The sequence below is a fragment of the Triticum aestivum genome, chromosome 5B (assembly GCF_018294505.1).
Source record: "Triticum aestivum cultivar Chinese Spring chromosome 5B, IWGSC CS RefSeq v2.1, whole genome shotgun sequence".
Lineage (NCBI taxonomy): Eukaryota > Viridiplantae > Streptophyta > Magnoliopsida > Poales > Poaceae > Triticum > Triticum aestivum.
Window position 1 is genome coordinate 301,792,534 of NC_057807.1, and position 71,604 is coordinate 301,864,137.

Consider the following 71,604-nt stretch of genomic DNA (forward strand, 5'->3'; position numbering starts at 1 on the left):
GAAAAAAAGGTGCCACGGCGGCGAAACAAAAATGGTGCCACGGCAACATATCGGTTCCGGTAGCTCACAGAGATACCGGTGCAAAAGGAGGCGTGAGCGTGTCATGCAAGATGGTGGGGTGATCCCGGCTTCCGGGTTCCCACGGGACGGTGGCACGGCAAAAGAGGGGCATCGCAAGGACGATTCGATCACGGTGCAAAACTCGAGCATCTCATTCAACACATGCATTTGGTCCACGGCGGTCGTTCTCGGCGGTTATACCTTCGAAGCGTGCGTTTTCGGAGCGGAACGCGTTTCGTAGAGGAAGTAGTCGTTCACGGGCCGTAGTGGAGGTAGTTGTACTCGGCCGTAGCGGAAGTAGACGTTCTCGCGACGGTAGTGGAAGTAGTGGTACACGGCGATGGTAGTTGTACACGGTTCGTAGATGTTCGGGTCGACAGTAGTGGTTCATGTTTCGGAGAGGAACTTGACGCCCATGGGTCGACGGTAGAGGTACTTGACGCATCATGTAGTCGAACTTGGCATATCCGAAGGGGTACTTGACGAAATCCACAGAAAAATTAGCAGCGGAGGCAACGGGTCTCAGGTCCTAGGTCGTGAACTTGAGGAGGTCAGCGGGAGCTGGCGAAGCTGGGCCTTGGCGAGGCCGGCATCGGACCGCGTGGTCCCTGGGTAAGCAGCCAGGGCGAGAACGCAGCCCAGGCGCGGTCGAGGCGGGCGTCCTCGTGACGCTCCTGATCCTGCTCGATGGAGAGGGCTGCGGCGGCGGCGCCTAGAGGTGTAGGGAAGCGACGGCGAGGACGAGGAAGCAGGGCAGCGCTGGATCGAGAAGACGGACGGCGGCGGGGCACGAGACACTTGAGGGTGCGGGGCGCGACGGAGCTTGACGGGGTTGAGGACGACGGGTTCGGGCGGTGAAGGAGGTGCAGCCATGGAGGCTTGGCGCTTCGTGCGGGACTTGGGCGCCGGAGGACGACGTCTGCGGGCGCAGGGCCTTGCTGGTGGCCCCCTGGGCGCGACGGCAGCGAGGTGGTCGACGGGGCTCGGGCCTGCAGTGGTGGCGCGCGTCGGGCCCCAAGGCGATGAGGAGGAGGTAGTGGGATGAGGGAGCGAGCGAGAGGAAGGTGGGGATCGAGGAGAGGTGGATCGAGGGATGCGGTGCGGCGCTGAGGGAGGACGAGGAGGGGGTTCGAGGGAGAGATAGAATCGGGGGAACAGGCTAGGGTTCTCAGCGGAGGCGGCTGAGCCTTAGGAGCAAATGGGCCGGCCTGGTGGGGAGGAGAATGGCCAGAGGCCTGGCGGGCTGGCAGAGGCCTAGCTGGGTCTCTCCCTCACTCTAATGAAAAATAAAAAAACAGAACAGAGAAAAGAAAGAAAGAAAGAGAGGTTAGGGGAAGAAAAAGCGCAAGGGGATATTTTCCTTGGACTCACAAAAATATGCTCGTACCAAGAAAAATAGAAAGAGGCATGATTGAAAGATTAAATTCAAACTCATTTGATTTAAATTCAAATGATTTGAATAGGAAGTGAGGTTTGGGAAGGTCCAAAAATGTTCGGATTTTTGGTGGAGCTCCGGAAAATGATGAAATAAATACTGGCAAGGTTGGAGACCAAACTTGAAGCAGAAAAGGGACGAAATTATTTGTAAGTGTGTTTTGGTGATTCCAAAAATGGAATATTTAATATAGCTCCCTAATATTGGAGGATATGTTATAAAGAGAAGTCACCATGTGAGTTCCCTCGGTTTAAATAGATCAAAAGATCTATGCAATTTATTTAGTTGAGGTTTTAAAAATTAATGATATGATGGCATGATGACATGAAGCAATGCACATGATGCAAGGATGAATGCAACAAATAAAACAAATCACACGACGAAACTCGGAATAGCTGGAAGTCTTCTGGAGCGTCGGTCTTGGGGCGTTACAACACTCCACCACTACGAGAGGATCTCGTCCCGAGATCTAGGATGGCACCGGAGGGAAACGGAAGAGGAAGATAAGCAGTAAAACTAAGTTGCTTCTTTGACCAATGAGTGAAACCAAAGAACCTTGAGAGGTTGAACAAATTAAAAGAAAGAGTACAACAGAGATGAACGAGATTGCAAACAATCCGTTAGAAAAGAGGAACAAAGAACATTACGAGGACTTGAAGGTTGCAAAGCTATGAATGACGAGTACAATGGACAAGAAGGAATTGAAATCACTCTGGTTGAAACGAGATAAACAAGGAACAAGGAAGATCAAAATCGGACAGCACTCCGGTTGAAAAGAGATGCAAGACTTGATAAGATGAAAAAGAACTTGAAAGAAAAAGGCAGGACACTCCGGTTAAATGGATAAGCATGAAAAGAACACGATCCTGACAAAACAAGATGATGATTGAAGAGCACAACATCACAATGCCTCCGAAACAAAAGAATAGAAGATAGATAATTGAAATAGAAGAATGGAGAAGAAAATGCCAACTTCTGCCACAAATGAGTTTGGAAAGCATCCTTGCAAAGAAGAATTGAACGGAGTTGTTGGAAAATCAACAACGAAACGAATAAGCTTGTAGTGGGCTTATGGAAAACATCTCAAAATTATGAGGTGACAACCGGCCACTAACGGAAACGATTGCTAGCTTTAGATCGGCGAAGAGATGAACACTTCTTCCACCAAGATGATAAAGAGATAACTTGGATCATTGGCAAGCACCACAAATAGCAACATTCCCAATGGAAGGCTCTTAGGTGAAATATGACACAAGATAACTCCAACAACGAGGTTGATGGATTTAAAAATAACTCATTCTTGACAACATGTGAATCATGGAACATGAACTCAAATTATCAAGAATGACATAATACCACCTCCAAAATATGGTAGAAAGAATTGCACTCCGGATTACCATATGAAGAAAGCTTGAGCTCCTTAGGAAAGAATCTTGATGAAAACTTTGAGAAGGGAATTAAATCCTTGATGAACCATCATGTAGAACCTCCATGAAGAACTCCGGTAAACAAAAGGAATGAAAAGAAAGAGAAATTGAAAACACAAGGTGAATCCTTGCAATGATTTAGATGGATCTCCGTGATAATTAGAGCTTGGAACTCCGGGAAAAAGAGAAGATGAAACAAATGAAACCGAGAATTTTAAGGGCCTCCGGAATAAAGAATTAATCACTTGGATGAACAAGAATAAGAATTATGTTATGCTTATCCTTCACCAATTAAATTGATGACAATCAACGGATTTGGCATACTACTTATTCTCGTAGAAAGGATTAAAAGAGATATAGCGTAAACTTGAGAAGGTCTTCAATGAACCACCGGTAGGATTGGAACAACAAATGAATTGATATGATGAACAAGGAAGAGATATCTTGAAAGAACCACCGTAAGAATTGAAAATGATCGAAGTAGGGGTGCATCACCGGTAAGAATTAGCAAATGAACGAAGGTGCTTGAGACAAACTAGATACATGAGAACAAAGAGATCAAGAACTGATTAGAGGATATTCGATAGATGCACCGGCAAGATAGGAGAATGATAACTGACGGCTGAGAATGAATAAACCTGAATTGATGGACTCCGGATGACAAACTGAGAAGACTCTTGAATATCTCCTGATGGGTGAAAAAGATTCTCACAATCGAAAACAATTATGAGAGGATGGCAACAAGCTAGCACCATGAATCTTGAAGAGAATAGAGCAAGATTAAAGAGAAACTCTTCTTCGGTCTTCAAATGATGAGAATGACAACGAGAAACACCACCAAGAATTATTGAGGCACACCGGAAGAATCAAAAGCGAAGAGGTTGAGCCAACTATGAAAAGAATTTGAAAGATCTTGGAGAAAAGCATTTGACTGATGATAACTCATTCTTACGTCAAACTTGGAGAAGAATTTAGGATAGCTCTGGGAAAATAGAAGAGTCACGTAAGATCCTGGGAAAAGACCTGTGGGTTAGGGCCCACTCAAAAGAACACCGTTGAAAAGATTTAAAAGAGATGTTGCACCGGTTGAATTAAATGACTTGAATGAGATACCAATCTCGAAAGAGCTTGAACGAATGCAGAGTGGAAACACGAATCTTCGAGATATCTTGAGCACTCCGGAATAACAAATAGCGAGAAGTGAATGAATATGAGGAGCATCGTCAAGAGAAGGTATTTGAAACGAGAAAAGGGGATATAATCGACAAATCTTGACTTGAATCCACCGGAGAAGAGAAAGAAATGAGGAATGACGAACTAGTAGAACATCTTCTTCGGAACCACCGGGTAAGAACATTGACGGAATAGAATGGAGAAACTTCCCAAAAATAAAAGGATACTTGGTAAAGAAATCTTAGTCCTTGAGGAAAAAGGGTGGGTGGGCGGGAAAAACAAAGGCAACTTGGAGACGGATGAAACAAACACCCTTGAGAAGAAATGATAATTGGTCTTGCTGATGTTGAAGTGACCGGATCCACTTGAAGAGAAACACACCGGTTGAAAAGGATTGACAAGACAATCTCGATTGATCCAGAAGGATTAGTATTCACATCGGAGTATGAGAACACCATTTGGGAAAGGTATGGAATCAACACTTGACATTGAAGCAACTCGAATACCACAACTCAAAACAAAACAAAGGATTGGCTTGCAAAATAAGCCGGAACAAACATATGATAGAGATTTCGTCCGAAGTTTTCGTGGTGGGGCCTACACGGGCTCGATCGTACAGCACCATCATGTACAAGGCAGTGCACATGACATACGAAGCGTCCCCGAGTCGGCATAGCCAAGGACTCTTTAAGACACAACGAGACCACTGTAAAATCGACCGTGAATAGGCGGACCACTAGACGTCGAACCCCAATTTCATATCATACATCCGTCGGAAAGATATCCTAAGAGCTACTTGAATTCCCACCTATGAAACTCCCGAAATTTTCAGGTTATGCAATCAGGTGTTGGGGATACAGGGGAAGCATAATATCTCACCCAAAACTAACAAATCCTACATCCAGCTGTATCCATCCTTCAACACATAACCAAGAAACCTTCGGAAATCGTCTACCTCAACCTTCGAAAAGCATCCGTTATACAAGTCATGGCAATACTCCCGTACTCACCTCAGTACTGGGTTATCGGGGTTATCTCACCAACAACTGCATAAAAGAGATTTTCGATGTCGGCGTACTAAACTCAGGTATTCCAGAACTGCAACGATAAAATTATGACGACAACACCTCAGAGCTCAACTCCCCGGGACACTTCCACTAAACCCCTGACAGGAGGCACCAAGACAATGTTCTCATCATAAAACCATCGGAACGATTCCAAGATACCCGCGTGATCCTAAAATTTTTTTAGTGAAATTTGAGAAGAGAAGAGTCAAAACTCTACGTCAGGATGCCTTACCAGAGCGACGAAGAGACTGGGGAGTAAAAAGAATTCCTAACTCTCCGATATATAATTCCTAAATGACTCAAAATATTTTTCTAGACACAACTCGACCGCTAAAAACGATCAAGCAGTGGGGCTCCTAAGGTCGGGGAAGGCTCTGATACCAACTTGTAACGCCCTCGATGCGGCTATATCTCCCACGTGTCGAAGCACGACTTAGAGGCATAACCGCATTGAAAGCAATGTCGCAAGTGAGGTAATCTTCACACAACCCATGTAATACATAAGGGAAAGAGATACATAGTTGGCTTACAATCGCCACTTCACACAATTACATGAATAAAGCATTACATCATCCAGATACAATCAAGGTCCGACTACGGAACCAAAATAAAAGAAGAACCCCAAATGCGACAAAGGTCCCCGATCGACCCCAACTGGGCTCCACTACTGATCAACTAGAACGAAACAACACAAAGGGCAAGATCTTCATCGAGCTCCTCCTTGAGCTTGGTTGCGTCATCTGCATGGTAACATAGGCACCTGCAAACTGGTTTTGGAAGTATCTGTGAGCCACGGGGACTCAGCAATCTCGCACCCGCGAGATCAAGACTATTTAAGCTTATAGGAAGGATGGAGTAATGAGGTGGAGCTGCAGCAAGCGACTAGCATATATGGTGGCTACAATCGCAAAAGAGAGCGAGAAGAGAGGGCAAAGCACGGTCGATAAAAGTATGATCAAGAAGTGATCCTATAGCAACCTACGTCAAGCATAACTCCAACACCGTGTTCACTTCCCGGACTCCGCCGAGAAGAGACCATCACGGTTACACACGCGGTTGATGTATTTTAATTAAGGTCAACTTCGGGTTTTCTACAACCGGACGTTAACAAATTCCCATCTGCCCATAACCGCGGGCACGGCTTTCGAAAGTTCAAATCCCTGCAGGGGTGTCCCAACTTAGCCCATGACAAGCTCTCACGGTCAACGAAGGAATAGACCTCCACCCGAGACACTCCGATCAGACTCGGTATCCCGGTACAACAAGACATTTCGACAGGGTAAAACTAAACCAGCAACACCGCCCGAATGTGCCGACAAATCCCGATAGGAGCTGCACATATCTCTTTCTCAGGGCACACTCAGATAGGTCAAGCTACGAGTAAAACCAACCCTCAAGTTTCCCCGAGGTGGCCCCGCAGGCTGCCCAGTTCGGACCAACACTCAGAGGAGCACTGGCCCGGGGGGGGGGTTAAATAAGATGACCCTTGAGTCTGCAGAACCCAAGGGAAAGAAAAGGCTAGGTGGCAAATGGTAAAACCAAGGTTGGGCATTGCTGGAAGAGCTTTACTTAAGGCGAACTGTCAAGGGGTTCCCATTATAGCCCAACCGCGTAAGGGACGCAAAATCCGGGAACATAACACCGATATGACGGAAACTAGGGCGGCAAGAGTGGAACAAAACACCAGGCATAAGGCCGAGCCTTCCACCCTTTACCAAGTATATAGATGCATTAATTAAATAAGATATATTGTGATATCCCAACAAGTAAACATGTTCCAACAAGGAACAACATCTCCATGTTCCAACAAGGAACAAACTTCAATCTTCACCTGCAACTAACAATGCTATAAGAGGGGCTGAGCAAAGCGGTAACATAGCCAATCAACGGTTTGCTAGGACATGGTGGGTTAGAGGTTTGACATGGCAATTTGGGAGGCTGACAAGCAAATGGTAGGCATCGTAGCATTGGCATGGCAAAGAGCGAGCAAACTAGCATAGCAAAGATAGTAGTGATTTCGAGGGTATGATCATCTTGCCTGAGATCCCGCAAGGAAGAAGAACGAGTCCATGAAGAAGACAAACGGACGTCGAACGAATCCTCACAACTCCGGAGCGAAACCGAAGCTAACGAGAGAAGCAACCCGGAAAGAAACAAACAACATAGTAAACACACATCACATAAACATGGCATGATGCGCAAACAAGTATGATGCATGTCCGGTTTAATGAGGCATGGCATGGCAAAGTGCAACAAACAATACTACAAGTTAAGTGGAGCTCAATATGCAACGAGGTGCATATTGACAAAACACCACATCAATTATTTAGTTCTCTCTCGTTAAGGAACACAACAATATTAAGTGTGGTTAAACATGGCAAGGGGTGAAACATAATATAAACTATACCATCTAAACAATTTAAATGGGGCCGGATATAAAAACAACAAATCCGGTAAATCCCCATATGCATTTAGCAATTTAATGCAACAACAAGTTTAAACATTTTAAATGTTGTTATCATGATGCGGATGACATATACAAGTTTTATGCAAATTTTTATGAAAATGTTGACAAGAGCATGATAAGAAGCATTAGTCGCCATGGCGGAAGGAAAAAAAGGTGCCACGGCGGCGAAACAAAAATGGTGCCACGGCAACATATCGGTTCCGGTAGCTCACAGAGATACCGGTGCAAAAGGAGGCGTGAGCGTGTCATGCAAGATGGTGGGGTGATCCCGGCTTCCGGGTTCCCACGGGACGGTGGCACGGCAAAAGAGGGGCATCGCAAGGACGATTCGATCACGGTGCAAAACTCGAGCATCTCATTCAACACATGCATTCGGTCCACGGCGGTCGTTCTCGGCGGTTATACCTTCGAAGCGTGCGTTTTCGGAGCGGAACGCGTTTCGTAGAGGAAGTAGTCGTTCACGGGCCGTAGTGGAGGTAGTTGTACTCGGCCGTAGCGGAAGTAGACGTTCTCGCGACGGTAGTGGAAGTAGTGGTACACGGCGATGGTAGTTGTACACGGTTCGTAGATGTTCGGGTCGACAGTAGTGGTTCATGTTTCGGAGAGGAACTTGACGCCCATGGGTCGACGGTAGAGGTACTTGACGCATCATGTAGTCGAACTTGGCATATCCGAAGGGGTACTTGACGAAATCCACAGAAAAATTAGCAGCGGAAGCAACGGGTCTCAGGTCCTAGGTCGTGAACTTGAGGAGGTCAGCGGGAGCTGGCGAAGCTGGGCCTTGGCGAGGCCGGCATCGGACCGCGTGGTCCCTGGGTAAGCAGCCAGGGCGAGAACGCAGCCCAGGCGCGGTCAAGGCGGGCGTCCTCGTGACGCTCCTGATCCTGCTCGATGGAGAGGGCTGCGGCGGCGGCGCCTAGAGGTGTAGGGAAGCGACGGCGAGGACGAGGAAGCAGGGCAGCGCTGGATCGAGAAGACGGACGGCGGCGGGGCACGAGACACTTGAGGGCGCGGGGCGCGACGGAGCTTGACGGGGTTGAGGACGACGGGTTCGGGCGGTGAAGGAGGTGCAGCCATGGAGGCTTGGCGCTTCGCGCGGGACTTGGGCGCCGGAGGACGACGTCTGCGGGCGCAGGGCCTTGCTGGTGGCCCCCTGGGCGCGACGGCAGCGAGGTGGTCGACGGGGCTCCGGCCTGCAGTGGTGGCGCGCGTCGGGCCCCAAGGCGATGAGGAGGAGGTAGTGGGATGAGGGAGCGAGCGAGAGGAAGGTGGGGATCGAGGAGAGGTGGATCGAGGGATGCGGTGCGGCGCTGAGGGAGGACGAGGAGGGGGTTCGAGGGAGAGATAGAATCGGGAGAACAGGCTAGGGTTCTCAGCGGAGGCGGCTGAGCCTTAGGAGCAAATGGGCCGGCCTGGTGGGGAGGAGAATGGCCAGAGGCCTGGCGGGCTGGCAGAGGCCTAGCTGGGTCTCTCCCTCACTCTAATGAAAAATAAAAAAAACAGAACAGAGAAAAGAAAGAAAGAAAGAGAGGTTAGGGGAAGAAAAAGCGCAAGGGGATATTTTCCTTGGACTCACAAAAATATGCTCGTACCAAGAAAAATAGAAAGAGGCATGATTGAAAGATTAAATTCAAACTCATTTGATTTAAATTCAAATGATTTGAATAGGAAGTGAGGTTTGGGAAGGTCCAAAAATGTTCGGATTTTTGGTGGAGCTCCGGAAAATGATGAAATAAATATTGGCAAGGTTGGAGACCAAACTTGAAGCAGAAAAGGAACGAAATTATTTGTAAGTGTGTTTTGGTGATTCCAAAAATGGAATATTTAATATAGCTCCCTAATATTGGAGGATATGTTATAAAGAGAAGTCACCATGTGAGTTCCCTCGGTTTAAATAGATCAAAAGATCTATGCAATTTATTTAGTTGAGGTTTTAAAAATTAATGATATGATGGCATGATGACATGAAGCAATGCAGATGATGCAAGGATGAATGCAACAAATAAAACAAATCACACGACGAAACTCGGAATAGCTGGAAGTCTTCTGGAGCGTCGGTCTCGGGGCGTTACAGCAGGGAAATGAAGACGCTTCTTCTTCCTTGTCGATATGATTTGCCGTTGTTGTTCTTCTCCTTCCTCTGCGCTGATGCTGGAGGGAGATCCTGCTTTGTCCGGGCGGATGGCCCGGCCGCGGTGCTGGACCGGTCGGATGACCCGAGTTCTCTTCCTTTCGGAAGGGACATTTTTCGCGGTACTCAAAGCCAAAGATGGCGACGGCCGTTGCAGTTGTGTTGGATTGATGTTCATGCCCTCTCAGCGCTGGTGTCAAGAAAGAAGGAAGCAGCGTGACGACAATTGTACCGTGGTCGAAGATGATGACCTGCTTGCGCCTGGTTGCAGATCCTTCTGCTGCATGGGCCTTTTCTCAAGATTCAGGGATGATGTCACAGGGCTCCGGAGATCTTCTTGTATTATGGTTGGCTTAGTGTACCCTAGGTGTTTGTGGTCCTTTGTGTTTGTGTTTCAGTGTGCTTGTAATGGTCAACTACTTTGTACTGTTTCATGATTTGAATGAAAAAATTCTCGAAAAAGTACATATATATATGCAGCGGCAGCACGTGCAGACGGTCTTCAGATTTTATTTTTCCAGCGGAGCCTTGGCTTGTCGTGTCCATCTGAATTTCATATTTAAACCCGATTGATGGTGTTAATTTTTCTTGCCGAACAAGAACTATTTTATTATAGTTCATGATGAGTGGATTTACAATCATGCATTATGCAAGTCGGCAGGCTATTAGGTGGTGTACCCACCCACATTATACAAGGCGATCCTCATAGGATGCCTGATTAGCACAAATCAAAATGTGACAGAGTCCAGTCTATTCTAAATAAAAGCAACAAAACCTCTACTGAGCCCCTTGATCTCTGCTAAGATTGGGGATACTTTCCGATCCCGAGCGAAGGAAAGTGCCTCTTTCCACGTCTGGACTGGAATCCTCAGCCGTGTGGTTCCATCAAGGACTGCGATAGCTTCAGCGAGTAGACGCGACATACTCCTCCCACGGTGATGTTGGCGCGTTAAATTCACCAACCTCGTCTCCGAATATGACCGACGCCAGTCCCGCCTCGGCCTAGATCAGTACTAATGAAAAAAATGAAAATGCCTCTCCGCGCATTGGAGAGACACAAGGCACCGTGGGTTGATTCACCTGATGTGGTGATGAACTCTGGAAAGTCTGTTTTTTCAACCTGAAGAAACTATTTCATCCTGATTTCCTGAAGGTGCTGCTATTTTTTCACTAGGCGCCTTATGTACCTGGAGGAAGGGAATACTACTACGGATGTACAGCAATTATTACTCTCTCTCTCTCTGCCGAGTATGTGATTCTACGGTGTATCTCTACACTGTAACCACGGAATACACGGGAGTGAGTACTACGTCAAAAGAATCAAGACCTTGGAAGTTGGAAGCAAATGAGAATGGGAGGCCATAAATAGTCCAGCAAGCAGGGGCAGCGGCGCCATTTTACTACATCAGCTGCTCCTGCTCGCGCGCGCTTTTCCATGAAGGCACGCACAGAGGGACGAACGAGCGAGCGATTTAAATGCGGTCCGAATTAATTAAGCGCCTCACATGCAGCTGAACCTATCGAGCTCCTCAAGGCCTGAAAACGGCCCATCGCTCTCGGGGGCGTTGCCTCATCGGGCGTGGCATCGCGCGGATACACCACGCCACCACGGTGCCACCATATATACATGCTGCCGCCGCCCGCGATACGTAGAGCAGCCAGTCAGTCAGGCTTAGGCGTCCATATATTTGGTGCAGTACGTCCATTCGGCGCCTTAATCTCGTGACGACACAGACACCAACCTCCTGCACCAAACGCTCGCAACAAGAGAAAGAAAGATCGTTCGTTCGTTCCCGACGAGATTGATCGGCCTGTCTAGTCTAGCTATCAATGTCGTCGCTCCAGAGGTGCCTGCCGTGGCTGATCCTCCTCCTGGTGCTCCGCGGCGGCGGCGGGGGGACGGCGGTGGCGGCGGCGGCGGCCAGGAAGGTGCCGGCGATCATCGTGTTCGGCGACTCCTCGGTGGACACGGGCAACAACAACTTCATCCCGACCATCGCGCGGAGCAACTTCTGGCCCTACGGGCTCGACTTCGCGGACGGCCACCCCACGGGCCGCTTCTCCAACGGCCGCCTCGCCACCGACTTCATCTCCGAGGCCTTCGGCCTGCCCGCCTCCATCCCGGCCTACCTCGACACCACCCTCACCATCGACGACCTCGCCGCGGGCGTCTCCTTCGCGTCCGCCTCCACCGGCCTCGACAACGCCACCGCCGGCATCCTGTCCGTGATCACCATGGCGGAGCAGCTGGACTACTTCAGGGAGTACAAGCTGCGGCTGAAGCTGGCCAAGGGCGACGCGCGCGGCGAGGAGATCATCCGCGAGGCGCTATACATCTGGAGCATCGGCACCAACGACTTCATCGAGAACTACTACAACCTGCCGGAGCGCCGGATGCAGTACACGGCGGCGGAGTACGAGGCGTACCTGCTGGGGCTCGCCGAGTCGTCCATCCGCGCCGTGCACGCGCTCGGCGGCAGGAAGATGGACTTCACGGGGCTCACGCCCATGGGCTGCCTCCCCGCCGAGCGCATGGGCAACCGCGGCGACCCCGGGCAGTGCAACGAGGAGTACAACGCCGTCGCGCGGAGCTTCAACGCCAAGCTGCAGCAGGCCGTCGTCCCCAAGCTCAACAAGGAGCTCCCCGGCCTGCACCTCGTCTACGCCGACACCTACGACGTCCTCGACGCCGTCGTCAGGAAGCCCTCCGACTACGGTACGTGCATAGTACGCGTGGCGTGGCCATGCATGCACAACCAACTCTGGCATGCATGGCCGAGCTGCTCGCTCTCTGCCTAGCCAGCAGAGGTGCACAGAAGTGAGTAGCTAGGGCCTAGGATGCATTCACACTCTTCGATCGTTTCGATTAATGGTGCACAGTGCACAGCACCGCACCACTGCAACGAGAAGCACGGCATGGGCGCCACATGCCTTGTCTCCTGTTGCATGCACCACCTCCTGTTGCATGCACAGTGCGTGGCATCATCATGCACTGAATTAACGTCCGTTCAGACTTTTGCTTCTCTCACTGTACACATTCTTAGACTGCCTTTCACATTTCCGAGTAGTTATGTAGTGACTTTACCTGTCCAAATTTATTTAATTTCTGATGAAGATGATGATCTCGCAGGTTTTGAGAACGCAGAGCGAGGGTGCTGCGGGACGGGGATGTTCGAGGCCGGCTACTTCTGCAGCCTGAGCACCTCGCTGCTATGTACGAACCCCGACAAGTACGTCTTCTTCGACGCCATCCATCCCACGGAGAGGATGTACAATATGCTCGCCGATAAAGTCATGAACACCACGCTTCATGTATTTCTCTGAATTTCAGTTCAGTTTTCTCGCTTGAGAAGACAATATATGGAGGGATGACTGTATATGTTGTGTGTGCGTGTTTATGTTCTATGAAAACGAGACATCATCTTACACTGATCCATGGCGGACGACCATGTGTACATGTAGTACGCAATGGACTGTAAATGAAAACTTTTGCTAGTTTTGTAATGTTATTGTAGAAGACAGCTTTATAATATAAGATGATCCGAGGAAGTGACTGGGAAAATATGACTTTATGTGCCGTGGACGAAGAAAAACAATAGTCGGGTCCATATAAATCGTAGTGAGAGTTTTTGATGTTATGCTGCTGCTCACATCTGATGTACTACCAAACAATTCTCAGACTTTCTCTAAAATAAACAATTCTCAGACTTCAGTCTGGCTTTGGAATATACTACCTCCATTCCTAAATATAAGATGTTTTAAAGATTTCACTATGAACTACTTCCTCCGTTCGGAATTACTTGTCTCGAAAATGGATGTATCTCTAGAACTAAAATACATCTAGATACATCCATTTCGACGACAAGTAATTCCGAACAGAGGGAGTAGTACATACGAAGCAAAATCAGTAAATCTATACTTTAATATGTCTACTTCCAATACAAACAAAACACCTTGAAGGTTCTCTTTCTTTCTTTTGGCAGAATCTCTACTTCCAATAATGTTTTGTTCATACAAAAAAATTCCACACACTATTTATCTAGAGAAACAAGGTGTTTCCTTTCCTTCTTTTGGCAGTTTGTACTCTTTCAAAAACCTCTTACTTCCAACAATTATTTGCTCATATCAACAATTTCGCACACTGCCTAGAGAAATTAGTAGTGCTATCATTATGGTCAATGAATTCTATTTGTTCACACACAAAAATTGATTGCCAATTAATTTTATTTATGAACATAGGACTTACATTTCTGCATAAGGATGTCACGTTTTCTTCTACATCTAGCATAGCATCACCTGCTTAAGCGTACCATCACCCCATTCACTCTGGGTAGTAGCAAAGTTAAGGAGGCCCTGACCGTATCTTCTAATGAGACTTAATGAAGTACCCTAGTTGTTAGGGATGACAGCTCGACTGCTCACGTACAAAAGCAAAAGAAAGAGAAAGCTATCATCATCAAACTCCACAAAGCTTGCCGGGCAGATAGGAATACCAAACCAACAATTTCAGGCCTGCATTCAATAGCCGCCTTCCAAATTCGGTTTAAGTTCAATACACAATATGCCAAGAGAAAGACAGCAAGCAACTATGTGGTACTACATGTTTTTTCTTCATCTGAACACAAGCTGAAGCTACTAAAAATTGGAAAAGAAAAAAAAAGACACGTACCGAAGGGGTTAGGAAGACTCATATATTGTCTACACATCAACCATGCATGGAAATTTCGTAAAAGACAGTTTATTATTCTTACGACTTGAAAACTTTTGGGAAATGTAGCTTGACAAGCATTGGGAGTTCGGAGAGCTCCACCTTAGACCTGCCCAACAGCACAGTTTTCAGCTTCTCATCACAGTTTACAATGTTCCTGTTGGTCGGGTCCTGCAAATCAGAGTAATTTAATGTAAACAACTTGTAGAAATCACATATCCATATGAAAATCTGACAGGGGTGAAACAGGCAAAGCTAACAGGTTTTCTGTTTCTTCTGAAACAAAAATTGCGAGAACAAAGCTATGACCTTAAAATTTTAATTTATCCCTTGCCATTCACCAAGATTCAACCTGGTTTTATAGCTGAGAGAGCCATGAGATTTAATACTCACTCTGTCCAATACCAAAATTTATTTTATGATATTCTGATGGTAATGATTTGGTATTCTAGATGTTGAGAAATTTATTCTGGATGTTGAGTTTACAAGGTTTGACTTCAGAAGGTCTAATACGCACTATATTTTGGGACAGAGGGAGTATATATTACAGCATGACAGAAGAACTCCTTCAAGAATGCAGCAGTGCCGCATCTAGGTTTACAAACAAAATGTCAAACTCAAGATGACTTTATTGGCGATTCTCTAGTGTAAACTGTTCAAAACAGGTACCTAAATGGAAGATGGAGCCACAACTACTTTCTGCAATGTAGCTCAAGTCCAACTGATGGCAATAATGGTGCCACCCAACTAACAGTATCACCGCATGGCCTGGATATATATGGAGAGAGATGATGTCTTCTTCTTCATGTTAGATATGAAGTCAACAAAAACAGAAGCGCCTGCTCAAACCTCAAAGAGAACAATGGACAGTCGGCCTTGAAAAGGATGTGCAGGCCTCAAGGGGAAGCAATACCCATAAAGTAGAAACAACGACAGATCCTCCAACACTGAGCTATAGCTCAGACTTAACACTGCAGGTGGTTCTGATCCAACTAAGCAGCGGCCATTAGCTGAGCTGGTCGTATGAATGTCTTATTCGGCAAATTCCTATCCTAGCTGAGTTGAATCAAATGCGTGAAGTTCACCAGCAACAAGAGAATAACATCTAGCTTGCTGACTAAATGGAAACGGGATTTCAAGGGCAGGTACCAAATCTTCCGTCATAATAGGGACGCTCAACTAATTCCGAGAACTAAACCTAACGTGATTAACTTCCGAGGCGACCAAACAAACAGGTGGGGCTGCCTAGGAAGGATGTACCTGGAGGTTGTTGTTCTTGATGTGTGACCAGACGCCTAGGAAGAAGGAGAGGTGGGACATCTGGGACCGGCCCCCGGCGAACTCCCGCAGCGCCGTCGGCAGGTTAACCAGGTCGACCAGAGCCGCCACCTTCTTAGGGGACTCCACCGCCGCCCGCCGCAGCACCATCTCCCTCTGTCCCCCTTATGAGGTTGATGGTTCACTCGCTGGAAGGGGGAAACGAGAGAGGGAAGGTGGAGACGGCAGCTAGGAGGCGAAGGAGAGAGGTGGATGTACGGCGGGCAGCGAGGTGGCGGGGCAGAGGTGGCTGCGCCGCGCCGGAGAGAGGACGGCGGAGCGTGGCGGCGGCGGCCGGCGAGGCGAGCAAATGAAGATGGGTACCTTCCCCCAGTGACGACGGCTGGATCGAGAGTTGGCACCGATCAGACGGTCCTTGCTCCATTTTTTTTTTCTTTTTTTGCCATTTCTTTAGCAAGACGTAGGTTTAGGGTTCGACCCGCCGAAATTTTGTGCGTGTCTGAAGAGCTACTCACTCTTGGAGAAAAAAGATAACAACTCGATATAATGTAATAAATGGTGTGAAACATTACATGCAAATCACTACCAGGATGACTCTGGACTATACCCGGTCCGAAATAGCTCGACACGGCCTGGCCCACGGGTCGGGCCTGGGCCTAAATTTTGAGCCGGACTAATAGATCAGGCCAGGCTTGGGCCTGACATAGCTGCATTTTTGGAAAGAGACCCAGCCCGAGGCCTGACGGGCTTTTGCACTGATGGACCAGGCTTGGGCCTAAAATCTAGGCCCCGAGGTCAGGTCGGGCCGGGCTTAGACCTAGGTTTCTGTTGTGGGCTTTTATTAAGCTTAGCCCGAAGCCCGGCCTAGCCCGAGTTATGGTCAGGTTGACTCTAGACATTGTACCAGCTTTTTATTATCTTCTATATCGCCTCTAACAAGGTATAGGACCCCGAATGACATGATCTTGCACCACGTCATCCTCTCTCTCTCTCTCTCTCTCTCTCTCTCTCTCTCTCTCTCTCTCTCTCTCTCTCTCTCTCTCTCTCTCTCTCTCTCTCTCTGCTCCACTCTTCGGGCTTTCTTCAATCAGAGGCAGCACATCTAAGTGCAAGTTGTAGTTCGGAAAGTCGGAGATTATACCAAATTGGTTTACAAATAGTATGTAAAATTAGAGGTTCTTTTGCATAACGGTTTGCTGCTGCATTAGCACTCCCGCCTACAAAAACAAAGCTCGAGTCCCTGAAAGTTTCAAACCATTTTCTACATCTCCCAAGAGATATGAAAGTCCATAGACTTCTCACCCATTATTGCTTCCCACATTTTCTTCACATTCTAAGTAATCAGTCTTAAAACTCTCTTTCTATTTCTCTTACCTCAATAACTGCATCCCAACAAGCCAAAAGCTTCAGCACGAGAGGTTCGATTATACCTTCATACGCAACACATCTCGCTAGCATGAAATCACCATCATGGTTCCACACCACCAGTCTCGTCCTCTCCCGCGCATAGAATTTACCGCACCATCGACGTTTAGGTTGGTCAAGTTTGATTCTAAAGGACTACACCAAGCGAGATTAGATCAATATGCACCCTCTCCATTACATGCAGGGGGATCTCCAGTGAGCGAACAATTTCCTCGATGAGTACCAAAGAGTGTTGTAGTTGGTATATCTCCTCGTCGTGGGTATGGTTGTTCAAGCTATGCCATATAGCCCACATAATTGTAATGCATATAGCTGCATCCTTCTTCGGCATCAAACTAGCATCCAGAAATCTTCAGTCCAAGCATTTGGGTGCATCTTGGGTTGCTTGATATTGAAATATGTTGTTGATGCCTCCCAAAATAGGTTTACATGATTAGAAGGCATCAAGCTATATAAAGTTTCATCCTCATGACCACACAACAGGCAGATCACCATCATTTGGATGTGCCTTCGGTGCAACTCACCATAGCTGGGCAGCATATCACTACTAGAAAAACCGCTACTAATGGCGCACCTAATTTGGCCATTAATGACGCATCACTGGTGCGCCATTACTAGCACGTCATTAGTAATTTTTACTAATGGCGCATCAGTGGTGCGCCATTAGTATCTGGTATACTAATGGCGCACCACTGGTGCGCCATTAGTATAGGCCACGGTGCGCCATTAGTATGCCTCCCAGGGGCCATGTATACCCAGGTGCTTTGGCATACTAATGGCGCACTGTCTAGTGATGCGCCATTAGTATGTTTTGTCATACTAATGGCGCACTGTCATGTGATGCGCCATTAGTATGAATATTATATTTTTTTTATTTTTTTTCTGTTTTTTGCACAGGTTACAAAATGTATAATTTGACAAAATATAGACAGCACACATCAACAACAGATTCATCGAATACAATAGAAGATTAGTCTTTGAATACAATTCATCATATTAGTCTCCGAATACAATTCATCATAATAGTCTCCAAATACAATTCATCATATTAGTCTCCGAATTGAAAAGACCGAACAAAGATAGAACATTATATTACAAGTCGACCGCGAGTAGCGAGTTTGTCTTCACATTATAAGTCGATATCGATCATCTAAACTACCATCACATAGAAGAGAGCTGCGGTCATCACGATGAGCATCATCACGATGAAACTCGTCTTCATCCGGTTCCTTCAACGCTCCCTCCCCTCTCCCGCTAGTTAGAATGAGCATCATCAACGCCACTAATGTCCAGCAACCAAGCAACTGAAGCCCAATATTCTAGGTATACTCTCATCAGTTAAGTTCGGCCATGATGACCACTAGGAGTAGCACTGCCATACACAGAAAAATAACATCACAGTAGTGTTTCCATCAATAGAGAAGCCGATCTGTTTTGCCTATTACTACGATTTTATGAGAATGGGCACATGTTGAAATTCTGCAGAGCTTAAACGAATGAATAGCATTAGCAGCCATCATTTGTAGCTTTGAACTAACAATCACGGATCAGAAAAAAAAGGGGATGCATCCCAATCTGCTTAATGAGTTGACCGCAATATGATTTCGCCCTAAAAAGGGATGCACTAGTGAGAGAATAACAGCATTAACAAAAATATGCCCCAGATTCCATTATGCCATGGAAGTTGCAACTCAACCATTGTCCTTACAGTTTTAACAAGAGAAAACTACCAGAGAGTGACAACTATGTGAGTTCGCACTATCAAAATAGAAATTCAGATTCAGTATGATATGATCACACCATGTTCTGGTTTTCAGACTACCACTGAAGAAGATCAAATAACCAATTAAACAATGAACAAATTCACAACCTTCATGTTCAGGCTTGCGATTGAACTAGAAAGAAAAATCAAAAGTTTGTGTAGGCTAACATAGTAAATAGATGAGGAAACTACTGTAGAAACCAACCACAAGCTGGAGAGTAGTTCATAATGGATGAGTTTTGATGAAGAACATCTGTGCAATCAAATGAAATATTTGACCGACTTATTTCTACAGTACCTTTGGAAATGTACAGGAACTAAGGGCATGTGGTTTGTTCACCATACGGTTCATAGACGATATTAGGACATAATACACTGCAGAAGACATGTACCTCACTGTAGCTTGCATAGCACCATTGCAATAGAGAGGTCCTCATAACTTCCTGGTCTTGCAGCAGTTTTTCTAGCTCTTGCTTCCGACTCTCCTATGCTTCAGGACTATACTCAAAGTCATGGATCTGAAATCAAGTGCGAAATAGATGTTAGTGGATGACAAAATAGTTACTAGAATGGTAGGTACCAACTGACAAGATAAATTTTTGCCTAGCTATTAGGAGCTATACCAAAGGCTACATGGAGTACTGCCACCGTGTCAAATTAAGGTTAAATGCAAGCAATGGTTTAAAAGAAAGGATCAGGGCAACAAAGTTACCTGGAAACCTTTCTCACGAGCATGGACCTTAAAGTTGTCAACAACCTTGGCAAATAATGTTACAGTGTAGAGAGCATACTCATTGTCCTCGTAAAGCTTTTTTGATGATCTCGGAACCTATATAAACAATAATTAGCTCAAAGAAAAAAATCAACTGGATATAATCACAAATTAGGACAACTTGAAAGTCCTCATAAGGGCAAAGTAAATAGCACCCGGGTTAACGAGTTCCAAGTCATATATCTGGAGTCTGAAAGATTTCTGTGATTGCAAGTTATCATGATAGCATTAACACCAGAAATGGTGAACCAAATAAACACTCTTGGTTTTAATTGACTAACCACAAATAAAATAGACATTTGCTGAAATGAAGCACGGCATGAAAATAGTTTAAACGATGGTTTATGAGAGACATTATCACTATACAAAGGATTCTGAACTTACCACAAACGTATCAAGTGACTCGTAGCTTGATAACCAATCTTTTTGGGAATACTTTGGCACAATAGAAAGGAGTGTCACTAGATGTTCCGAAGTGACCATATCATCTGGCTTTATGAGGTTGGAAAGGTCACGAACTGCTAAACTGCCATACAAGAAGAACAAATCAATCAGAGTAGGACTCAAGGCGAGCAACAACGTAGCATAATACTAGTACCAAGCATGTCCCTCCCTATAGAGCTAGTCAGGAAGTATGGTGAGACGATTTACCTCCCAGTTTGCTTCCTGTTGATTGCGCCAAGCTGGCTCTTAACATTACCGTATTCAGCAACTCTAACCTGGAAAAGGGCATATTCAGTCCTTCTGTAAATGTAACATCCAACCAAAACACTTATTTGCATCTATGAGCACAAAATGAAATGAAGGTATGCATAAAACCAAGACTGCACTTGGCAGGCAAGATCAACATGGTATTTCAGTTATAATTACAACAATTAATTCCTTTTCCTGACAAAATGTGGCACCAGTTCCCTAGTTTTTTGCATCATGAACATTATGTGGCAATTCAGTGCCAGAAAAAGGGACATAAGACTAAATAAATACTGATGTAACTAGCTGCACAAATAGGTAGCTAGCCGGAACCAAACAGACCCAAGACAAAATAGGAAGTGAGCTACATCCAAATCTACCAATTTAGCGCTGAGGACGGAATGTAACTGTTAAGCAACACTGTCCAAAATACAGTACCCAGCTAGCGTAGCTAATGCAGTGTTAAGTTGCTGCCAATGTTCCAAAATCTTACTGTCATCCATGCGTAATTTGGTCAGTGTGGAAAGGAACTGGACCAAAGAAGAGAGAGAGAGAGAAGCAGAGTTAGTTACCTTCATGTCGTCCTCGATCTTGGCGACCTGGGACTGGATGCTGGCGACGGTCTCCTTGAGCGGGGCATTGACGGGGTACTTGCCCTCGTCCCACACGAACCTGCATCCATCCATCCTCTACAGCGTAAGCAAGCGGTGGTAGGCAGATGAGGAATGTAAGCAGCAGCACTGGGCACAGGCCGAGACGGACCTGGTGAGGTAGCTGTCGACGGGGACGCCGTCGACGGTGAGGGTGCCGGGCTCGACCCCTCCGGCGCGCTCCAGGTCCTCGATCTGCCGGCGGATCTTGTGGGAGACGCCCTCGATGAAGATGTTGGACTGCAGCCAGAGGCCGGATCAGGCCGGGGCCAAGAAGAGGGGTGGGGGCAAGATCGGGATGGAAAGCAGGTACCTTGACGAGGTCGTCGCTGAGGGCGAGCAGGGAGTCGAGCGTGCCGGGGCGGAGATCCGGGACGGTGAACTGCGCGCGGAGGCCAGGGGAGTCGAGTCAGTCAGGGGCAGGACGATTGAAGGGCGGCGGCGGAGGAGGAGGAGGAGGGGATGGGTTCGTACTTAAGAATCCGTTTTTTTTTCTAACAAGTGCACGCCCGCTCCACGAGCGTGACCCGGCATTTTTGTTCTAAGGAATAAAAAAACAACATTAGTAGCGCACTTTCTGACAGGTGCGCCATTACTAGTTACAACTAGTAATGGCGCACTTTCTATGGATGCGCCATTAGTATGTTTGGACAGGCGCACTAGTTCAAAAAAAATTGATACTAATGGCGCACCATGGGCCAGGTGCGCCATTAGTAGTTTCAACACTAATGGCGCATCAGAAGGTGGTGCGCCATTAGTATATACTAATGGCGCACCACTTGTCTGGTGCGCCATTAGTGCCAATCCCATCTATAGCCCTTTTTCTAGTAGTGTATTGTTCACCAGAGGCCACCAAACACACCTAGATTTTGGGAAGCACCTAAAGCCTTCCACGTATGCTTTTTCCCTCGAGAACTATCAGTAGCAACACTCTTGCTACATCTCTTGTCAATGATTTATCGGTAGGCCGATTTCACCACAAAAATCCCTGAGCTCTCCCATGCCCATGCCCTGTTAGAATAAATCTGAGCCATACCGTCGATTATTCAAGGACCAAGCAACCACACGAGCACGACACCGACACATGCCGCCGAGGAGCAGCTTGACGTAAAGACGTTACGGACAGGGCTGCTGCATGCATGGTGTACAAGGAGGCCTCACGTAGTAAGGCAGATGGCCTGAAGCTGCTCGTGTGATGGTACTAACTTGTGCAAATCCAAGGATACCGCGAGATTTGTTTGTGGAAAAAAAGGTGCAGTTTTTTGTGCGTGCATGGAGGAGCTATTAGTGGACCAAGACAAGAGAAGGGAATTGTGTGGAGGGATCACTCGGTCTGGTTTTGCATGAAAATTTCTCTTGTGGGTCATGTTTGCTAAGAGTGCTTGGTGCGTGTACGTTAAGGACGGCAACACGCGCATAAGGCTTGGAGGAGCTTGAAGTGCGGCGTGGCAGGATCATGCATACACAGGGCGTCAAGACATGCACATATGTGCAAGTGGTCATGGTGCAGGGTGGAGCATGGTTGCAGTCAGATATGTTCGGCTTGGTCAGACTTATCGGTTTGACGGATCGACGCAAGTTAGTTGTCACAGAAGAAGGTGTTGGATCGGCGACGATGACATAGGAGTGTGATGCTGATGGTGACCAACTTCTGGGCGTGGAAACACGTGGCGCAGGCCCGAGGCTTGTGTGGCTTCGACAAGACTATGGCGCGGGGTTGATTCAAGATGGTGCACATGAGAGTTTGGAGTCGACGGGGCGCAAGGGTGGACTGATCATCTACCATGGAGTCATGTTGAAGGTGGAGCTGGATTGAGGGGCTACGGTGTAAGGATCCAGAGAATCGAAGCCTATTCAGCGGGAAAAGCAAGGGACACGTAATTTGGACTGGAGCCCAATGGTCTGATGAAAGCGTGAAACTTGTCATCGGTCGGTGATGATCGGTGGTACTCTGCAGTGGGGGTTGAGTGATGTGGGTTCGCGACCCTTGAGACTCGACCGGGACAGCGGAGGCTCGACGCGGTAATAGCGCCGAGGCGTGCAGTATGCACGGGACATGAAGACGGGCCAGGGCTCTGGTGGTCATACATATGGTGAGACAGCTGTGAATTTGACTCTAGTTGACTACAAGCAATGGTGAAATTCCTTCAAGTTTCAGACAGGCGGTCAAGAAAGGAGCGGTGATGTTGAGTTCAGATAACTCTTATATGTGACAACCAGTATGTGAGTTGTTCACTTTCACGCAGGTCAGTGATCGGTCTGTGATGGCGTTGGACTGATACTCTAGAAGTTGGGAGCACAAACTAGAGTAATAAGGAACTTAATTTTGCTCGAGTGTTGACCGTGGTCAAGAAAAGAAGGGACTACAAGTTGCAGGTGGAGTCACATGGAGTTTTTGGAGTAGCAGCGGTGCTCATGGGATAAGCTCAAGTCCAATGTACATGAAAGTTTGACGCATGAACGAACTCAAGGTGGTGGAGAATATTCGCCAAGGTGGAGTTTGTTAGAGTTGTGTCGAATATAGTGTACAAGGTAGGTTACAGTTGGACTCTGAGTTGTATTGTGTTTACATAGGATATGAAGTCGTGTCCTAGTAGGACACTTGTATCCTAGGCCTCTCATATATAGCGGGGTAGACACACGATGTAACATATGCCAACATAATAGCACCGGAACGCAGGGGAAGCCGGCGGCATGTGCCTGTATCCAGGGCGACCGGGTGCGGTATTGTGACGGTGTCATGGGGAGGAGCGTCCATAGTCAGGCCCCGGGGATGTAGCCATATCGGTGAACCTCGTTAACAAATCTCGGTATCGTGCTCATGTGATTGCTTGATTCTCGGATGATCAACGGTGGCCTCGGATTTATTCTAACAAGCCCAACATCCTTCCCAGTCAATCTTGGGTGTGGCATAGCCAATATAGCATTTGCGTCGGGTGGGTAAAAAAAATTGTTGAACGAGCTGACTATCCCATGCACCCGATGCTTGATCAATCAGGTCACACCAACTGAATTGGAGTCTATCAACCTCTCGAGAGGTCACATAGTCTTTGCCCCCCTCCCCCCTCCAGTTTTCGTGCCACATTTGTATCGTCCTCCCATTTCCGACGCGTCTAATTAAACCCATAGCCCCACCACGTAGGCAAGGCTTCAGTTGGGCACCCCGGCATAAGGAAATCTCCGTCAAGATAGTATCTTTCTTTAAAAACCCTAACACATAGTGTATGAGGATTCTCGTGTAATCTCGAATCTTGCTTGGCAGGCATGGCGTTATTAAAGATTTGCATGTCCCTGAAGACTGACCCTCCTTTTGACTTAGAGATAGCCATTTTCTCCCAATTTTGCCAATGCATTCCTCTCTTGTACAATGACTCAACCCACCAGTACTATGATTTGGTCGTTGTAATTTTCTTACACAAATCTTTTGTGAGTTTGAAACAACTCATAGAATAGAATAGGACAGAAGTGCTTGAACGTTTGGACCACAGACTTGAGAACTTTAGCTGCACATAATGACATCAATTTTCACACCACCCTTGCACCTTCGCCCACCATCGCTCACTAAGGCCTTGTACAACGCAAGGTGTTTAAGGGAGGTGCTTAGAGAAATAAACCAGGTTTTTCTTAAGCACCGGTGCTTATTTGTACAGGATAGACGCTTAACTAAGCGTCTCTTCTGTAGAAATAGGCACAGGTACTTCAAAAAAACTCGGTTTATTTTTCTAAGCACCTTCCTAAGCATCTCGAAGCACCGGTGCTTATTTGTACAGAATAGACGCTTAACTAAGCGTCTCTTCTGTAGAAATAGGCACAGATGCTTAAAAAAAACTCGGTTTATTTTTTAAGCACCCTCCTAAGCATCTCTCATTGTACAAGGCCTAATATGTTCAAATTGTTGTTCAGTGATATCTCTCTTATAAATTATGTATTTCATAAACTAATAGCTACCACCTTGATTTATTTTGCAAATATGTTCTGCTGTTTTGCAGGTTGAATCAAGAAAAATATAGGTTTACGAGAAAAAAAAAACACCAAATGGAATACGTTGCCCGTTGTAACGAACTGTGCAAGTCCAAAACTCAACCCACCCCTACAATGCGCCTAGACTCAAACAATGCAGCAATAATAACTTAACAATGACAAAAAAATTAATAATGAAGGCCAAATATTCCGAGTATGACTAATAGGCCGAAGCAAGAAAAACAAAAGTAGAAAGACAATAGCATACTGAAGACTCATTCGAAATCTGGAAGGGTGCAAGTATGAATGAGGCAGGGAGACTAAGTACATCAATTCAACCTGCAATGTTTCATTGGCTCAAATAATCACTAAACCGCTGAAAAACTGAAACCCCAAATAAAATGCTGCGGCATACTCTGTCACTTCATCGCAATTCCTATACATGAACACAGGTTATACAACAATACATGTTCGGACCACAATGCCGATAGACTATCATTCGTCCTTGCAAGATTGTATGGCACCCCAACATCAAATTTATTACACTGCATCTTGTTTATATCTAAGCGCACTTGAAATGTTGTATACTAGACCTACTAGTATCACTATATTTATTGATCAGGACACTGTGGCTGATTGACCCTCAAAACTTCTCTATAGTCTTGATTGTGTTCCTCCAGCAACAACAATTGTTTCAGCTGTAATGAAGGATGCATCGTCGGATGCCAGGAAAGCGGCGGCTGAAGCCATGTCTTCCACGCTACCCAATCTCTTAATTATGCTCCTCTCGATAAGTTCATTTCTCTGTAGAATTATCTGGTTAGGTACATATACATGCATGGAAGAAAACATACATTCAATTTACTTGGTGGTACAGCTACAGCTATTCAGACAACAATATTGTTTGGAAATAGCTTGAATTCGTAAGAACCTAGTTTATGACTGAGAAGAGCAGTGCCATGTGTAAGATGACAAAAGCACTGGGATAACAGTGAACATCAAAGAAATTAAGAATCTAGAAGAACCTGGCCATTTAAAATCTAAGCAGTCTTAGAATTTTATCCAGTCAGACATCATTGCAGAAAGAACTACCGAAATACCAAGATGGACAATATCAAATTGATATTGCTAGATTTGTCATAAAATATAAAATATATTTTTATATTGTATTTGTTTGAAACATCATTTTTTAAAAGATCAACTTGTTATCGTACTAGAAAGACCAACTGAATGCAAGGTATGAGTGAGTACTTAAAGTAAAATAAAAATAATGAATTTCTGGCAGATTGAAAGAAAAACAATGCATTAGCTAATTGAAATCGCCATATTAATAATCATATTGACTATGGCATATATAGTTACAATTGCCATCCATGAATATGTAACACATCTGATAACTAACTACCCATGATTGAGAAAGTACAAAGATCAATTTAATAACACTAATCTTTTGAAGTGGGAGATTGTGGTAAAAGTCTCACACTGGTCGAGGGTCCTTAAACTCTCAAGATAGCTTTTTGGTATGAGAAGACCCACTACAACCATACACTGTTTCTACTTTCTGCCCATTGGATTGGTTCTCCAACTTCCCGTGATGTGTCAATGACTCGATGGCAGACCATAATAAAGCCTGCTAATTATACGATGATAAGTGAGCAAGGAACGGGTCATTGCATCATAGCCGGTCCGAAGCCCAGGTAAAGGAGGGTCATGATCAAACCAATGTCAAAACTCAACCACCCTTACGGAGATGAAACCCAGAAGTACATTGTTGGGGCATAACCATCTTAGCAACGAGCCATATTGGAACCCAAGTGTGCTGTTAAATGGGCAAGCCCCCCCTCCCCCCGTTGATGGGCCGTATCTTGATTTTGATCTGGTGATAAGCGAGCATGGACCGGGTCGTCGCATACTTAGTGCCGTGCTACATCAACGCCAAGGGTCTTCGCATTTGACTCAACGAATGCGAAGGGTAAGGAAGCTAGCCGAGCCTAGTAGGACCTGCATAGGTAGCTAGAACGTAGGGTCCCTGACTAGTAAGCTATGGGAGTTAGTTGGTACAGCCGTGAGGAGAGGTATTGATATCCTGTGCGTTCAAGAAACCAAATGGAAGGGACAAAAGGCGAAGGAGGTGAAGGGTACCGGCTTCAAGCTATGGTACATGGGGACAACTACAAACATAAATGGAGTAGGTATCTTTGATCAAAAAGAGCTTCAAGTATGGAGTGGTAGATGCCAAGAGACAAGGGGACCGGATTATCCTGGTCAAACTGGTTGTTGGGGACTTAGTGCTCAATGTTATCAACTCATATGCCCCACAAGTGGGCCATAATGAGAACACCAAGAGGGAGTTTAGGAAGGCCTGGAGGACATAGTTAGGAGTGTACCTATTGGCTAGAAGCTCTTCATCGGAGGAGACCTCAATGGCCACGTGGATACATCTAACACAAGTTTTGAAGGAGTGCATGGGGGCCTTGGTTATGGCAGTAGGAATCAAGAAGGATAGGGTGTCTTAAGCTTCGCTTTAGCCTACGACATGATCATAGCTAACACCCTCTTTAGAAAGAGAGATCCCATCTAGTGACTTCTAGTGGCGGTCAACGCTCTAGCCAGATTGATTTCATCCTCTCGAGAAGAGAAGCCAGGTGTACTTTCCTAGATTGTAAGGTGATACCTGGAGAGAGTGTTGTTTCTCAACATAAGCTTGTGGTGGCTGACTTTCCCTTTTAAATTCGTGTCCAGTGGGATAAGCGAGCCAAAGTCGCTAGAACGAAATGGTGGAAGCTCAAGGCGGAGGCAACTCAAGCTTTCAAGGAAAGGGTCATTAAGGAGGGCCTTTCAGAGGAAGGAGTGATGCAAGCAATATGTGGATGAAGATGGCGACTTGCGTTCGTAAGGTGGCTTTAGAGGAGTTTGGGGTGGCCAAGGGAAGTAGAAGCAAAGCTAAAGATACCTGGTGGTGGAAAGATGATGTCCAAAAGGCTATTAAGGACAAGAAAGATTGTTTTATACGCATATACCTGGATAGGAGTGCGGACAACATAGAGAAGTACAAGGTGGCAAAGAAGACGACATAGAGAAGTACAAGGCCAAGGTAGATTTATAAGATGGCCAAGATCGAGAGAGGAAGTCAAGGGGTATCAACCAAGTCAAATGCATACGGTGTAGATCGGCTTCTGGTGAAGAACGAGGAGAGCAAGCATAGATGGGAAGAGTACTTCCACAAGCTGTTCAATGGAGATAATGAGAGCTCTACCATTGAGTTGGACGACTCCTTTGATGATACCTGAAAGTGCATGTAGCCCCTAAGTGTGGTTTTGGTAATTAATGACAATCTCTATGGACTAATGCTTTCATGGAGATATATTTGAAGGAATATTCCATAGGTGGTACCTTAAGGAATAAGGATATTGGATGGATTCAAGGATGATTGCCATAAAGATGAAGATATGCTCTAAGCTTTGGTATTGAATGACAATTCATATGGAGCATCAAGTGCATTGTATCCTGCATGAAGAACTGTTCCATAGTGATGCATGAAGCATATTGGGTTGATTTGGGAAGAGTTCCATCAAAAGACTCACGTAGAGATCATCATGGTATCCCTCTCTGCTTACCTCGTGCCAAGGGAAATCTCTCCAGACACATCGTCTGCATGGGCCTCCTGACCTCCGTGCACACGAGGTCGTGTTAGACTCTCTAGATGCCCCATGCGCATGGGGTCCCTGGCCCCATGCCCATGGCCAGGGCCTAGGGTTTTTACTCTTGGGGTCTCATGTCCAGTGAGGTTACTAGTTGGTCTTTGGAGATATCTATTGAAGCCATCAAGATCGATCTCAATGCGTAACCAAATATGATCAAGCTGGAGTTCATTGGAGGATATGAAAGGTTGACATATTTGAGCTTATAAGGATCAAGGACTTTAGAGAAATATTTAAGGAAGAATTCAAGTTATGGTTATAAGACAAGAACATGTTGAGTTTGTGTGTTGGGTTTTGGTTGATCAAGTCTTCAAGCAAGCTAATAGAGTGAATAACTCATTGTGCCTCTGAAGAGATTGTGATGGAGCATTTAGAAGAGCAAGTGATGACCAGTATGATGTTCATGGTGAAACTTGATATGGCAATGAAGTGAAATAAAAAGTTCATTGCGGCTTTTAAAAACTGAGATGGAACATGAATAAAGATGTTAGTTGACCAAGATGAAGCTAGAAGATTGTATACTAGATGGTCAATACACAAGCGCAACCAATGTACCGCATGGCATCTAGTGATCTAGTGGTATGGTAAGTAATTGTGAATTGCGCTTTGTGAACAATCGCATGCTATATGCTTGTTATGTCTATGCGGATTAGGTGTTTCTCATGGGCTTGCGTCAAAAGAAAGATTTCAAGTAGCCTATGTAAGGATGACATCAAGTGGTGATGGTTATTGAGAAGTGCAAGTGCAAAATGAGCGACATCAAGTGGTGATGGTCATTGAGAGGTGCAAGTGAAAGATGAGCATATGGAGATTACATGCTTTGAAGCTTGCGGTCCACCTCGTGATAATGTACATGTGAAGATGTGCTTAAGTGAAGGCTTCCCACACTGCAATCGGGGGAAGCAATTTGAGTATCTTCACCAAGTGATTGTGGTCAAGAAAAGGATTTCAACTTGAGGCAAGCATTAACGTCCTTATCAAGCTGAAGCCGAATGCGCAAGGCAAAGGTATAACTTAGCCAGGTTTCCCTAGTTTTACCTGTCTCATGGTGCTTGGTGGGAGACCGGATTATATGTTTGATAGCCGTACTATCAAGAGGGACTTTTGGGCGAGTAGCTTGATCACGTCATATGTAGAGGGCTCAAACCTTCACATTTTTGCATCATTATTTATTTCTAATCTTGGGTGGTTCTCTATCTGTGGACCTTGGGCTTGTCCATAGCTTTAAAACAAGCCCAAGATCATCAAAATCAGAGTTTGTATGACAAAGTTATGCATGTTTAGGTTTCTGTTGCAGGCTGTTTCTGGGTAGGCCATGCGCACGGGGTCTCTCGTGCCCGCGGGGCCCCATGGTCAGGGGTGTCCAGAGAAGGTCTGTTTGAGCCAAACAGCTAGTTTGGGGGAGTTGGCTATTTACGGGCTCGTCTTCCCCACCGGTTTGGGTGCCATTCATACATGTTTTTTACCACTCTTTTGAACCACAAATCACCTCCCCCAAACCCCTATCTCCCCTCTATGTGAAGGGGGGTTTGTGGATGGCTCTTGGAGCCATTTGTTGATCTCCTCCATTGATTCCCCTCTATCTCCTACTTTCTTGAGTTGCATCTTGTGAGACTGAGAGAGTGAGTTGAGCATATGTTGCTTGACCTAGCTTTGCATTTGTTGAACTGGTTTGAGCTCCCCCATATGGTGTTCCAATTAAAATAGGACTACACCAAGGGTCAACTTTGAGCGCTTATCTTTTTGCTTTGGTGATGATGAGGTCACAATATACAAGGAAATATCCCATGGTGTATACTCTTTGAGGATGATGCGGTGCTAGTCGACGATAGTCTGACGGGGGTTAATATAAAGTAAAGAGCCGTAGAAACAGACTTTGGAATCGAAAGGTTTTAGGATTAGTAGAACTGAAATTGAGTACATGAGATGCCATTTTAGGCTTAGTAGAATTAAAACTGAATACATGAGATGCGGTTTCAATACTACTAGGCATGAGGAGGAGGTTAGCTTTGATGGGCAGATGGTACCTCAGAAGGCAACCTTTCGACATTTGGAGCCAATGTTGTAGAGGGATGGTGATATCGATGAAGATGTGAGCCATCAAATCAAAGCTGGATGGATAAAGTGGCGGCAAGCTTCTGGTGTCCTCTGTGACAAGAGGGTGCGAGAAAGGCTAAAAGGCAGGTTCTATAGGATAGCGATTCGACATGCGATGTTGTATGGCACTGAATGTTGGCCAACTAAAAGGCGACATGTCCAGCAGTTCGGTGTAGCAGAGATGCACATGTTGAGATGGATATGTGGCCACATAAGAAAGGATTGGGTCTGAAATGATGATATACGTGTTAGAGTTGGGGTAGCACCGATTGGAGATAAGCTTGTGCAACAACGTTTGAGATGATTTGGACATGAAACCTACAGCATGCTAATTATATTTCTGTATAAAATGAGTTGTGTTTTTTAATCTCTTGTTCATTCTGTGTCTTAACTGTACCATTTTTCTGAGTGCTCCCTTGCTGTCAGAGATTTGACAGAGGTCATTCCATGTGTAAAGTAAAAATAGTGCCTTCACGTTTTTCAACAGTAATGTTAGTTATAATGTTATCCCATATTGGCAATAGTGCTGCACAATTTGAACATTTTTCAAATATAAAGTTCATCTACTTTCTTGTTCGTAAAAAATAATTGCAGTATAGTTGGGAAACATAACAATTCATGAGAAAATCAGTGTATTTATATGTGCAGGCTTTTGCTTTCTATGTATAAGCTTGTGTCAGCAGTACAAGGCAGCAAATGTGTGGCTAGTACTGAATCTTATTCATCAAGAAACTTTCAAAATGTACAATTGCCCTCTTGATTCACTTTTACTTGTAAGTGATGTAGGGTCTTGCCTCTTTGTTATGAGTATGACCAATCAGATATACCAAAATATACAAGAAAAGGAGCATGATGGATATCAGAAATTACTCACAATGGTCTCATTAGTTGTGAGGAAACCAGCAAAACGTGTAGGAACAAACCCAGGAGCTATACAGTTAACACGGGTATTTGGGCCCATCTCAGTAGCAAGAGCCTGGACAAGGATACATATATGGACAGAGTCAGTGGAGAAAATTCCTCTTCAGGTGTAAAACAATGTATATCCTGACAGTTTAAGGGGAAAAACATATGTGCACTTATGGGTGACTGCATACGAACTTGAAAGTCACACTTATGCACCCTACAACAAATATCAAAAAAATGATGTGCAGCAAGCGCACATGCAAAAAGAAGTGCACAAATATTATCTTATGTGCATGGGTAAAAAAAACAGAAAATTGTGCTACTTATTATTAGTCTTATTTTTTTGTATGTGCGCACTTTTTGCAAGTGCACATGTTTTACTTGCTGCACATAATTTTTCTCAGATTTTTTTTAAGATGCACAACTAGGAAATTCAAGATCATGTGCACACATGCATAAGTTGTCACATGTACATAAAATCCACAATTAACAATAAAATATGGTCACAAAGTTACAACATGAATACCCAGTGATGGGAATAAACCGCCTTGTAATACAACTTCAGCTGTCATGAAACTTTACAATGTTCTGTTAGATGGCATCTGGTACTCTAAACTGTAGACGTGCAATATCTGACCATATGTGTGAATGCAAGATTCATCATGCTAATCTATTAAACTCTATCGAGCTTGTGCATCAGTGCACATATTCGTAAACACTAAATTACAGTTAGGCGTTTGCCAGATGTGAATCACTGAATCTGATTAATTGTGCACTTGACACACTTTTTGGATTTTCGGTCTGCGGTTGGTTGGGCCAAAGAATGAGAGTCAGCTTCCTTAAGTCCAAAAGTATAGCTCAATTCATAAGCATGTCTGTAGTGTGTAAGGATTTGGAGGGAACCTAGAATCGAACTCGAAAACATTCTCAAGGTGATAAGTGACGACATCCAATCACTTATTTATAGCCACAAAATTCCAGTTCCCGGGCTTTCAAAGTGTAAATTTTATGAACTTGTTATTACAAGATAATTTTGCTTAATTTGTAGGAGCATCGCCCCACCCTGTCAGTGGTAGCTTTGCTTTCTGAAGACGAAGTGGCACCACATACAAGCAGCATGTCTCATGTGATGAGATAAATTTCATATAAAATTGTGGATTACCTATATATATGCTCTCCCCTGAAGCAAGTCCATCAATTAACTTGCCTAGGACAAATATATTCCTATATACAATATATTTATCAAGATAAATAGTCCTTCCATTTCGCTATATCTATCCATGAAAGCAAAAGTCATCATCAAAACGTCTGTCCATTCAGCGAACCAAGAGCAGTTCTTACAACGCTTCTACTCTCCACCCCTACTTAAATGCTTTGAAGAGGTTAGGTCATAGGTGGTTCCGGTATGGTCTTTCAATAAGTTATTAAGAAGTCATTTCTCAGTAAGTCGATGCTTCCATGGTCTATGCAAAAACGTCTTACATTAAGTTACAGAGGGAGTATATCGAAATGAAGTGAGTATTAACCACACTAACACACAATTCTTTACAATTTTGATATGAATTAATACGCGTGCACTAGCACAACAATCACAAAGGATTAGCATATACCTTCGTGAGACCAAAAAGGGCAGTCTTTGTAACACCATACATCGTTAAAGCTGCATCAGGATTATAGCCAGCAATTGAAGAAATTAGTATCACAGATGATCCCTTCCTCAAATGTGGTGCGGCGTCCTAACATAAGGAAAATGGGAAGTGATTACTTGTGAGACAGTTATTTATAGAACATGTAAATAGGATTTAGAATGCAGCATTAATTCACCTGAAGTAGAAGAATAGAAGCTTTGACATTAATGTCCCATAGCTTGTCAAGAACTGACTCTTTCATCTCTAGTATGCTATCCACAGAAGGATTTGCAGCGGCATTGGAGACAACAATATCAATATGTCCGAAATTCTGCAGTAACATAATTAATTTTTTGTCATGGACTTTTTGCAGGATCGCCCTGATGTTGATGCTAAGAAAAGACATAAATGGCAAGGGCGAGAGATGGAAATGAGACTGCTTTATTTTGATCTTCAGACCCTGTGGGGTTGTGTCACAAGCTGGTGCTGTGATTCAGGTCGCTATCTGTAGATCCGTGTCACATGCTGGTAACGTGATTCAGGTCAATATCTGTGGGGATGTGTCAATTTATAAAGCCTTCTACTGTAATGGTATTGCATATCAAATGAGAGTACAAATATCCGCTCCCCAATTCTTATTTCTTCTTTCTTCTTCCCCAAACTAACTCTCTTATATCCAAAAATCCATGTTCTATCCACCTAAAAAATTCCCCATTCTATCTCCAGGGACATTACAACTTGTTTACTACCACAATCATTTCAATACTACCTGGCTGCAATAATCATAAGTATACATGCAGATGCAGTAAAGTATTTCAGATATGAGCACAAACTATCAGCTCATAATTGTGGTAAGATACAAAAAAAAAAAAAACAGTTCAGATGCACCCAAAATGAAATGCTAACCATGAACTCTTCCTACATCATTAGGCGCAGAGAAAATAAGTAGGACTAAGCAGCAACAAAAATAATGCAGTGACCGCCATAGTTGTGGATACACATGTACTGCTCTCCAAATGAGAGCTCTGGTTTCAAAAGAAAACAGTTTTATTCAGAATGGATACTGGTACAGCGCGACAGCCATATTGCGCAACACCCACTGGTCCTTCCATGTTAACCACGTCTCCATCACAAACGCAAACACATGGCCGCAACATGCAATCAAACGGCCAGCAGCGTGTCCCACTTCAAGCCTCCAAGCTGAACATTCGCGCCCTACTGGCCCTCTTTGTTTCAACTTCAGTTGGCTACGAATCACCTGTGGATTTGCTTCACTGAAGTACACTTGGACGTGCTTCAGGCAATTACACTGAAAATGGCCTGAATCCAGCTCCAGCTTCACTGGCAAGCTGATTCCAAATAGCTGTTTGTTTCAGCTTCTGGTTTTTCCTAGGAGAATCTGCTGCCTAATATTGAAACAAACAGGGTCGCAGAATAGCAGTTTCGCCCTCTCCTATTTTGTCTAACAGCCAACAAGAATGGTATGCAGAATTCTGGGAACAACTCACAGTCTGGTAAACCAACACCTCACCCGGGCCGAAAATTCCACTGTAGAGTGCCGATCTATTTAAAACTGCAGCTCCTATGTAACGAATCTGACAACGTTGTAACCCAAGAGCCCCAGGCCCCAGCACTGTCGAACGGAATCTCCTCGCCCCACCACCGAACTAAGAATAGATAGCCTAAATCTCACCTTGACGGCCGTGTCAACAAGGTGCTTGCGCTGCTCGGCGTTGGAGACGTGGCAGACGGCCCCGACCACGGTGATCCCCTTTGCCCTGAGGCCCTCCACCGCATCGTCCACGTTTTTCTGCAGCGCCAAGAAATGACTCGATCAGAGAAAGAAAACCACGCGGCCGACGCAATCGAGAGCCCAGGAGGGGAGCGTGGCTGGACCTGCTTGCGGGAGGAGATGACGACCGCGGCGCCCTCCCGGCCGAGGCGCTCGGCGATGGCGAGGCCGATGCCCTGCGTGGAAGCCGTCACGACGGCCACCTTCCCCTCCAGACGCCGGCACTTGACATCCATCGCCGGCCTCGCCGTGTTCCCTTTGCTACGCGCCGCTGTCTTGTCCCGATGGAAGCGTGCGTTTATGTGAGAGACGCGGCGATGCCGGATATCCGCTTCGACCGGCGACCCTAGTGCGCTCGCTTATCTGGACACTGGAGCGTGGGCCCGGGTAACAACTACTCCCTCCTTCCATATATATAGGGCCTAATGCGGTTTTCGAGGCTAACTTTGACCAAATGTTAGAGCAATAATATATGACATGCAACTTACACAAAGCACATCATCAAATTCGTATGTGAAAGGAGCTCTCAATGATATAATTTTCACATTATGCATGTCATGTAGTATTAATTTTATCAATAGTCAAAGGCGGTCTTGAAAAACGCATTAGGCCCTATATAGATGGAAGGAGGGAGTAGCAAACTGTCTGTCGCCAACAATTTTCATGTGTGAGTAATGCTGACAGTGAGAAAAATAATAAAATAACGAGAATGCTAAATTTCTGCGGACCGGCAGTTTGCAACAGATCCGAACGATCTGGATCTCGTTCATTACGGATCGAACGGTAGTTAACACCAGCTTCGAAGCGAGAAAAAGAAAGGGACGTGGATGAGTATCGAACCCGCGACGCCCTGTACGCACACCTCCGCACTAACCATTTCACCTAGATTTTGTCTTTGTTAAAACTGCGAACACTTTGAATTTAATGCGCAGTGGATCTTTGTTTGAGATTAAAAATCTGAATAAGTTGCTAATTTGATGGCGCATTTAGTGGAAAGATTTCCTGAAACGTTGATGTCCGTGATTTTCTCTCTGGATTGGATCCATCATGATTTTTTCTGTGCGCTAGATCTATTGGTAGACCCTATATACACGGATTTTTTAGTCAAATTGATGCTGAATATGGGATTCGAACCCACACCAAGCAGCTGACGTGAAACACTTACTAACCAGCTCAATTAGACTATTTTTTATTTTTTTGAAATTGTCAATTAGACTAATTGTTGTGTAAAAGGAAGCACGTCGCACCCTTTTGACCATTCCACGATGTTTTCTTTTTCTCTTTTCTTTGAGGAATCTCCATCACGCTCTCGTCCCCCTATTTCTTTCTTATTCTTATCGACAAATCTAATTTCCTGCCGACTGTTCGTCAGCAACAAGCACGAACGACCCACGAACCGTACGATTCGCATCTCGCGGCAGCGACTGACCGCTTCTCCCGCAACAATGGGAGTCGACGCACGACCCACTAGTTATAGCACACGCAGCCAACCATCTCGTCTGTCTCTTTCACATGCCTAGGAGCAGGTTAGTTGTGTTATCTACTTTCATTCTCCAGGATTTTTAAGCCCTCTTATTTTAACTCGTTTAATTTTTCTTTGGAGTTATTGCATGCACACATGCACGTGAGTAGGTGAATTGTTATGGGGGTGCACGTAAAAGCATATCGATGCGTGATTTGAGGAGCCAGAAGAATAAATCATCAACAATAAACTACATGCAAAATTAATCATCACCTGACCATCGAAGGAGTTAATGCCTAAACTTGCGTGCATAATTAGTAGCTGGTTTTTGATCCATAGGCCCTATGGTAGCATGGTAACTTTACGGATCATAGAGGTGATAACTCATGTATTAATAACAAGGTAATATACACACCGTAAACCCGATGACCTATGTAAAAACCGTGGTAATTTTTTCTAGTAAGGTATTTTTTTCAAAATGATCGTAGACCCGGGGAAAATGAAGGTGAATTTGAAAACCTATACACAACGTTGACATGATAACCCACGAGTATTAACAACATGGTACTTCTGCCTAAATAGCATGATAATATACACAATGTGGGCATGGTAAATTACGCATAGACACGTGGTAACCTAGGCCGAGAGAAAAAATAGTTGTTGAAACCACACCCCTGATAATTTCTTTGGAAATAGAATGGTAATATATGCATCGTAGACCTGATAACTCAGGTATAAACATCATGGTAACTTTTTAACCCGGAGGGGGGATAGTTGTTGAAAGCATACCTTGGTAACTTCAATGTAAATAGTATGGTAATATACGAATTGCACACTTGACTTATGCACAAACACCATGGTAACTTTAGATCGGGGCAAAAAAAAGTTCAAAACATACCCATAGTAAATTCTGTATAAATAGGTGGTAACATACGCACAACAGAGTTGATAACTCAGGCATAAACACCATGATAACTTTGAACTGAGGGTTGTAAATAGCGTGCTACTATAAGCATCGTATACATGATAACTCATGCGCAAACACCATAGTAATTTTGACCTGAGGGTGGGGGGATGGGAGGAAGTTGTTTGAAAATATAGGTCCCTCCCGACAACCTCCATGTAAATAGCACAGTATAATATACACGTTGTAAACTTGATAACTCACGTACAAAACTCCATTGTAACTTTGAACCGGAGGAAGGGGGAGGGGAGGAAGTTGTTCGAAGACATACCCTCAACAACTTATGTGTAAATAACGTGGTAATATATGGACCGTGTGCATGATAACACACACACACACACACACACACACACACACACAAGCAACACGGGTATTTTTTGTCCGAAAAAACAAGTTGACAATGTACCATGGTAACTCACGTATAAAGAGCATGATAATATACATATATCAGAGCTAATAGCTTACTTAGCCCATGCCGGGTAACTATTTGCACGGAAAAAATCGTCAGAACATATCAACACGTGATCTAGTTTACTAGATCTCATCGTGATGGTTTTTTGCGTGAAAATGAGTTTTTGATCGGACACACAGTTCACGCTATAAAAACATTTTAAAGTTTAAAAATAGGGAAGCATCTAAGATGACATCCATTTCCCCTTTAACGCATTCAGGCATGTGCATGTGAAGCGAAGGTTTGAGGAACTATTTTTATGCCCCTGTAATCCCTTCCTAAACAATATGATAACTTATGCACAACTGACATGGTAACTTGCATAGCAGATGCGTGGTAACTGTTTTCTCGAAAAAAAAGCTCGTCGGAACATATCAACATGGGATCTAGTTTCGAAGGTCTCACCGCGACGAATCTTTTATGTGAAAACGATTTTTTGATCGGAGCAACGGTTCAAGCTACAAAACATTTTGAATTTTAAATTTTGTTAGAATCTCTGCTGACATCACCATTTTTGTCTTACATGCATGCATGCATACTTAATTAAATCAATTGGAGCTAATTAGCACAGGAGAGTCACGCGGGCTCAAAAATTGTTCGTCTGCATGCAAGTTAGAAAAGGGAGGAATCGTGCGGATCTGTTGCTTAATTTTAGTACGTGTGGAAGTTAGCACAGTCCATAAAATAATACTCTCTAGGTCCATAATTACTTGTCGCGGAAATGAATAAAAATGACTGTATTTAGATTTTAAAACTAAAATACATTTAGATAAATATATTTAGATACATTCATTTTCGCGACAAATAATTTCTGACGGAGTAAATAGTAATCTAAGCTTGTCTTTTCGTTCCAACACATTGGTATTCAATAGTGTTTTAGGGCATCTTCAAATCGGACCTCAAACCTCTAGAAAACGTCTGGATCGAACTATTCGGATGCAATTTGTCATCCAACATTGTCCCGCATCGTTTCGTGGATTAGTCTGCTTGTCTATTCCCCCGCAAATCAAAAGCAAACTAAGAAAGCTTTGTGGGAGTCCAGACTGCCGCCACGTAGGACTCCAACACCCCCGACTCACCCAAAACCCCTTCTGGACCCTCCGCTTTCATCCTTTCCTCCTTTGCATCTGCTTTCTCCCTCGTTGACATCGCCGCTCTACCACCCCGGCCGCCCCGTCAAACCCTTTCTGGACATCCACGGTCTCCACCGCCACACCTGGTCCCCGGTCGCCATGCCACTAGTCCTCCGTCGCGCAAGTACCATCCGCCCCTACAGGGGTCACCACGCCCGACAACTGTTTGGTGAAATGTTCGTGCTAAATTTTTTTGTCCTTTCTTTGAAGCAATGGATTTGAACATGGAGTACATATACGAGCACTTGAGTCGTCTGACAAGGAGGACTATGAGGATGAAACGGCGATGATGCAGGCGGTCCTTGTAGACATGGAGCGTGCGGAAGAGCGTGTTCTCAATTTCAATAGATCAAATCAAGGGCCATCGGGTGTTGAATCGGAGCAGTGCACGGGGCATTTGATGTTGATGGATGACTACTTCTCCCTCGATGCCCTATTCATGGACATTTTTTTGTCGGTGCTTTTGGATGAGACTAAAATACCTTCGATCGCCTATACAATGGTGTCTGATCCTACAATGACTATTTCCTCTTGAAGAAGGATGCCAAATGAATGACTGAATGATTGCATTCTCTGGTTACCAGAAGTACATGGTTGCATTGTGGATGCTTGCATATAACATGGCCGTGAATTCGTAGGATGAGTACCTTTGGATGTTTGGGAGCACATGCAGAGATGTCATGATCAAATTTGCTACTGCGGTGGTCGAGATGTTTGTCTCTCGGCACTTGAGAGAACCAAATGTTGCAGACACCAAGAGGTTCTTGGCAATGTCCAAAGCACGAGGGTGCTCAGGTTTGCTCGGATCTCTTGATTGCATGCATCGGAGATGAAAGAACTATCCAAAAGCTCTACAAGGGCAATATCATGTTAACAAGCCCACCATCATTCTTGAAATAGTTGCGTCGGAGAACCTCTGAATTTGGCATGACCGGATCTCACAGTGACATTAATGTGCCAGTCTCCATTGTTTGCTAGGCTAACTCAAGGGCAAGCTTCTCTTTGCAACTATACTATCAATGAGCATCAGTACAACATGGGCTACTATCTTCTTGATGGTATCTATTCTCTATGGGCTACCTTCATCAAGACGGAAGGAAATATGCCCTAGAGGCAATAATAAAGTTGTTATTTATATTTCCTTATATCATGATAAATGTTTATTATTCATGCTAGAATTGTATTAACCAGAAACTTAGTACATGTGTGAATACATAAACAAACAGAGCGTCCCTAGTATGCCTCTACTTGACTAGCTCGTTAATCAAAGATGGTTAAGTTTCCTAACCATAGACATGTGTTGTCATTTGATGAATGGGATCACATCATTAGAGAATGATGTGATGGACAAGATGTTGGGGACGCAGTAATTTCAAAAAAAATCCTACGCACATGTAAGATCCATCTAGGTGATGCATAGCAACGAGCGGGGAGAGTGTGTCCATGTACCCTCATAGACCGAAAGCGGAAGCATTTAGTAACGCGGTTGATCTAGTCGAACTTCTTCACGATCCAATTGATCCAAGTAACGAACACATGGCACCTCCGCGATCTGCACATTTTCAGCTCGGTGACGTCCCCCGTACTCTTGATCCAGCTGAGGCCGAGGGAGAGTTTCATCAGCACGACGGCGTGGTGACAGTGATGATGAAGTTACCGACGCAGGGCTTTGCCTAAGCTCTACAACAATATGACCAGGTGGAAATCTGTGGATGGGGGTGTTGGGGAACGCAGTAATTTCAAAAAAATTCCTACGCACACGCAAGATCCATCTAGGTGATGCATAGCAACGAGAGGGGAGAGTGTTGTCTATGTACCCTCGTAGACCGAAAGCGGAAGCGTTATGACAACGCGGTTGATGTAGTCGTACGTCTTCACGGTCCGACCGATCCTATCACCGAAGGTACGGTACCTCCGCGATCTGCACATGTTTAGCTTGGTGACGTCCCATGAACTCTAGATCCAGCTGAGGTCGAGGGAGAGTTTTGTCAGCATGACGGCATGATGACGGTGATGATGAAGCTACCTACTCAGGGCTTTGCCTAAGCACTGCAACGATATGACCGAGGTGGAAATCTATGGAGGGGGGCACCGCACACGGCTAACCAACCAACTTGTGTGTCTATGGGGTGCCCCCTCCCCCGTATATAGAGGAGTGGTGGAGGGGGAGGGCCGGCCCTCTCATGGCGCGCCCAATGGGGGAGTCCTACTCCCGGTGGGAGTAGGATTCCCCCTTCCCTAGTTGGAGTAGGAGAGAAAGGAAGGGGGAGAGAGAGGGAAGGAAAGGGGAGCCCGCCCCCCACCCAATTCGGATTGGGCTTGGGGGGCGCGCCCTCCACCTTGGCCGCCTCCTCCTCTCTCTCACTAAGGCCCAATAAGGCCCATTGACTCCCCGGGAGGTTCCGGTAACCCCCCGGTACTCCGATAAATGCCCGAATGAGTTCGGAACTCTTCCGATGTACAAACATAGCCTTCCAATATATCGATCTTTATGTCTCAAACATTTCGAGACTCCTTGTCATGTCCGTGATCATATCCGGGACTCCGAACTACCTTCGTAACATCAAAAGACATAAACTCATAATACCGATCGCCACCCTACGTTAAGCATCCGGACCCTACGGGTTCTAGAACTATGTAGACATGACTGTCGGTGTCAAAACCGACGGATCTCGGGTAGGGGGTCCCGAACTGTGCGTCTAAGGCTAATGGTAATAGGAGGCAGGGGACACGATGTTTTACCCAGGTTCGGGCCCTCTCGATGGAGGTAAGACCCTACTTCCTGCTTGATTGATCTTGATGATATGGGTATTACAAGAGTTGATCTACCACAAGATCGTAGAGGCTAAACCCTAGAAGCTAGCCTATGATTATGATTGTTGTTCTACGGACTAAACCCTCCGGTTTATATAGACAAAGGAGGAGGCTAGGGTTACACTGAGTCGGTTGCAGAGAAGGAAATCTACATATTCGAATATCCAAGCTTGCCTTCCACGCAAAGGAGAGTCCCATCCGGACATGGGACGAAGTCTTCAATCTTGTATCTTCATAGTCCAACAGTCCGACCAAAGTATATAGTCCGGCTGTCCGAGGACCCCTTAATCTAGGACTTCCTCGGTAGCCCCTGAACCAGGCTTCAATGACGATGAATCCGGTGCGCAGATTGTCTTCGGCATTGCAAGGCGGGTTCTTCTCCAAATCCTCCAGAGCATTGTTGTAATGAGTAGTGTCCGGCTTCTTATCAATGCCGCTACTCGACTTCTGTGCTTTAATTATGGCTGTTTACACGTGTTGAGCGAATGCGAGAAGTTGAGGGATTTTTACATTTGCCACCTCAACCATGCGAGTAAATCTTCTATAAAAGAGGCGAGGATTCTCAGATCCAAATCACACCATCTCCTCCCAGCGAGCATTCATCAGATCGCGCCCGAAAAAATCCACACCATCATGGCCGGTCGTCGCGGTTCCTCCTCTCGCTCCCGTAGCACTAGGCCAGGCAACTGGGAGAGATGTTCTGTTCCCCACAGCCGATTATTAGAGTTGCAGACCAAGGGGTTTCTCCCACCTGCATACATGGTCCCCGTCCAAGCTGGACTAGCCACCTATAATTGCGCGGAGCAAGCGGAGAGCTTTCCAAACCCATCCAAGGGAGAGCGGGTGTGCTTCGTCCCCTACTTGTTGAGGGGGCTCGAATTTCCAATCCATCCCTTCCTCTGCGGGCTTCTGGAGTTCTACGGCCTCCAGCTGCACAACTTTAACCCAGCCTCCATACTACACATCGCAGGCTATGTTGCCTTCTGCAAGCTTTTTCTGGGCTGCGAAGCTCATTTCAAGCTGTGGAAGAGGCTATTCTGCCTTGTACCCCGTACTCAGGAGGGGTCGGTATATCAAGTGGGCGGAACCGAAATATGGTGCATCACCGGGACCGGATATCTATCCGGCACCCCGAAGAAGACATCCGAGGATTGGCCCTCAGAATGGTTCTACGTGGAGGATGTCCCTCTTCCAGATCCTGTCCGAAAGGGCCTTCCAGAGTTCGTAAATGCCCCACTGAAGAAACGCCACAACTGGCGCCCCAGGAGCCCCCAGGAGGAAGATAACAGAGAGATCCTTTTCCTGATGGATCGGACAAATACATTGGCCAAATCGGGACTGACAATTATCGAAGTCATGTCCATATGTATAATGCGGGGAGTGCAGCCAGTTCAATATCGGGGAAAACCCATGTGGCACTTCAATGGAGAAGATGATTCCACCCGCTGCGGCCGTAAAGGGCCGGACTCTCCCGCTGCTCTAGCGAAGATACTGACCGATTTTTTCAAAGGAGAAGAGGAGTAGTTCATCCATATCAAGCCACGGGATGGATTCTCCATGTACACCCCCCAAACTGGGTGAGTCGCTATCTTTTATTCCAATCCTTCCCACATTTTTAGCACAGATGTTTAGTTCGTCAATTCATAGCAGGAACTGCGAAGGGCTATGAAGGATGTTCACAGCCCGTCTCCACAGCTAGAGGACCCTGACCGGGCTCTTGACCCCGGACTTGAAGAAGATCCGGATACGTTTGTGGAGCTTGTTGACGAGACATTTTACCAGCTGAGCCGCGATGGTGTGATGGTGGCCATCATAGCCGATTATCCTGGCCTACTCCCTGTATCCGAGGTAGGTAAAGCCATAGTCCCGACTTCCAAAAAGGATTCCCTCTTTACACTTCACCCACCACACATGTATTGCATCTTACAGGGAAGGCCATCGGGGCGCCAAGCTGAACCCGCGGTGACTCGCCAACAAGGGGCACCGAAGCCGGGTAGGCTTAAAAGAAAGGCGGTCAGGACCGAGACACCGTTACAAAGGTATGTTTAAAAACCTGCCACGAAGTTATCATTGTTAAAATATAACGATGTCTTTTTCCTTCTGACAGAAAGAGCGCTTGCCGGACTGTATCCGGAGAGCCTGCCAGTCACACTTCCACCAGCCGGACTCCGAGGCCGGACTCAAGGGCGGAGGTCAACGCACATGATCCTCCTACAGAGGATGCTAATAGATTTTCCGCTACCAACTCTGAAGTGGAGAGCGCCATAAATCATAGGCGCCGACGGGACGCACTACGCGACCCTAATTTCTCTGAAGAGGCGTTCGATGCCTTTAACTCGGGGGACGCGTACATCCGGGCTGCTCAAGGTGGCCTAGCCAGGGCCACGGACCAGTACATGAAGGATATACGGGTAAGAAAATTTGATAAGTGTATATATCAGTAGCCCTTGAGACTTGAAACAGTTGGCACAACTGATTTAAGGATCCTTTGTGTGCATAGGTTCTGACAGAGAAGACTACCCAGCTATCCAAAGAGCTGGAGGAATGCAAGGCCCAACTACGGGCCGCAACCACCGTGATGGAGGAGTCTACGAAGGCCCCATCTGGTAATGTTTGCGTTTAAACGGGAGTAATGTCATGGTATATACCAGTTAAGTATTCGGCAGGAATGCGATTCTAACAAGAGAACTTGCAGACAATCCCGGAGGCAATCCGGAGATCATACCCGAGGATGAGCAACATGTTCGGCGACAGCTGAAGGCTGGCCAGCGTGTGCTTACCAAGGTTATAAAGGAGAAAAATACTCTCTAGGACGCGAACGTCCGACTGGACGTCAAATTAAAGGATGTTCGGGCCCAGCTTGCTGACTCCGTGAAGGAGAATAGGAGGCTTCGACGTAGCATATTCAGTAAGTGCTCTGACGAATCACTATAAAGTTCGGTGAAGAAGCGAGGCTAACAGAATTATGTCTGTAGGCGTTCTGATAGGTCGTCCTGAAGAGAAAATGCCTAGATCTGCAGGCGATCTTCTGCCGGAGCTCTCACAACTGCACGAACAAGCTCGACAAGTGATGCGGGACATTGCCCAAGCCTTATGGCCATCCATCCCCCTTCCAGGAGGCATGAGGGAGCTTGTGGAGATGCTAAAAGGAGCGCGATAGCGCTTCCGATTATGGAAGATTTCGGCCTGCCGACAGGGTGCAAGGGAAGCCTAGGCCATGGTGAAGACGCAGTACACCAAGGCTGACCCGAACCATATGGCCGAGGTCGGACCTGTAGGGTCAGATGGGAAGGAGATCCATGTACATCTGGTGTATGACCAAGTAGCATTAGCTGCTAAGTATTCCCAATAGGACTGTGACTAGACAGCCTGTTGGATGGTATAGAAGAAGAATTTAGTCAGTCTAAGTGACATTGTACTTCGAAGGACATATTTTGTCCCTAGCCGGATTGTAAATCATTTGTCTTGGCCAACCTTTTCGCTTCAACCTCTGGACCCGACAGTCCGGAGTGTGTCCGAATACCCACTCGGTTATGTGAAAACTGGGCACGCGTGGAAACCAGGCGTAGGGGTCATAAGTGCTTGAACAGACAAGTACCCAACTAGTTATGTTATATTACATGGGTAGTAAGAAACATCTTCCAGGGAGAGTAGTTCCGTTAAGGGTTCCTTTCCCTGGGTGTGCATGCATTGATGTGCATGTCCAAACTGTGAAAATTTACGCAGGATATAAGCATCTGGGGGCATGTTTTGTAATAGATAAAATACATCTTTTGTTCACTGACCAAATACTCTCTTAAGAACGCTAGCTTTCGGCTTCATCCAGTCTGAGGTACACATCCGGCTGACCCGACAGTAACAATCGCAGAGGTGCTCCCCTTATGGCCTAGCCAAATTAACGGGAACGTAGGGCATAAACACAAGAGCCAGGCAACCCAGCTTGGCCAAAACTTAAGTCATATCGATGCATATAGTGGTGAAAAAAGGCACAGACGTAGAAGTGACGCATATGTGGTGGGCATGAAGCCCAGAAGACAAATAAGCTTCTGTAGAAGAAGCCCCCAGGTATGATGAGCGCGCATAGCGCGGCCAGAGTGTGCGGTCAAAGCATACTTAAGTATAAAAGGCTATAAATGTAAAAGGAGAGAGGGGATATAATTAAAAAGGGAAGGCGGGGGTAAGGAGACAAACACGGAGTTCGGCACTAGGCGTAGAATCTTCGGAGTCTGGCCGCGTTCCATGGGTTCGGCTCGAGTCGATTGTCTGATGCATCATGCAGACGGTAGGCACCTCCAGTGAGAACTTTGTCGATGATGAAGGGGCCCTCCCACTTGGGCTTGAGCTTGTCCTTTTTCTTCTCTGGTAGGCGTAGAACGAGTTCGCCAATGTTATAGGTTTTGGCCCGCACTTCTCTGCTTTGATACCTTCGAGCTTGTTGTTGATAGAATGAGGAACGGGCCTTCGCGACGTCACGCTCCTCCTCCAGGGCATCTAAGTTGTCCTGCCGATCCAGCTCGGCTTCTCTCTCTTCGTACATGCGCACTCTAGGTGAATCATGGATGATATCGCAGGGTAGCACTGCCTTTGAGCCGTACACCATAAAAAATGGTGTGTATCCGGTTGTGCGATTCGGCGTGGTCCGCAGCCCCCATAATACGGAGTCAAGCTCCTCGACCCAGTGCGTATTTGATTCCTTCAAGGATTGCACTAGTCTAGGTTTGATGCCGCTCATAATAAGACCGTTCGCTCACTCGACTTGATCATTTGTTTGGGAGTGATAGACGGAAGCGTAATCAAGTTTTATGCCCATTTTGCTACACCAGGTTTTCACCTCATCGGCTGTAAAGTTAGAGCCGTTATCGGTGATGATGCTGTGGGGGACACCGTAGCGGTGTACGTCCCCGGATATAAAGTCTATCACTGGTCCGGATTTGGCCGTTTTAACTGGTTTGGCTTCTACCCATTTGGTGAATTTATCGACCATGACCAACAGGTATTTCTTCTTATGGCTTCCTCCTTTATGGGGTCCGACCATATCGAGCCCCCAGACTGCAAAGGGCCAAGTGATGGGGATTGTTTGGAGGGTGGTGGGCAGCATATGGCTTTGATTTGCAAAAAGCTGGCAACCGACGCAGTGTTGGACAAGGTCTTGTGCGTCTGCCCGGGCTGTCGGCCAGTAGAAACCTGTACGGAAGGCCTTGGTTATGAGCGCCCGAGCTGCGGCATGGTGGCCACCGAGTCTAGCATGAATTTCAGCCAAGAGCTACCGCCCTTCCTCTTCGGAGATGCACCTTTGGAGTACTCCGGTTGCGCTTTTCTTATAAAGCTACCCCTCGTGGACTTTGTAGGCTTTAGAGCGCCGCACAATGCAGCGTGCCTCATTTTGGTCCTCCGAGAGTTCCTGCCTATTTAAGTAAGCTAGGAAGGGTTCTGTCCACGGGGCGATGACCGCCATGATCACGTGGGCCGAGGGTGTGATTTCGGTGGTGGAGCCTCCGATTACGTCAGATTGTTCGGGATCTGGGGTTGTATGCAGATCCGGATTAGTATTGCCGGACTCCCCTTCCCATACTACAGATAGCTTGAACAGCCTTTCCAAAAAGATATTTTGTGGGACGGGGTCACGTTTAGCGCTGATGCGGGCAAGAATATCCCCCGCTTGATTGTTTTCTCGAACCACATGGTGGAATTTGAGCCCCTCGAATCGAGCTGACATTTTGAGAACGGCATTACGGTAAGCCGCCATTTTCGGGTCCTTGGCGTCAAAGTCTCCATTTATTTGAGATATTGCAAGATTTGAATCCCCACGTACTTCAATATGTTGAATGCCCTTGAAGACTGCCATCCGAAGACCGTGCAACAGAGCCTCATACTCGGCTGCATTGTTGGAATCTGTGTAAAGTATTTGGAGTACGTATTGGACTGTATCTCTAGTGGGGGATGTCAGGACGACACCAGCCCCTAGACCAACTAGCATCTTAGAGCCGTCAAAGTGCATGATCCAATTGGAGTACACGCCATACTCTTTAGGGAGTTCGGCTTCTGTCCATTCGGCGACGAAGTCAGCCAGTACTTGCGACTTAATGGCCTGCCGTGGTTTGTATGTTATGCCGAACGGGAGGAGCTCGATAGCCCATTTTGCAATCCGGCCTGTGGCATCGCGGTTATTTATTATGTCATTGAGTGGTACTTCGGAGGCCACCGTGATTGAACACTCTTGGAAGTAGTGTCGTAGTTATTGGGATGCCATGAAGACCGCTTATGCTATATTTTGATAATGTGGGTACCGTTACTTGCATGGAGTGAGGACGGTGGATACGTAGTATATCGGCTTTTGTAATGGGAATTTATGTCCATCTATCTCTCATTTGACGATGAGCACTGCGCTTACTGAGGGAGTCCTGGATTAGGGGGTATCCGGACAGCCGGACTGTGTACAACATCTGGGCTATTGAAGCGTGAAGATACAAGACTCAAGACTTCGGCCCGTGTCCGGATGGGACTCTCCTTTGCGTGGAAGGCAAGCTTGGCGATCTGGATATTGTGTTTCCTTTCTTGTAACCGACTCCATGTAAACCCTAGCCCTCTCCGGTGTCTATATAAACCGGAGAGGTTGGTCCTTAGAAGGCCGATCACAATTACAATCATACCATCATAGGCTAGCTCTTAGGGTTTAGCCTCTACGATCTCGTGGTAGATCTACTCTTGTACTACCCATATCTTCAATATTAATCAAGCAGGAAGTAGGGTTTTACCTCCATCGAGAGGGCCCGAACCTGGGTAAACATCTGTGTCCCTTGCTTCCTGTTACCATCAGCCTTGACGCACAGATCGGGACCCCCTATCCGAGATCCGCCGGTTTTGACACCGACATTGGTGCTTTCATTGAGAGGGCCCGAACTGTATGGCAGCCTTTGTATCCGGTTGTAGGTTCCAGTCCACGTGTTTCCAAGCCAGTCGAGCCAGGTTGTGCTCCGGTAGCGGAATTCACAGCTGCGGATATCTTCTAGCACTCTCCCTTTGGCGACATGCTGAACTCATTAAAAACTCTCTCCTTGACAGAAAATTCCGGGCCAAACCATGTCCGGCTCGAGTGGGAAGCAGGCGACGAAGAAATTCGATACCCACCCACCACCCACTTCATAGCCACGGTTGATGATTTAACCGACGCGCTTGACTTCGACTCCGAAGGCATCGACGGTATGGACGACGACGCAGGAGAAGATTCAGAATCTATGGGGTGCCGGACTTCCGCCTCGTCACATGACATATACATGGTGGATACGCCCAAGGAGGACGACGGTGACAATCCGAAAGATAAAACCCCCGGGCAAAAGCCAAAGCAACAACGCAGACGCCGTTCCAAGTCTAGCAGCAGTAAAAATATTAGCAAGAGTGCCAGAAGGATCGATACTCCGGTCAACCCCGAAGGCAACAACGACCATACGGAACCAACGATGGAGGCCGTTCCACCAAAGAGTAACACGATCAGGAGGCCAGACGTACCACTCCATAACCACAACAAAGCAGCTACAGACGCCGCACACGACCTACGTGAGCACCTGGATAAGAAAGCTGTCGCAGCCAGGTCCATCTACGGATCTAGAGGACACACCCCGGCGAGGGACTCTGGTCACCAAAACGATTACACCAACCAAATACCAGTTCGGAATAAACACCGAACACAACAACAGCCGACGACATGCCACAGTATGTCCAGATACAGAGGGGCTGCTCACCCCCTGTGCTTTACCGAAGAGGTACTGGACCACGAATTCCCACATGGCTTTAAACCTGTGAACATAGAGGCATACGACAGAACGACAGACCCAGGGGTCTGGATTGAGGACTTTATCCTACATATACATATGGCTCGTGGGGACGACCTCCACGCCATCAAATACCTTCCCCTCAAACTAAAGGGACCAGCTAGACACTGGTTGAAAAGCCTCCCCGAAAATTCAATTGGGAGTTGGGAGGAACTCGAAGACGCTTTCAGGGCCAATTTTCAAGGGACTTATGTACGGCCTCCATATGCTGACGATTTAAGTCACATAGTCCAACAGCCCGGAGAGTCCGCCCGCAAGCTTTGGAACAGATTCCTCACTAAGAAGAATCAAATTGTTGATTGTCCGGATGCCGAAGCCTTAGCGACATTCAAACACATCAGCCGTGACGTGTGGCTCGCCAGACACCTGGGCCAAGAAAAGCCAAGGACAATGGCAGCCCTAACAAGCCTTATGACCCGCTTTTGCGCGGGAGAAGATAGCTGGCTAGCCCGTAAAGGCACCAGCGACCCCAGCACATCCGAAATAAGGGACGGCAATGGGAAACCACGGCGTAATAAAAATAAATGCCAAAACAAGGAAGAGAGCCCGGATAACACAACGGTTAATGCCGGATTTAGGGGATCTCGACCTAATCAGCAAAATAAGCCATCTACTTGCAGTAAAGAGGGACCGTCCGTTCTGAATAGAGTCCTAGACAGACTGTGCCAAATCCATGGCACCCCTGACAAGCCTGCAAACCACACGCACAGAGAGTGCTGGGTCTTCAAGCAGGCCGGCAAATTGAATGCCGGACACAAGGGAAGGGAAACACCAAGTGAGGACGAGGATGAACCTCGCCAGCCGAACACTGGGGGACAGAAAAAATTCCAGCCAGAGGTTAAAACAGTGAACATGATCCACGCGACTCGTACATCCATGAGAAGGCACGAACGCGCGCATAGAGATGCGTGGGATATAGAGTCCATTATTCCCACATCTAACTATTGGATGTCCTACCCGATCACTTTCGATCACTTGGACGGCCGGACTAGTATTCGGCGTGGCGGATCAGAAGCCTTGGTGCTTGACCCAATAATTGACGGATACCGTCTCCCCCGGGTCCTCATGGACGGCGGCAGCAGTCTCAATTTGATATACGAGGACACTGTCCGCAGGATGGGGATAAACCCATCCAGAATCAGCCAAAGCAACACCACCTTTGAAGGGGTGATACCAGGCATCGAAGCTTATAGCAGGGGCTCCGTCATACTGGAGGTTACATTCGGCACTCCAGGCAACTCCAGAAGCGAAGAACTACTCTTCATCATCGCACCCTTCCAAAGCGACTATCACACAATGCTCGGAAGAACGGCCTTTGCCCGCTTCAACGCATTGCCTCACTATGGCTGCCTTAAACTTAAGATGCCCGGTCCACGTGGCGTCATCACTGTCAGCGGAATAACATAGCGCCCTTCACGCACAGAGGAACACGCGACGACCCTAGCGGCCGGATAAGCGACCTCTAATATCAAAAATAATAATAATTATTATATCTGGTCGTTAAGACCACAGACACGGTTAGACGAGTCCGGTAGCCCAGATTGAACTAGTGCACCATATATGTAATCCTATAGCGGATACCAGGGGCTATAAATACTTAATAAAGCCCCACACTTGGCTCAACCTTATTGGAAGGCCAGCACCTTACACTTTTACTATCCATCGCATACTTACGTTGTAATCTCCTATGAGTTTTCTTTTCCACAGACAACGTTTGTACGATACCCTTCCAGGATACGGCACAACAGAGACAAAGGCGCAGACGTGCAGCAGGGCCCCGTTCAACAGGTTTCTCTTTAGATTAAGCCCCTGTGTTGTAACGCCCCGGATTCGATGCGCCAGGTGTCTGCCAGTTATTCGCCTTCACTGCCATGTCATTTGCTTGCATGTTGCATTTTATCATGTCATCATGTGCATCTCATTTTGCATACGTGTTCGTCTCATGCATCCGAGCATTTTCTCCGTTGTCCGTTTTGCAATCCGGCACTCCTATGCCCTCCGGCGTTCCCCTTTTGTCTCTCGTTGTGAGCGGGTGTTAAACGTACTCGGAATGGACCGAGGCTTGCCAAGCGGCCTTGGTATAGCACCGGTAGACCGCCTGTCAATTTTCGTGCCATTTGGACGTCGTTTGATACTCCAACAGTTAACCGCGTAGCCCGCAACCCCCCCTTCTCTTTGCAGCCCAACACCCTTCCAAAGTGGCCCAAAACCCAGCAAACTCCCCTCCATGCTCTCGGTCGTTCGATCACGATCGTGTGGGCGAAAACTGTGCCTCATTGGACTCCATGCTCCCACTATGCTCCCTCCATGCTCCCTCCATGCTCCCTCTACCTATAAATATGTCCTCTCCCCCGAAATTCCGGATCATTTCCCTCCTAACCCTAGCAGATTCATCCCCACCGCCACCGGACACGTCCGGCCGCCGCCGAACACGTCCGGCCGCAGCCGAACACGTCCGGGTCGCCCCGCCGCCGCCACGTGTCGCCGCCCAACTTGCCTGTCCCGCCGCCGTCCTCGCGCCGTCGGCCTGCGGGGCCCAGGGCAGGCCCGCCCCGGCCCGCGTGCGCCCGCGCCGCGCCCGTGCCCGCGCGTCCCCGCTTCCCGGTCCCGCGCCGCTGCCCGGCCGCACCGCAGCCCGGCCGCGTCGCCGCCGCCGGCTGCCTCCTCCGTCCGCCGCGGCCCTGCCTCCCGCTCGCCTCCCCGCGCCCCGGCGCCCTTCGCCGGCCGCCGTCCCGGAGCTCCCCGCCGCCGCCGCGCCCGGATCCGGCGAGATCCGGGCGGGATCAAGCAGCCGCCGCCGCCGCCGCCGCCATGGTTCGCCTCGACCTCGGCGAGGTCGGGGACAAACACCGTCGCCCGCGTGTCTCTGTCGGGTGGGCCCGAGCGCCCACACCGACGGACACGTCCGCCCCGAGCCCGGACAATGTCCACCCCCTTCTTCGAGGTTGATTCCACTAAGTCCCCAGATCTGTGTAATTTTCATGCCATGTTCATCGCATCGTATCTCTGCATCTGTAGCTCCGTTTCGTGCGTGTAATATGTCTAATTGTTTGCCTCAACGAGTACATCATTTCATTCCATTGCATCATATTCATTGGAGCTCATCTTGATGCCTGAATCATCGTTGTAAGAGTGCTTCATGATGTTTTCTGCTGTCTGTTAACAGAACAAGCTCTTTTGTCATTTTTGCCATGTTTGATGTGTGCATCCTATGAGGTTGATGTCTACAGGTGTTTTGATCTATGCCATGTGTTCTTTACAGTGGTGTATGTCATGCATTTTTGTGATCAATGTGGTGACTAGCACAAGCATGCAAACTAGGCATCGTGATGTTGCTGATTTTAGTCCCTGTTCTGCTGTTATTTTGATGCCATGTAAACTTGATGCTACAGAGAGATCTATGCATATTTTGAGACACTTCAGTAAGGATGTTTTGAACATATGGGTTTTTTCTATACATTCATGCTCCTGGTTGCAATTATGGAGTAGTCTAGCATGTCATTTTTGTGCTCTACTTTTGCTTCAAAATGTTTCCTGGCAGATTGTTTACATGTTATTCAACTTTGCCAAGGTTGCTATAGTTGATCCTTGCATGCTATGAACTTGTTCTTGCCTTGGTTTGTTTCATAAACATGTCTTCTTACTGTTGGTTACCTTGCCATGCTATATTTTGCTCTGTGGTGAGTGGTACAAGCTCATCTACATGCCTTCATAATTCTGTTTCTACCATGTATGAATCTGTATTATAACTTGCCATGTTTACATGGGTGCCATCATATTTTCTGATCCTTTTTGGCTTATGGTCAGTAAGGGACTTTTGATCTATGCAATTAGTAGATTCATGCCATGCCTTTGTTTGCCATTATAAGTTCCTGTATCATGTTGTTTGATAGCTCTAAACATTGCAACCTGATGTTATTTCTGCAAAGTCTGAAACTGATATTATTTGCAATCTTACCATGTGTGTTTGAGCATGTTCTAGTGATTTCTGGAGATAGCTCAGTGTTCATGTTTTATTATGCTTTACCTGTATATCATTCCCATGCCTTTTGTTTTCTTGTTGAGGTCCTGTAGCATATTGTTTTGATGCTTGCAATATGCCTAGTTGCTGTTTTGGACAGATTGTTGCTATAACTTGTATAGAGTGCATGTGTTGAACCGTTGCTCCGTTTTGAGTGTGCTCTATATGAAACTTGCTTGATTTTGCATGTAGTTTCATATTATCATGTTTCATCCATGTTTTGAGGTGTTTGCTTGATGTTTAAGTGCATTTTGCATCAATGCCATGTTTAACTTGTTTTGCTCATATCTTCTAGGCCGTAGCTCCGAACTAAATGAACTTTATATGTAACTTTACTAGAATCTCGTGTAGATCATCTTTGTGCATCTTAACTTGTTGTTTAACAACTTGAAAATAAGGTTTATTCAGATTTGGACCAATTTCGAAATTTGCATATGAGGACTTACCGGAATTGTTATATGTTGTTCCCGGCCTCATTTAAACTTGCCTTGATGTGTTGCTCTTGTTTGCGTCATCTCTTGCCATGAGTAGCTTCATGTAGTCTTGTCTTGCATCACACTTGTTTGTGCATCATGTCATGTTCATGTGTGGTGTGTTTACCTTGTTGTGTGCTTCTTCTCGATAGTTCCCGTTTCGTTGCGATCGTGAGGATTCGTTCATCTACGATTGGTTCGGCTTCATCCGTTCATCTTCTTCATGGATTCGTTCTTCTTCCTTGCGGGATTTCAGGCAAGATGACCGCTACCCTGGATCTCACTACTATCATTGCTATGCTAGTTGCTTCGTTCTATCGCCTTGCTGTGCTACCTATTACCTGTTTATCAAGCCATCCCAAATTGCCATGAACCTCTAACCTTTGACACCTTTCCTATGCAAACTGTTGTTTGGCTATGTTACCGCTTTTGCTCAGCCCCTCTTATAGCGTTGTTAGTTGCAGGTGAAGTTGAAGATTTCTCCATGGTGGACAGAATTTTGGTTGGGATATCACAATATCTCTTGTATTATTAATGCATCTATATACTTGGTAAAGGGTGGAAGACTCGGCCTTTTGCCTTGTGTTTTGTTCCACTCTTGCCGCCCTAGTTTCCGTCATACCGGTGTTATGTTCCTAGATTTTGCGTTCCTTACGCGGTCGGGTGATTTATGGGACCCCCTTGACAGTTCGCTTTGAATAAAACTCCTCCAGCAAGGCCCAACCTTGGTTTTACCATTTGCCTCACCACCACCTACCCTTTCCCTTGGGTCGGCCAACCCGAGGGTCATCTTTATTTTAGCCCCCCCGGGCCAGTGCTTGTCTAAGTGTTGGTCCGAACTGAGCAGCCTGCGGGGCCACCTCGGGGCAACTCGAGGGCTGGTTTTACTCGTAGCTTGACTTATCCGGTGTTGCCCTGAGAACGAGATATGTGCAGCTCCTATCGGGATTGTCGGCGCATCGGGCGGCTTTGCTGGTCTTGTTTTACCATTGTCGAAATGTCTTGTAAACCGGGATTCCGAGTCTGATCGGGTCTTCCTGGGAGAAGGTATATCCTTCGTTGATCGCGAGAGCTTATCATGGGCTAAGTTGGGACACCCCTGCAGGGTATAATCTTTCGAAAGCCGTGCCTGCGGTTATAGGCAGATGGGAATTTGTTAATGTCCGGTTGTAGATAACTTGACACCAGATCCGAATTAAAACGCATCAACCGCGTGTGTAGCCGTGATGGTCTCTTCTCGGCGGAGTCCGGGAAGTGAACACGGTCTTTGGGTTATGTTTGACGTAAGTAGGAGTTTAGGATCACTTCTTGATCATTGCTAGCTTCACGACCATTCCGCTTGCTCTCTTCTCGCTCTTATTTGCGTATGTTAGCCACCATATATGCTCAGTCGCTGTTGCAACCTCACCACTTTACCCCTTCCTTTCCCTTTAAGCTTTGCTAGTCTTGATACCCATGGTAATGGGATTGCTGAGTCCTCGTGGCTCACAGATTACTACAACAATAGTTGCAGGTACAGGTTATGCGATGATCTTGACGCGAGAGCGATGCTTGCTTGTTTTGGAGTTCTTCTGCTTCTTCTTCGATCAGGGGATAGGTTCCAGGTCAGCAGCCTGGGCTAGCAGGGTGGATGTCGTTTGAGTTTCTGTTTGTGTTTCATCTGTAGCCGGATGATGCTCTTATGTATGATGATGTTGTATTCGTATGGCATCGTATGCCTTATGTATGTATCCCCATCTATTATGTAATGTTGATGTAATGATATCCACCTTGCAAAAGCGTTTCAATATGCGGGTCTATCCTTGGTGGGACCTTCGAGTTCCTTTTGGATAGGGTCGCATATTGGGCGTGATAAGTTGGTATCAGAGCCTCGACCGACCCTAGGAGCCCCCTTGATTGATCGTGTAGTTTGGCCGTTGTTGAGTCTAGAAGAAAACTATTTTCAGAGTCTAGTTATATCGGAGAGTAGGAATTCTTTTTTACTCCTCAGCCCCTTCGTCGCTCTGGTGAGGAATATTGACGTAGGTGTTTTGAATTACTCCTCTTCCCCTTCAAATTTTTCTTTAGGTTCACGCAGTTGGTTTTCCGATCGTTGGTTCTCAGCTCTTTTGATCCAGTGCAGTTCTCGTCAAGTTGACTCGAGCCTCTTCATCTTTGAGTTCAATTCCTAAGTTGTTTTCTTTCCCACCCGCCCACCCCTTTTCTTCTTGGAGCCAGAGTCCGTAATCGAGTATCCATCCTACTCGTGCGAAGTCTTTGCTTTCTTTCCTCAATGATTTCAACCGGTGTTTTCTCTTCAAGATATTCATCGGTTTCCCCTTCCAAGTTGCCTTTGTTTTCCCGCCCTCCCACCCTTTTCTTCCCGGAGTTTGAGTCTCTTTCAAGCATCAATTCCATTCGTGTGGAGTCTCTTCAGTCATCCCTCAATTATTTCAACCGGTGAATTCTCGTTTTGTTCGACATTCTTCATCTATTTTTCGGTGGACCCAATTCAAGTTTTTTTCGGGTTGATCATATTCTTTTCCTCGAAGTGTTTTCTCTGCTCGTTCGCCTCTCGTCAGTTTATCCTTCCAGAGTGTTCAAGACATCTCAGGAGATTCGTCCGTGTTCGAATTAATTCGTGGTTGTCACCTCATTCAAATATTTCAATTGTTCCGGTGCATCATCTATCTCGTCAACAATCCTTCTCAACGGTGTTTTATTTTAGTGGGCCCTAACCCACAGGTCTTTTCCTAGGATCTTACCTGACTCTTCTAATTCCCCCGGAGTGATTCACAAATTCTTTTCGGAGTCTGACGTAAGAATGAATTTCATCAGTCAGATGCCTTTCCAAGATCGATTTCAAATCATTTCATTGTTGGCTCAACCTCTCTGTTTTTCATTCTCCCGGAGATCTCAGTAATTTTGGTGGTGTTCTCATCGTCTTTTGAAGACCGAAGAATAGTTTTTCCTCTCAATCTTGCCCGTTCTCTCGAAGTTTCGTGGTTCTAGCTTCATGTTATCCTCTCAAATTATTCCGTTTGTCAGAGATTCTTTTCTTACCATCCGGAGTATGTCAGAAGTTGTATTCCCGTTTCTTTTCATCGGAGGCCATCGTTCTAGAAGAATTCTTCATCCTCATGTTTCAGTTACTGTTATCCAATTATCCCGGTGCTTTGTTCAAGTATTCTTTATCAGTTCATGATCTCTTCGTTCTTTTGCATCTAAATCCCCTCTACCTTATTGGTTCTTCTAATTCTTCCCGGCGATTCATTCTCTTTCATCAGTCATTTTCGAATTCTTACGGTGGTTCCTTCAGATTCGTTTTCCTTGATTATTATATTAATCCATTCGTTCTTTCAATCCTACCGGTGGTTCATGAAGACCTTCTCAAGTTTTGTGCTATCCCTTCTCAATCCTTTTTTTCAAGAAGAATAAGTAGTATGCCAAATCCATTGCTTGTCATCAATTTAATTTGATGAAGGATAAGCATACAATAAATCTTATTCTTATTTCTTCCAAGTGAGTAATCCCTTCCTTCGGAGTTTGTTCTTAGTGAATAAATTCTAGTTCCAAGTGTTTTCCATCTTTTGTCACCGGAGTTCTTCATGGTAGTTCTTCATGATTTAATTCATTCTTCAAGAGTTCATCAAGTATCATTCCATCCGCTCTAGCTCATGTTCTATTCCTTCCATGTTCAGTCGGAGTGCTGCCTAAATCCTTTCAGCCTAATTCGTTTCTTATCTCGTTCTAACCGGAGTGGGTTCATAGTCTATCTGATTCCGTGAGCTTTCTACTCTCGTCATTCTCGTCGTTCCTCTCTTTTTCTCGAGTGTTCTCGATTCTTTGCTTCTTCTCTTGAGTTCTTGCTTCACCTCATCCTTTTCCCTTCCGTCTCGGTCCTAAGATCTCGGGACGAGATCTCTTGTCAGTGGAGGAGTGTTGTAATGCCCCGGATTCGATGCGCCAGGTGTCTGCCAGTTATTCGCCTTCGTTGCCATGTCATTTGCTTGCGTGTTGCATTTTATCATGTCATCATATGCATCTCATTTTGCATACGTGTTCCTCTCATGCATCCGAACATTTTCCCCGTTGTCCGTTTTGCAATCCGGCACTCCTATGCCCTCCGGCGTTCCCCTTTTGTCTCTCGTTGTGAGTGGGTGCTAAACGTTCTCGGAATGGACCGAGGCTTGCCAAGCGGCCTTGGTATAGCACCGGTAGACCGCCTGTCAAGTTTCGTGCCATTTGGAGGTCGTTTGATACTCCAACGGTTAACCGCGTAGCCCGCAACCCCCCTTTCTCTTTGCAGCCCAACACCCTTCCAAAGTGGCCCAAAACCCAGCAAACTCCCCTCCATGCTCTCGGTCGTTCGATCACGATCATGTGGGCGAAAACCGTGCCTCATTTGAACTCTCCTAGCTCCCTCTACCTATAAATATGTCCTCACCCCCGAAATTCCGGATCATTTCCCCCCTAACCCTAGCAGATTCGTCCCCGCCGCCACCGGACATGTCCGGCCGCAGCCGGACACGTCCGGGTCGCCCCGCCACTGCCACGTGTCGCCACCCGACTCGCCTGTCCCACCGCTGTCCTCGCGCCGCCAGCCCGCGGGGCCCAGGGCAGGCCCGCCCCAGCCCGCGTGCGCCCGCGCCGCGCCCGTGCCCGCGCGTCCCCGCGTCCCGGTCCCGCGCCGCCGCCCGGCCGCGCCGGCGCCCGGCCGCCTCGCCGCCTCCGTCCGCTGCCGCCCCGCCCCGGCCCCGCGTCCCGCTCGCCTCCCCGCGCCCCGGCGCCCTTCGCCGGCCGCCGTCCCGGAGCTCCCCGCCGCCGCCGCGCCCGGATCCGGCGAGATCCGGGCGGGATCAAGCAGTCGCCGCCGCCGCCATGGTTCGCCTCGACCTCGGCGAGGTCGGGGACGAACACCGTCGCCCGCGTGTCTCTGTCGGGTGGGCCCGGGCGCCCACACCGACGGACACGTCCGCCCCGAGCCCGGACAATGTCCACCCCCCTTCTTCGAGGTTGATTCCACTAAGTCCCCAGATCTGTGTAATTTTCATGTCATGTGCATCGCATCGTATCTCTGCATCCGTAGCTCCGTTTCGTGCGTGTAATATGTAAAATTGTTCGTCTCAATGAGTACATCATTTCATTCCATTGCATCATATTCATTTGAGTTCATCTTGATGCCTGAATCATCGTTGTAAGAGTGCTTCATGATGTTTTCTGCTGTGTGTTAACAGAACGAACTCTTTTGTCATTTTTGCCATGTTTGATGTGTGCATCCTATGAGGTTGATGTCTACAGGTGTTTTGATCTATGCCATGTCTTCTTTACAGTGGTGTATGCATTTTTGTGATCAATGTGGTGACTAGCACAAGCATGCAAACTAGGCATCGTGATGTTGCTGATTTTAGTCCCTGTTCTGCTGTTATTTTGATGCCATGTAAACTTGATGCTACAGAGAGATCTATGCATATTTTGAGACACTTCAGTAAGGATGTTTTGAACATATGGGTTTTGTCTATACATTCATGCTCCTGGTTGCAATTATGGAGTAGTCTAGCATGTCATTTTTGTGCTCTACTTTTGCTTCAAAATGTTTCCTGGCAGATTGTTTACATGTTATTCAACTTTGCCAAGGTTGCTATAGTTGATCCTTGCATGCTATAAACTTGTTCTTGCCTTGGTTTGTTTCATAAACATGTCTTCTTACTGTTGGTTGCCTTGCCATGCTATATTTTGCTCTGTGGTGAGTGGTACAAGCTCATCTACATGCCTTCATAATTCTATTTCTGCCATGTATGAATCTGTATTATAACTTGCCATGTTTACATGGGTGCCATCATACTTTCTGATCCTTTTTGGCTTATGGTCAGTAAGGGACTTTTGATCTATGCAATTAGTAGATTCATGCCATGCCTTTGTTTGCCATTATAAGTTCCTGTATCATGTTGTTTGATAGCTCTAAACATTGCAACCTGATGTTATTTCTGCAAAGTCTAAAACTGATATTATTTGCAATCTTACCATGTGTGTTTGAGCATGTTCTAGTGATTTCTGGAGATAGCTTAGTGTTCATGTTTTGTTATGCTTTACCTGTACATCATGCCCATGTCTTTTGTTTTCTTGTTGAGGTCCTCTAGCATATTGTTTTGATGGTTGCAATATGCCTAGTTGCTGTTTTTGACAAATTGTTGCTATAACTTGTATAGAGTGCATGTGTTGAACCGTTGCTCCGTTTTGAGTGTGCTCTATATGAAACTTGCTTGATTTTGCATGTAGTTTCATATTATCATGTTGCATCCATGTTTTGAGGTGTTTGCTTGATGTTTGAGTGCATTTTGCATCAATGCCATGTTTAACTTGTTTTGCTCATATCTTCTAGGCCGTAGCTCCGAACTAAATGAACTTTATATGTAACTTTACTAGAATCTCTTGTAGATTATCTTTGTGCATCTTAACTTGTTATTTAACAACTTGAACATAAGGTTTATTCAGATCTGGACCAATTTCGAAATTTGCATATGAGGACTTACCAGAATTGTTATATGTTGTTCCCGGCCTCATTTAAACTTGCCTTGATGTGTTGCTCTTGTTTGCGTCATCTCTTGCCATGAGTAGCTTCATGTAGTCTTGTCTTGCATCATACTTGTTTGTGCATCATGTCATGTTCATGTGTGGTGTGTTTACCTTGTTGTGTGCTTCTTCTCGATAGTTCCCGTTTCGTTGCAATTGTGAGGATTCGTTCGTCTACGATTGGTTTGGCTTCATCCGTTCATCTTCTTCATGGATTCGTTCTTCTTCCTTGCGGGATTTCAGGCAAGATGACCGCTACCCTGGATCTCACTACTATCATTGCTATGCTAGTTGCTTCGTTCTATCGCTTTGCTGCTCTACCTATTACCTATTTATCAAGCCATCCCAAATTGCCATGAACCTCTAACCTTTGACACCTTTCCTATGCAAACCATTGTTTGGCTATGTTACCGCTTTTGCTCAGCCCCTCTTATAGCGTTGTTAGTTGCAGGTGAAGTTGAAGATTTCTCCATGGTGGACAGGATTTTGGTTGGGATATCACAATATCTCTTGTATTATTAATGCATCTATATACTTGGTAAAGGGTGGAAGACTCGGCCTTTTGCCTTGTGTTTTGTTCCACTCTTGCCGCCCTAGTTTCCGTCATACCGGTGTTATGTTCCCGGATTTTGCGTTCCTTACGCGGTCGGGTGATTTATGGGACCCCCTTGATAGTTTGCTTTGAATAAAACTCCTCCAGTAAGGCCCAACCTTGGTTTTACCATTTGCCTCACCACCACCTACCCTTTCCCTTGGGTCGGCCAACCCGAGGGTCATCTTTATTTTAGCCCCCCCGGGCCAGTGCTTGTCTAAGTGTTGGTCCGAACTGAGCAGCCTACGGGGCCACCTCGGGGCAACTCGAGGGCTGGTTTTACTCGTAGCTTGACTTATCCGGTGTTGCCCTGAGAACAAGATATGTGCAGCTCCTATCGGGATTGTCGGCGCATCGGGCGGCTTTGCTGGTCTTGTTTTACCATTGTCGAAATGTCTTGTAAACCGGGATTCCGAGTCTGATCGGGTCTTCCTGGGAGAAGGTATATCCTTCGTTGATCGCGAGAGCTTATCATGGGCTAAGTTGGGACACCCTTGCAGGGTATAATCTTTCGAAAGCCGTGCCTGCGGTTATAGGCAGATGGGAATTTGTTAATGTCCGGTTGTAGATAACTTGACACCAGATCCGAATTAAAACGCATCAACCGCGTGTGTAGCCGTGATGGTCTCTTCTCGGCGGAGTCGGGGAAGTGAACACGGTCTTTGGGTTATGTTTGACATAAGTAGGAGTTCAGGATCACTTCTTGATCATTGCTAGCTTCACGACCGTTCCGCTTGCTCTCTTCTCGCTCTTATTTGCGTATGTTAGCCACCATATATGCTTAGTCGCTGCTGCAACCTCACCACTTTACCCCTTCCTTTCCCTTTAAGCTTTGCTAGTCTTGATACCCATGGTAATGGGATTGCTGAGTCCTCGTGGCTCACAGATTACTACAACAACAGTTGTAGGTACAGGTTATGCGATGATCTTGACGCGAGAGCGATGCTTGCTTGTTTTGGAGTTCTTCTGCTTCTTCTTCGATCAGGGGATAGGTTCCAGGTTGGCAGCCTAGGCTAGCAGGGTGGATGTCGTTTGAGTTTCTGTTTGTGTTTTATCCGTAGCCGGATGATGCTCTTATGTATGATGATGTTGTATTCGTATGGCATCGTATGCCTTATGTATGTATCCCCATCTATTATGTAATGTTGATGTAGTGATATCCACCTTGCAAAAGCGTTTCAATATGCGGGTCTATCCTTGGTGGGACCTTCGAGTTCCTTTTGGATAGGGTCGCATATTGGGCGTGATATGTGTACATGTTTTCTATTGCCTCTTGTTGTTTAAACCATCCCATGGGTTCCACACCCACAGAGGACACTGCCGTTTTGGCATTTTGCCACGACAGATTAATGCAAGTACCTGGAAACACAGGGTTTATAATGAATGAGCATTCTTGAGCCCATCATTTGTTATAAAGTCCGAATACCTTCGGGAGTGTTCGGCATCACGAGTTTGGCCGTATATGCATCAGCTCTGAATCATGTCTTTGGTCAAATGTTGGGTTAGCCCGGCTCCTAGGTTTGCCGCCTTACGTTCCGTTATTATCGGCTAAGGTGGCCAAAGGAGAACAACTACAATTGTGCCCTGGTTATTCCGGACGCGCACCTCAGTAGAGAAAGCCGAAAACTGACTGTCATGATACATCGAGAGACTGATCAACCACTCGAAGACTCACCAGAATCTTTAGGATTCCTTCACATTAACGAAGGGCCATTTCCCGGTCATGTACATACACGCCCGTATTCGGAAGCACGCGAAAGTACCAGGGGCTATATAGTAGCCCCAATGTTAGACTCCCACGGCTAAATGAAAGTGTTACAGCTATATAGTCCGGTTGCCTAGTTCGACGTGCGATCACCTCCTTAATGGACCAAGACGTTGGATCAAGTGTGATTAAGCATATTTTTTCGCGAACACCCCCGCATTGTATGCGTGGGGGCTGAAGCCAACGACTGCTAACTTTCGGATTACATATTTATATATACATATATATAAACGGCCGCACAGGGGACATAATCATATTCTCAGGTAAATAGTATAAATATAGCCTCATAATCAAAATAAACATTGTTTTTACAATGATTTCGTTCACCATTCGAACAAGACATTCTTAGAGCATGCGCCTCTATTAGGCGGGCACCTTCTGTGACCTGCGCCAAGTAGTGCTCGGCCGGATATTGGCCCCCCACCGGATCCTGGGCCGCTATAATGGTGGCATCCATATCCGTCCAATAGGCTTTAACGCGGGTAAGAGCCATCCGTGCACCCTCTATACACGCCGACCTCCTCATGGCATCGATCCGAGGCACGACCCCAAGGAACTGTTGCACCAAACCAAAGTAACTGTCTGGCTTAGGCCCCTTTGGCCAAAGATGGTCTATTACAGACTGCATTGCAAGCCCGGACAGCCTGTGAAGCTCCGCTATAGCAGCCATCTTGTCACTTAACGGCAGCGGGCGAGTGGGAGCATGGAATTGTGACCAGAAAAGCTTCTCCACTTCCTTGTCACCTTGATCTTTGAAGAAGTCGGTAGCATCAGCCGTACTCTTCGCCAAATCCGCATATCCGTCCGCAGAACTCCAGCATCCATCCAGGGGAGCGTACTTCGGATCGAAAATTTTTGTCCGCAACAAATAGGAGCCCCCAGCCGTGATTTTGTCGGCCTGTTGAAGCTCCTCCCATGCACCCCTGAGCTCGGTCCGGATTTCCTTGGTGGCATTCAGTGCCTTGTTCAGTTCGGCCAAATTATCCTCATGTTCCTTTTTAAGGAGCTCATACCGGTCAGCGACATTTTTTAACTCAACAGCCATTTCGGCTATCTTTTCCTCGCTTCAGCGATGAGCCGCCTGTTCGACCCTCAATTCCTCGGCCGCCTTTAGGGCAGCCGCATTGCTCACCTGAGCTTGCTCCTTGGCTTGAGCAAGTTCCGCCCTTAGGGCCTCCACGACAGCAACACCATCTGCAGTCCAATCATATTACATCAATATCATGCCACCTTCATATTTTCCTATACAAGGGAAGGCATGACACATACCTTGTGATTTATGCAGCCGCTCATTCACCAGCGTGATATCGGCATCAACCGATCCAATTTGCCTTGTTAGTTCGGCAACTTCAACGGACTGGCCACGTTCGGACCCATAGGTACCTGCACATATTTACAACACAATCATTGGTTTATGATCCCCCGTTTGCCGCCTAAGACGGGCAACCAGTGTCTCAGGGGCTACTATCTATATGGAGCACACCTAGCGCGTGCTTCACAGCCAAAGAAATAGTGTATTCTTCATTACATACCTCAAAGCCTCTGAGCAGGCTGGTGACTCCTTCATTCAAACCGCTTGTAGCGGATGAAATCTTCTTGAGCACCGCGCTCATTAATGAGCGGTGCTCCTCCAAGAGTGCATCTCGCTCCAGTAAGCCCGTCAGTACGTCCGACCGGACATTGAACTACGCCGGACCCTTCCCATCGCCCCCCGTATGAGCCAAGCGCTCCGGACTCAGGGCGGCTGACGTATTGGCTTCCGGCTTCGGCAGATCCAGACTCCTCCATGACGACACCTCGGTGTAGCCCGCTTCATGAGTCGGAGAGGCGGGTGGGGTCTCTCTCTCCATCATCTCCGGAGGAAGGTCCCCCAAAGATGAACCCTGTTGAGAAGAGCTGCTGGCCGAACTGCAAAAGTTGAATCCTGGTTATTGATCTAGGAGAAACACAGTACCTTCGGATTGTAGATTGACTTACAGCTCGGTGGAGGGCTGGCCCGTTGTAGGGCATGATGCGGTGAGGGTGCCTGTCGGGGCAAGGCCCCCTGGGGATGTCTTTTTCCCTGATTTGGGCATCTCCGCCTCCAGGTTTTTGGAGGCTGCCCTATTCTTCCCGCGTGGGGAGGAGGCCTTAGCCTCCCTTTCCCGACTATCCTCCTTAAGGGAGGTAGCAATTCCCCCGGTTCGGATGCGTAGAATGTGGAGTTTGGTTTCTTTGTTCTTCCCCTTGTCTTTCCCCGAGGGCATCCTGCTGAGTACCCGGTCAAGCATCTTGGCCATGGTGGGACTAGGCGAACCTTCAGGAAGTGGCGCCGGACACCTGATTCTCTCCACCCTGCTGAGCCATTCCTGGCCACGGATGATTTTCAGAACAAACAATTATGACAAATGCTAAACAAGGTGTCCGGTATCATGATTACTTACTTGGGTTTCTAGGCGATTGCAACTTAGGCCCGCATCCTCGGTGGTGTCCGGACACTCTACTCTTTGTCCGAAGAATAATTTGCACATCTCTTCGAGCTTCAGGCCGAAGAAGTGCTTGACAGTATGCGGACTCTCCGGATTGAACTCCCACATCCGGAGAGGCCGACGTTGGCACGGCAACATCCGTCGGATTAACATCACTTGCATTATCCTGACGAGGTTAATGTCCCTCTCAAGAAGCTCCCGGATGCGATTCTGCAGTACTGGTACATCACTAGCGGGCCCCCAATTCCGTCCTACGTCTGTCCAGGACGCCAACTGTGATGGAGGGCCCGAGCGGAACTAGGGGGAAGCAACCCACTTTGTGCCTCTGGGAGCCGTGACATAAAACCACCTTCGTTGCCATACATCGGGTACTTCTGGGAAAGAACCCTCCGGCCATGGGGCATCGACGTTCCTACTTATTACGGCACCTCCGCACTCCACATGTCGCCCCTCGATCATCTTCGGTTTCACATTGAAGGTCTTAAGCCACAAGCCGAAGTGCGGGGTGACGTGGAGAAAAGCTTCGCACACGATAATGAACGGCGAGATATGGAGGATAGCGTTTGGAGCCAGATCATGAAATTCCAACCCATAATAGAACATGAGCCCCCTCACAAAGGGATCGAGGGTGAAGCCCAAGCCGCGGAGAAAGTGCGGAATAGAAACGGCGCACTCATTAGGCTCCGGTGTGGGGATGACCTGCCCTGGAGCAGGAAGCCCGTGCTGGATATCGGCGGTCAGGTATCCGACCTCCCTAAGCTTCGCAATGTCGTCCTCTTGGATCGAGGAGGCCACCCACCGGCCTTGATGGACGGATCTGGACATATTGGAGGATCTGGGGTGTTGAAGCTTGGGTTTCGGGTGCTAGAACTCGAGGTGCGAGAAGGCGCGAGGAAGGTGGAAAAGAGGCATAGGCCTCGACCCCTTTATAAAGAGGGTGAATATCAAGAGTCCTCGGTATGACCGTTTGGGGCTTATCCAAAAACACACAGAGTTATACCAACGGCCGTCGTGGGGTCACTCACGCCCATATTAATGGAAAATCCCGTAATAAGAGGAACACGATCTCTGCCTCGACGGGACGTGCCAATAACACCGCCTCGTAACACGAGTCGAGGTGGGGTAAGAAACGCCGGTTCGCGTTGGACTAGTCCACGATGCACGGGAACGATGCCCGAAGATTGCCAGCAGATCAAATTTATGCCATGTGAAGATCATCTTGCAGATCCGGACACGGTCTACGTGTTCAATAATTATTTTGGAGTATTCGGAGAAGGAACCCGCCTTGCAATACCGAAGACAATACTGCGCGCCGGACTCATCGTCATTGAAGCCTGGTTCAGGGGCTACCGAGGGAGTCCTGGATTAGGGGGTATCCGGATAGCCGGACTGTGTACAACGTCCGGACTATTGAAGCGTGAAGATACAAGACTCAAGACTTCGGCCCGTGTCCGGATGGGACTCTCCTTTGCGTGGAAGGCAGCTTGGCGATCCGGATATTGTGTTTCCTTTCTTGTAACCGACTCCATGTAAACCCTAGCCCTCTCCGGTGTCTATATAAACTAGAGAGATTGGTCCTTAGAAGGCCGATCACAATTACAATCATACCATCATAGGCTAGCTCTTAGGGTTTAGCCTCTACGATCTCGTGGTAGATCTACTCTTGTACTACCCATATCTTCAATATTAATCAAGGAGGAAGTAGGTTTTTACCTCCATCGAGAGGGCCTGAACCTGGGTAAACATCTGTGTCCCTTGCTTCCTGTTACCATTAGCCTTGACGCATAGATCGGGACCCCCTACCCGAGATCCGCCGGTTTTGACACTGACACTTACAACCTGGTGTGTTGCAGCTATGTATAGCAACATGGGTTCGCCACCATTTGGCGCTGCCAGAATTGGATTGGTGGCCAAGAGGGCTTTTATTTCTTCCAGCCCTGCCATGGCCGCATCTATCCACTCGAAGTGTTCGGTGCGTTGAAGAAGGCGATAAAGAGGTAGCACCTTTTCTCCTAATCGGGAGATAAAGTGGCTAAGGTCGGCCACGCATCCAGTTAATTTCTGGATTTGCTTGAGGTCTGTTGGGGTAGCCAACTGTGACAGACCTTGGATTTTAGCCAGATTTGCTTCAATTCCTCTATTAGAGGCAATAAAGCCCAAGAGCTTTTCGGTTGGTACGCTGAAAACGCATTTCTCTGGGTTGAGCTTGATGTCGTATGTTCGGAGATTGTCGAACGTAAGCCTCAAGTCGTCTATTAATGATTCAACGTGTCTGGTTTTAATGACCACGTCCTCTATGTAAGCCTCCACTGTATTGCCGATTTGTGTTTCTAGTCATGTCTGAATCATGCGTTGATAGGTTGCACCGGCATTTTTGAGCCCGAAAGGCATGGTGTTAAAACAGAAGGGACCGTATGGAGTGATAAATGCCGTTGCGGCTTGATCGGACTCCTCCGTCTTTATTTGATGGTATCCAGAGTATGCGTCGAGGAAACACAATGCATCGTGTGCTGCGGTAGCATCGATAATTTGATTGATGCGGGGGAGGGGGAAGGGATCCTTAGGGCAAGCCTTATTAAGGTCTTTGAAATCGACGCATAGGCGCCAGGATTTGTCCTTCTTTGGTACCATCACCAGGTTTGCTAGCCAGTCCGGATGTTTTATTTCTCTAATGAAACCGGCCTCAAGTAGCTTGGCTAGCTCCTCTCCCATGGCTTGTCGCTTGGGTTCTGAAAAGCGCCGAAGAGTCTGCTTGACCGACTTGTATCCCTTTAGTATGTTTAGGCTATGTTCGGCCAGCCTGTGTGGGATACCTGGCATGTCTGAAGGATGCCAGGCGAAAATGTCCCAATTCTCGCACAGAAACTCTCGTAGTGCGGCGTCTATTGTGGGGTTCTACTGTGCCCCAATTGATGCTGTTTTTGTAGGGTCCGTTGGGTGGACCTGGAATTTGACTATTTCATCTGCTGGCTTGAAAGAGGTGGACTTGGGTCATTTGTCGAGTATCACGTCGTCCCTGTCCACTGCGGAACACAACACAGTTAACTCTTCGGCCGCGAGGGCTTCGGATAATGCCTCCAGGGCTAGTGCGGCAGTTTTATTCATGGAGTGCTATGTTCGGATCACTGGCTAGAGTGATGATCCCATTGGGGCCCGACATCTTGAGTTTCATGTACCCGTAATGGGGTATAGCTTGGAAGCTTGTGAATGCGTCTCGCCCCAAAAGGGCGTGGTATCCACTGCTAAACGGGGCCACTTGGAATGTGATTTCTTTGGATCTATAATTCTCCGGTGTGCCGAATACCACATCCAATGTGATTTTCCCTGCGCATTGGGCCTCCCGACTAGGGATGACTCCCCTGAAGGTCGTGCTGCTTTGCTGAATGCGGCGCTTATCTATTTCCATCTTGTTAAGAGTTTCCTCATAGATGAGGTTTAATACGCTGCCGCCGTCCATCAGTAGTTTAGTAAGCCGGAATTCGTCCACTATTGGACTAAGGACCAAAGCGGCTAGTGCTCGAACTGTTCAGAATTGAGGTTCGTCACTGGCGTTGAAGGTTATGGCCGTATCGTTCCACGGGTTTATTGCTGCGACGTGGCAGACTTCGACGAGGTTGTGGAGCGCTTGGTTGCGCCTGTTGTTTGAGGTGAAAGTCTCGAAGACGGTCAATACTGTATTGTTATTTTCTGTGGGATGGTGCACTGCGGTATTGTTGATGAGAAGGTCCTCGCCGCTTTTGGCCACCTGCCGGAGTATCGAACATGCTCTGAGGCTATGTGTTGGTATGGTGTCCGGTGTGCTATGAATTTTGCAAGACCTATTGAGCCATCCCTCCAGTACGGTTCCACGCCCTGTAGAGGGCTTTGGCTTCTTTGTAATTCTATTGGGAGACTTGCGAGAGCGCACCCTTTCAGTTCGGACGAGGGGTTTAGTTAGGACCGGGGGATCCCAGAATTTTGTTTGGGTCTTCCAGGCGCTTTCCATCACGCAGTACTTCTGTAGTATAGCCGCCAGGTCGACAAAGTGTGCTATGTCACGACGACTTATGGCATTGAGAATTCCCTTGTCCGTGCAATATTTGCAAAAGAATGAGATTGCATCTTCCTCGTGACAGTCCTTAACCTTGCTCATTACAAGGAGGAATCTGGCCCAGAAGTGGTGTACTGTCTCTTGGGGCTCTTGTCTGATATGGGAAAGATCGCTTGCATCTAGGTACGTGGGTGAAATTAAGTCCACGTCCTGACCCAATCTAGAACCCAGGGGCGATGGAGCTCCTGAGCTTGGCGGCTCGGGCTCCAGGATATTGCCCAATATTTGTGGCCCGCTGTCCGATTCTAAGTTCGGAGCATGGGCCACGTTCTCCCGTAAACGGGTATCCGGCTCAGAGAGCTCGGGAATCCGGACATAGTTCGTCCTCAAAATAGAGGAAGAATTGCCGTTTTGTTCCTCCACCACCGCTATCTGATGGGTGACCGGGGGAGAGTTAATCTCCCTTAGGTCGGGTTTAAGCCCGATCCGATCATAATCCGTTGAGACCCCCAGGGCGGCGATGCGATCCAAGAGCTCGTTCAAGGAGGAGAGCTCCATTGGATCCATCTGCTCGGTGAATTCCGGGCTGACGCGGTGGTTGTTTTTGATGACCTACGATGTCATCATCGGCGCGACGACCGAACGGGCGGCCATGACGAAATCGCCCAGCCGGAGAGTTTGGCCTACAGCCAAGGATCCTCCGGAGGTAATGTTATCCTTGATAATGAGGTGAGCCATCAAGCCTTATCGGGACGACACAGTGGAACTCTCAATGAAAGCACTAATGTCGGTGTCAAAACCGGCGGATCTCGGGTAGGGGGTCCCGAACTGTGCGTCTAAGGCTAATGGTAACAGGAGGCAGGGGACATGATGTTTTACCCAGGTTCGGGCCCTCTCCATGGAGGTAAAACCCTACTTCCTGCTTGATTGATCTTGATGATATGGGTATTACAAGAGTTGATCTACCACGAGATCGTAGAGGCTAAACCCTAGAAGCTAGCCTATGATTATGATTGTTGTTCTATGGACTAAACCCTCCGGTTTATATAGACACCAGAGGAGGCTAGGGTTACACAGAGTCGGTTATAGAGAAGGAAATCTACATATCCGAATATCCAAGCTTGCCTTCCACGCAAAGGAGAGTCCCATCCGGACACGGGACGAAGTCTTCAATCTTGTATCTTCATAGTCCAACAGTCCGGCCAAAGTATATAGTGCGGCTGTCCGAGGACCCCTTAATCCAGGACTCCCTCAATGATCAAGACTCATCTCCGGTCAATAACCAATAGCGGAACCTGGATGTTCATATTGGTTCCTACATATTCTACGAAGATCTTTATCGGTCAAACCGCTTAACAACATACGTTGTTCCCTTTGTCATCGGTATGTTACTTTCCCGAGATTCGATCGTCGGTATCTCAATACCTAGTTCAATCTTGTTACTAGCAAGTCTCTTTACTCGTTCGTAATGCATCACCCCGCAACTAACTCATTAGTCACATTGCTTGCAAGCCTTATAGTGATGTGCATTACCGAGAGGGCCCAGAGATACCTCTCCGACAATCGGAGTGACAAATCCTAATCTCGATCTATGGCAACTCAACAAACACCATCGGAGACACCTGTAGAGCATCTTTATAGTCACCCAGTTACGTTGTGACGTTTGATAGCACACTAAGTGTTCCTCCGGTATTTGGGAGTTGCATAATCTCATAGTCATAGGAACATGTATAAGTTATGAAGAAAGCAATAACAATAAACTAAATGATCATAGTGCTCAGCTAATGGATGGGTCAAGTCAATCACATCATTCTCTAATGATGTGATCTCGTTCATCAAATGACAACTCTTTGTCCATGGATAGGAAACTTAACCATATTTGATTAACGAGGTAGTCAAATAGAGGCATATTAGTGACACT

At 46.8% G+C, this 71,604-nt stretch overlaps 3 protein-coding genes and 1 pseudogene across 4 annotated transcripts; 1 reads left to right on the forward strand and 3 right to left on the reverse strand.

Annotated features, from left to right (window-relative positions):
• Positions 1 to 11,391: 11,391 nt before the first annotated feature.
• Positions 11,392 to 13,322, forward strand: LOC123111515 (GDSL esterase/lipase At2g04570). The gene is made up of 2 exons (XM_044532323.1): positions 11,392 to 12,476; positions 12,891 to 13,322. Exons 1-2 carry the CDS (start codon positions 11,591 to 11,593, stop codon positions 13,082 to 13,084), a joined length of 1,080 nt encoding a protein of 359 aa, XP_044388258.1. The 5' UTR covers positions 11,392 to 11,590; the 3' UTR covers positions 13,085 to 13,322.
• Positions 13,323 to 14,246: 924 nt separating this feature from the next.
• Positions 14,247 to 16,214, reverse strand: LOC123111516 (uncharacterized). The gene is made up of 2 exons (XM_044532324.1): positions 15,729 to 16,214; positions 14,247 to 14,639 (listed from the first exon to the last, which is right to left on the reverse strand). The coding sequence occupies exons 1-2, from the start codon at positions 15,894 to 15,896 to the stop codon at positions 14,508 to 14,510; spliced, it is 300 nt and encodes a 99-aa protein (XP_044388259.1). The 5' UTR covers positions 15,897 to 16,214; the 3' UTR covers positions 14,247 to 14,507.
• A 2,601-nt stretch (positions 16,215 to 18,815) lies between these two features.
• LOC123111517 (V-type proton ATPase subunit C-like) lies at positions 18,816 to 21,552 on the reverse strand (annotated as a pseudogene). Its single transcript, XR_006454520.1, has 7 exons — positions 21,359 to 21,552; positions 21,158 to 21,285; positions 20,968 to 21,067; positions 20,357 to 20,424; positions 20,090 to 20,231; positions 19,646 to 19,762; positions 18,816 to 19,451 (listed from the first exon to the last, which is right to left on the reverse strand). The product of XR_006454520.1 is annotated as a V-type proton ATPase subunit C-like (transcript).
• A 3,782-nt stretch (positions 21,553 to 25,334) lies between these two features.
• Positions 25,335 to 35,520, reverse strand: LOC123111518 (tropinone reductase-like 3). The gene is made up of 6 exons (XM_044532325.1): positions 35,234 to 35,520; positions 35,031 to 35,147; positions 33,534 to 33,668; positions 33,320 to 33,445; positions 31,678 to 31,779; positions 25,335 to 25,809 (listed from the first exon to the last, which is right to left on the reverse strand). The coding sequence occupies exons 1-6, from the start codon at positions 35,363 to 35,365 to the stop codon at positions 25,660 to 25,662; spliced, it is 762 nt and encodes a 253-aa protein (XP_044388260.1). The 5' UTR covers positions 35,366 to 35,520; the 3' UTR covers positions 25,335 to 25,659.
• Between the last annotated feature and the right edge of the window lie 36,084 nt (positions 35,521 to 71,604).

What these genes read in the sequence shown, in the direction of transcription:
- LOC123111515 (XM_044532323.1), top strand. Translation starts at nt 11,591, where the DNA reads ATGTCGTCGCTCCAGAGGTGCCTGCCGTGGCTGATCCTCCTCCTGGTG. An exon ending in CAGGAAGCCCTCCGACTACG is followed by an intron (nt 12,477 to 12,890) that starts GTACGTGCATAG and finishes ATGATCTCGCAG; the next exon opens with GTTTTGAGAACGCAGAGCGA.
- LOC123111516 (XM_044532324.1), bottom strand. Translation starts at nt 15,896, where the DNA reads ATGGTGCTGCGGCGGGCGGCGGTGGAGTCCCCTAAGAAGGTGGCGGCT. An exon ending in TCAAGAACAACAACCTCCAG is followed by an intron (nt 14,640 to 15,728) that starts GTACATCCTTCC and finishes TCTGATTTGCAG; the next exon opens with GACCCGACCAACAGGAACAT.
- LOC123111518 (XM_044532325.1), bottom strand. Translation starts at nt 35,365, where the DNA reads ATGGATGTCAAGTGCCGGCGTCTGGAGGGGAAGGTGGCCGTCGTGACG. An exon ending in TTGTTGACACGGCCGTCAAG is followed by an intron (nt 33,669 to 35,030) that starts GTGAGATTTAGG and finishes ATGTTACTGCAG; the next exon opens with AATTTCGGACATATTGATAT. An exon ending in TCACAACTAATGAGACCATT is followed by an intron (nt 25,810 to 31,677) that starts GTGAGTAATTTC and finishes ATAATTCTACAG; the next exon opens with AGAAATGAACTTATCGAGAG.